The 62,464-nt window shown below is 31.3% G+C and overlaps 4 protein-coding genes across 7 annotated transcripts; 3 read left to right on the forward strand and 1 right to left on the reverse strand.

Moving 5' to 3' along the window:
* Positions 1–11,300: 11,300 nt before the first annotated feature.
* Positions 11,301–20,138, reverse strand: LOC133698221 (potassium channel SKOR-like). The gene is made up of 14 exons (XM_062121075.1): positions 19,539–20,138; positions 17,925–18,149; positions 17,652–17,715; positions 17,148–17,487; positions 16,388–16,683; positions 15,871–15,951; positions 14,858–14,956; positions 14,223–14,444; positions 13,716–13,904; positions 13,343–13,418; positions 12,942–13,236; positions 12,403–12,524; positions 11,542–11,819; positions 11,301–11,454 (listed from the first exon to the last, which is right to left on the reverse strand). The coding sequence occupies exons 1-13, from the start codon at positions 19,811–19,813 to the stop codon at positions 11,575–11,577; spliced, it is 2,529 nt and encodes an 842-aa protein (XP_061977059.1). The 5' UTR covers positions 19,814–20,138; the 3' UTR covers positions 11,301–11,454; positions 11,542–11,574.
* Positions 20,139–27,189: 7,051 nt separating this feature from the next.
* LOC133698346 (tRNA threonylcarbamoyladenosine dehydratase 2) lies at positions 27,190–33,186 on the forward strand. The gene is made up of 11 exons (XM_062121233.1): positions 27,190–27,547; positions 27,632–27,678; positions 27,995–28,109; positions 28,505–28,652; positions 28,933–29,145; positions 29,445–29,579; positions 29,721–29,855; positions 30,032–30,247; positions 31,063–31,187; positions 31,505–31,562; positions 32,570–33,186. Exons 1-11 carry the CDS (start codon positions 27,456–27,458, stop codon positions 32,678–32,680), a joined length of 1,395 nt encoding a protein of 464 aa, XP_061977217.1. The 5' UTR covers positions 27,190–27,455; the 3' UTR covers positions 32,681–33,186.
* Positions 33,187–35,546: 2,360 nt separating this feature from the next.
* LOC133700109 (1-aminocyclopropane-1-carboxylate oxidase homolog 9-like) lies at positions 35,547–37,544 on the forward strand. Its single transcript, XM_062123669.1, has 3 exons — positions 35,547–36,055; positions 36,151–36,472; positions 37,299–37,544. Exons 1-3 carry the CDS (start codon positions 35,547–35,549, stop codon positions 37,542–37,544), a joined length of 1,077 nt encoding a protein of 358 aa, XP_061979653.1.
* A 6,046-nt stretch (positions 37,545–43,590) lies between these two features.
* LOC133699281 (nicastrin) lies at positions 43,591–53,785 on the forward strand. Of its 4 annotated transcripts, none has more exons than XM_062122483.1 (16): positions 43,592–43,823; positions 43,907–44,020; positions 44,122–44,236; positions 45,139–45,221; positions 45,332–45,408; positions 45,600–45,677; positions 46,192–46,263; positions 46,366–46,439; positions 49,021–49,153; positions 49,262–49,333; positions 49,865–49,984; positions 50,246–50,317; positions 51,199–51,333; positions 51,909–51,993; positions 52,186–52,627; positions 53,211–53,785. In XM_062122483.1, exons 1-16 carry the CDS (start codon positions 43,748–43,750, stop codon positions 53,473–53,475), a joined length of 2,013 nt encoding a protein of 670 aa, XP_061978467.1. In that variant the 5' UTR covers positions 43,592–43,747; the 3' UTR covers positions 53,476–53,785. The 4 variants fall into 4 exon arrangements, with proteins under 4 accessions (XP_061978469.1, XP_061978467.1, XP_061978468.1 ...); XM_062122484.1 differs by having other exon boundaries at positions 43,913–44,020; XM_062122485.1 differs by lacking the exon at positions 46,366–46,439 and having other exon boundaries at positions 43,591–43,823; positions 49,016–49,153.
* The last annotated feature ends 8,679 nt before the right edge of the window (positions 53,786–62,464 follow it).

Below are 62,464 nucleotides of genomic sequence, written 5' to 3' on the forward strand. Positions count from 1 at the left end.
TGTCGCATTCCACCATTCTCTCCCATCATCGTCACAAGCCCCACATTCACATTTTACCTTCCAGTTATCCAGCCCACGTTCGTGCCTCAGCTGAGAATTTATATCCATGCCATACCCTTTCATAGAAATCTCTTCACCAGTTATCTCCTAGATCTTCCATATGTTTTATCTCAATCAGAATTATGAATCTCTCCAGCATGCTGTAAGTGTCCCGCAATGCACTTTCTACTTCTTGCGTTGGTTCCAGCACCGGAGCATGCAATGGAAGCACAAGAATCTCACCAGGAAGCGCTTTCTTGTAGAGTTTATATTAATGTTAATATATTGTAAAGTTAGTTTATTATAGTTTGCTTAAAGTAACTGATAAATGTACAGATGTCGCAGAATGCATTGTAAAATAGAAGGCGCAGAATGCATTGTAAAATAGAAGGCAGTAAGTGCAGAAGCCCAAAAGGCAGAAAACAAAAATAAATAAAAACAAAAAATAAATAAAAAAAATAGCAGTTGTAGAGTGTGTGAAGTCTCTTTCATTGTAATCCTTTTCTTGTGTGAGTTTTGTAACATAAAATTACACAATATTTGTGTGATATATTCAATTGCGTTTTGTAATTATTATTAGGAGTAGAAACCAGCCAAACTAGAGGTTAAAGAGAAGTTTTGTCCAAGTTCAAAAAAAAAAAATTGTTCAAAAAAGATAGCTCAAGTTAGAATTCAGTCTAACCTCCTTGGATTGATTAAAAGAAGAGTTGATGATCATATTTTCTCAGGGATCATGAGAGCCACAAAGACAAAGCAAACATGGAAGACTTTGCAAAGTGAATATAAAGGTGATGTGAAGGTAAGAGCTATTAACTTAAAAAGTCTTAGAAGATAGTTAAAGAAATGAAAAAGAAGAAAAATAAAGTTGTTGATGAGTTTACTAATAGGATTATTAAGGTTATGAATCAAATGAAAAGTTATGGTGAGGAGATTAATGATAAAAAAAAAAGTTATAGAAAAAGTATTGATTAGCCTTCCAAAGAAGTTTGATCTTATTATGGTGATCAAATAAAAAACTAAAGACTTGTCTAGTTTGAGTACTCATGAGTTGATGGTTTCTTTGAAGTCTTATGAGAAAAGAAAAAAGATTATTAATAAAGAGAAGTGAAAAGTAAATGGAGAGTGCTTTTCAATCAAAGCACACTCTTGGTAAACAAATCCAAGAGAAGGGATCTACAAGTTGTGTGAAAATAGATGTTGAATCATTTAGAGGTAGAGGATATAGTAGAGGTAGAATTAGAGGAATTGGTAGAAATTAATGGGGAAGAGAAAGAATGAATTTGGGCAGAGGATATGGTGATTCTAGAAAGTGTTAGTCTTGTAATAAATTAGACCATGAGTCTAGAAATTGTTGGTACAAAAAGGAGACACAATGTTTCAATTGTAAAGGATTTGGTCACTTAACTAAAGATTATGGTGTGAGGAATGATCAACAAGTAAATGTTACCAAAGATAGGGAAGGTGATGGAAGCATGTTTTATGCTAGTCAAAGTAGCATGAAAGAAAAGAATAGGCAATGGCTTATTGATAGTGCTTGTAGCAATCACATGACACCAAACAAAGACTTGTTCAATGATATTGATATAAAGAGGCAAACTAAAGTGAAGATTTATAATGAAGAATTTATAAGTGCAATGGGCTTAGGTACCATTAGAGTTGAAACTAAGAAGGGAAAAAAAAGTGATTTGTGAGGTAATGCATGTGCCACAAGTTGACCGAAATTTGTTGAGTGTTGGACAACTTATAGAGCATAGATATTCATTACACGTTGAAAGCCAATATTGGATTATTTATGATAAAACTCTAAGAATGCAAGTTATGGTAAAGATGAAGATGGTGAATAAGTGTTTCTACTTGACTTAAAGTGTGGAAAACATATAGCTTTGAAGATGGATGTGACTGGTGATTCATGGTTATGGCATAGGAGACTCAGTCACTTGAATTTTGTTAGCCTCAAATCACTAGTAGCATAAAGAGCCAAAAATATACTTGAGTTAATGCACATTGATATTTGTGGTTTGATGTCCACCCCATCTCATTTTCAAAATAGGTGTTTTGTGTTGTTTATTGAGTACACTCAATCTTATTCTTAAAAAGAGTACACTTGAAGATTATTTTTTAAGTTTTGTGAAGATAAAAGTATTGAAAGACAACTCACTATTAGCTATACACCCTAAAAATGAAGTTTTGGAAAGGAAGAATTAAACCATGATAGAGATGACAAAGTGTATGTTGTATTTGAAGAAACTCCATAAGAGTTTTTGGGTTGAAGTAGTGTATACATCTATTTATTTGATTAATAGGTGTCCTACAAAGTTGTTTAGGGTAGCATATCATTTGAAGCTTGGATTAGAATATAGTCATTTGTAAATCATTTAAAGGTATTTGGTAGTGTTTGTTATGCTCAAATACTGAAAAAGAAGAGACATGAACTAGATGAGATAAGTGAAAAATGTATATTTATTGGGTATAGCACAATATCTAAAGGCTATAAGTTATACAACTTGAAGACAAACAAAGTGATTGTTAGTTGAATATGATTTTTTTTATGAAGATGCTATTTGGAATTGGGAGCAAGGCAAGATTGAGAAAGAATTAGTTGTTATGGTTGTTTCACAAGAAAATTTTTCTCATGATGATGGTGGTGGTGGTGGTGGTGAAGAAAAAGAAAAGTCATCATTACAATCTCCATCAAGATCAAGTTCATCTTCTTCAAGCTCTGGTTCAAAAAAGATTAAAAAAAACTTGAGTGATGTGTATGTAAGGTGTATAATTTACATTGTGGAACCTGAAAACTTTGAAGAAACTATTGAGAATAAAAATTAAAGGAATGTTATGCAAGAAAAAATTGATGTTATTGAGAAGAACAAGACATGACAACTTATTCACAAGCTAAAAAACAAAGAAGTGATTGGCTTGGTGGATTTAGAAGGTGAAACATGATGTTGATGGCAAGAAACAAAGGCTTGTTGTAAAGAGTTATTCATAGCAGCAAAGTGTTGATTATGATGAGACTTTTACTCTAATAGCTCAGTTGGATACCATTAGAGCACTTATTACAGTAGCAGCTCAAATTATTGGTTATTATACCAACTTGATGTGAAATCAGCTTTGTTGAATGGTAAAATTGAAAAAAGAGGTTTATGTTAAACAACCTCAAGAATATATGATTAAAGGTAAAAAAAAAAAAAAGGTCTATAAATTGAAGAAAGCACTTTATAGGTTGAAACAAGCTCTTAAAGTTTTGTACAATCAAATTTATGGTTATTTTGATGAAAACAACTTCTTCAAAAATAAGAGTGAGCCTACCTTGAATGTAAAAAAGGCAAGGTGTGAATGGTGTCCTTATTGTTACTTTGTATGTTGATGATTTGATATTTATTAAAAACAATGAAAGAATGATTGAAGAGTTTAAGAAGAAAAAGATGAAGAATTATTAAATGAGTGACTTAAGATTTCTTAATCATTTATTTAGCATGGATATTTATCAAGGAGATGAAAGAGTCTTCATTTGTTAAAAGAAATATGTTGAAAAGGTGTTGAAGAAGTTGAAAATATATAGCTGCAATTTAGTTGAAATACCTTTCTATTGTGAATGAGAAATTGAAGAAAGATGATAGAGAAAAGAAAGTGAATGCAACTTTGTATAGAAGTTTTATTGGAAACTTTTTATATCTCACTGCAAGAATGCCTGACATTATGTTTACAGCAAGCATGTTGGCTTGATTCATGAGTAATCCTAGATGTATTCAACAACAAAGATAACTATTGAAGTGATTTGGTTGAGAAGAATCATGAAGGATATTAGTTAAAAAGAAAGAGAATATAATGACACTTTATTGTGACTCCAACCTCAATCATATATTAATAATCAACTAAAATCATAACAAGAGAATTTTTACTTTGGCACGTAAACCCCAAATTCCAAACCCAAAAACCACAAAATCCCATTAAAAAAGTCAATAATAAAATCAAACTCGACCCATAAACAACATAACTCAGGGCACGTAACAAAAAAATCTTATTCAAGAAGAAATATAGAAATAGCAAATGAAATTTTAACATAAACAAGTTATAAATTTTGATCTGGTCATTAAATCAAACTAAGATTATATTAGAACATTCTAAAAGCCTTCTTCCCTATAAATATTTAGAAAACAGGTTCATCCAAGTTCGATAAGATACATAAAGTCAGTTTAGAAGCTACCACTCATGATTTTCTTTATTTACCATGTTGTTTTAGATTTTTTTTCCTATTTAGATTAGATTTTTTAATTTAATTAGAATTTTACTAATTAATACATTTTTCTTGTATATAAATAACCTTGTAAAATATTTTTCAAAAACTATCATTTTTTATATAGTTTGAGGAATCTATCCATGTTATAACAAAAATCCAATTTAAAAATCACACGAAAAATTAAAAAAAAAAAAAGAATCACACTTTACAGTTGCATTTGTATTGATCACAAAATGATCTAAGTGACTTGTTAACATCTTCTTCAATGGTGTAAAGTAGAACAACAAAGTTTTTACTTTCAATAACAAGCAAAGTACACCAAATAGACATTCCCTCTACTTTATAATCTTCAGGTTCTTCACATTTCTAAAGAAACTCCCGAATGTTATCCGAAATAAACTAGTAAGGCAGATAAGGCAATCCAGTTTCAAAATGTTATGAAATTATAGAGTTTTGTCAATCTTTTTCTTTTCTTGTAATTTTCAAGAATTCGTTTTGACATGCTCAATAAAAACCTTATTTAGTCCTACTTCAAGTTTAATAGAAATAGAACCAACCTAAATGTTATCTAGGTGAACTTGAAAAAAGAGAGGCTAATAGAAGTAATCAAAAGAGAAAGAGTTCATATAAATTTTCACCATTCATTAATCATTGTATTCTTTTCTTATGTCAATTTTATTATAGATTCTTATATGATAAAATAACTACCTACATTCTCTCTTCTAGCCACACATGATATTTTTTCTTAACAAACTTTGTACTAATTAAAACATAATGTATTGCTTTTAATAAATTCTAAAATCATTTTAATTTCAAAACAAACCCTATGTCCAATAAATGTTCTTCATCCTTTTTAAAATCAAGCTTTGCCAAATTCAACTTTGTGATAATTTTGCATCATTCAAAACAACCTTTTCTTTAAGGAAAAAATGACAAAACCTCAGAAAAAGGTCATCAACAAACTCCCAAATTATATTAGAGAGAGGTAAAAAATTCCAATGAACTAAGACTTGGGTGGCAGTGTGGTTACCCTTTTTGACAATCCTCTTATCCAAAATTACTTAAGGCTTAAGAGTTGGCTCATGAGGGAGATTGGGTAAGGTAGTTTACACCATTTTATTTCTCATGTATTTCTTCAGCTAGGACACATGAAAGACTAGATGAATCATTGTAAAACGATGTAGACATAACTTATAAGTCACAATGTCATTCCTCCCAATCACCTGGTAAAGACTATAATATATTAATGCTAACTTTTGTGTGTTTCTTTATACAACTGATTTTTCCTATAAGGTTATAGTTTAAGGTAGACTAGGTCCCCAATTGCAAACTATATTTCACTTCTTTTATTATTGAATAGATATGTCATCCTATGTTGAGCTTTTAATAAATTATCTCTAATCAATTTAAACGTTTTTTCCCTCTTAGTTAGAAAATTTTCAATTGATTTTATAATTGAATCTTTAGAATAATAAAGAATATCAATTGGTGGAGTTAGCCTATAAAGAACTTCATAAGGGGTAGCTTAAGTAAAAGTATGATAATTGGTGTTATACCATTAGTCACATAGGTATAACCATTTTGACCATTGTGAAAGCACCTCTTCAGTCATACAATTTAGTTAATTTTCTAAGAACTTCTTCACTGTCTTAATTTTTCTATTAGACTATGTATGGTAGATAATAGAATAATTTGTCACTCATTATGGTAGCAGGTAGGTCATATAGTTTGTATACATTGTCCATAAAAACCCTGGCTATAGTGGTGGTTATATAAGGATTATTAAGGGTTTAATGTTAGGTGATTGATTAGTATGTTGTTAGAAATAAGAATTTATGAGTTGATTTGTTTAAATTGATTTTTTTAGGTTAAGAAATTCATTTTAAACTTGCTAGAAAATCTGGACAAAATGGTCTTGATGTTGAAAATGACCAAATTTTATTTTGGTCATTGATTTATAAAAATTACAATTTAGTCCCTAAACTTTGAAAAAATTATAATTTGACCCCTAAATGTATTTTGAGATTCTGAACAATGTTATTATGAGGTTAAGGATGATGAATCTTAGTTTGATAATTGATTTGGAATATTTTTAGTTTGGTCCCTCAATTTTGAGAATTTATATTTTAGTCCCTAAACTTTATAAAAATTACAGTTCGATCCCTAGTTCATTCTGGACAGAATTGAGGATGGTTTATGGGTGGAATTTTCAGTATGGTTATGTATTTACAGTTTGGTCCTCCAATTTTGGTAAAATTATATTTTGGTCCCTATTTTGGGAAATTATCGTTTTAGTCCTTAAACTTATAAGACTAAACCTGGTTTTATTTTATGCATTGTGATCTTTTATTTATGTTGTTTTGGGTTGTTTTTAGTATATTCATATATTATTGTAGGTTCTCCTAACGATCCTTAGTAGGATTTTCAGGTCTTTCATCTAACATTCCTTTTAGTTCTATATTTTTTTGGGTGAGTGGGATAATCTTTAATATGCATATAATATAAATAAATATGTATGTTGATTATACAATGAGTACAACTAGTTAATTTCTTGAATATTTATATATGTTGCTTTATTTTCCGAGTACTTATTTATTCTTGAATTTGCACTTGCAATCTGTCGAACTAGATTCTATTCAATATGATATACGTTTCTTTGATGATTCTATGAATATCTATTATGCCTTGATATAGGACTTGTCAGTAACTTCATGTTAACGGAGAGTAGTTAGCCTATGTGCATATAGTTTTTTGTATACCTAGCTGGTGAGAGAAGCATCAGCCTATGGTGATTGATCATCTCATAGTGGTTACCTTCAGGTATCATCTGGTCACCTTCGGATGTCATCTAATCTCAGACATGTATTATTTTATTTTATGATAATATGTTTAGTATGTATATGTATATCAAGATAAATCGACTTGTAAACTATTAATATCATTAATATCTATAATGTATATTAAATATTATTCCTTTATTGAGTTAGTTGAACTCACCCCTTATTCTTAATATTATTTCAAGTTCTTAATTTATGTTAGGAGGTGGACTTTGTTGAGTGTTCTTACTTCTTCAGTTTGGTTGGTATGTCTTGCTTGTTTTGCGAGGCTTTCCTTTTAGTTTTGATTCGATCTCTTAGACGCTCCACTATTATCCTATTTTAATTATGTTTGGATTTTTAACAATGTAATAAGTATTATGAATTATCATTTTTTTTTAATTACTGATGAGAAGTTTTGAACTATATTTGGTTTCATTAGTTTTAAATAATATAATATTTCTGAAATTTATGAAATGCTGTGTTTTTTTAAATAACTTGTTCTTTTGATATGTCCGTTTTGAGACTTAGCGTAGGTGAGGTGTCCTTTCGACACCGCTCCTGTGTTTTCATTCATGGACCCGAGATTCAAGTAGTGACACCTTTAGATCTCCCATTTGCTTAAGATCTTTAAGTTTTTTTAGTGGATCTTTCTAACCCCCCAAACCTATAGCATATTACTTTCATATATTCAACCCAAGTCACCACTTAGCTACCTTTATTTCTCATGAAGTTTTAGTGCTAATGAAAGGACATTCCTTCAAGATAGTATAGGGTTAACTTAAACTTCTCAAAATCAGCAACTTTTTCTATGTCAAAACACTAGTTTCACTTGTATAACCATTTGTGTACATTGCCATCAAAGTTAAAGAAGTCTTGTTTAGAATTATATACCTTATAAGGATGGTAGCTACCTTCACAAGTCCAACATGATCTTGCAGTAGATCCCACTTGATTAGAGATTTAATGATCTTTTATGGTACTTGTTTTTACCATAGAATGGTTGTAGTTTCTATAGAATAGAGCTTTAATGATAAGATAACTCACTGATAAGCTTTTTAAACTTCCCCAACTTGGCTTTATAGGTGGACTTAATATCTTTTAGTTGCTGACCATATACCTTTAATAGTTTCATAATCTATTCATACTTTTGTGATTATTCTTTGCTTGCAGATTTTAAGGATTTTTCTGGCCTTTTAATTAGGATTAAGTGTCAGGAGTCATAACCCACATTCAAATATCAGTGGCTCTTATACCATTTTCTACAAGTTGGATTGAAATAGATCTAATCAGGATTCTATCTAGGTGAACTTAAAGAATAAGAGGCTAGCAGCTAACCCCAAAAAGATAAAAGAGAACATTTTGTTAGAAAGAATCGAGAGAGAGAGTTCATATAAATTTTCATCATTCATTCATCGTTGTATTCTTTCTTCTTCTTCTTTTTGCTAATTTTATTACAAATTCTTATATGAAAAAATAACTACCTATATTCACTCTTTTAGTCACACATGAGATTCTTTCTTAACAAACTTTGTACTAATTAAAACACAATGTATGGCTATGAAAATAAATCCTAACGGTAATGTTGTCTAACAGTCATTTTAATTTGAAAACAAACTCTCTATCTGGTGAATATTCTTCTTTCCCCTTAGTATTCAACTCTGCCAAATTCAACTTGTGACAAGTTCTCACTCTCTCTGGTTATGTTTTTGGTTCTCGAAGTTTTTCTCTCATTAAAAGAGCACTAGAGAGAGAAATTGTAGGGAAAGAAAGAGGAACTCTTTTAACGAAATGAAAACGGGTGTTAGTTACTTCCTGCTAGAATTTTTTTAAAATGCATTTTTTTTACAATAATACCCTTGATGAGGGAGATATTTTCTGTTTGTTTGGGATTATTGAGTGTTGAGATTGGAAGTATCTTGGTCAAATTGGGTTGTTAGTGATTAGGCAGTCGCATGAGATGTGTGATGGGTTAAAAGTTTATCTCACCATTAATTGCTTTTTTCTTCACTAAATTTCCTGAAATGTTTTTTTTTTTTATTTCAATAATGCCCTTGTTCATGCAAGGTATTTGTTGCTTTATTGGGATTTTAGGGTGTTAGAATTTGGGGGTACTATTGTCATTTTCTTAGCTTGTGTTTGTTAGAGATGGACGACTATGAAATGAGCAACGAGTTAAGGTTTATCTAGACTATTAGATCTTGTTTTGACTGATAAAGTAGTTAGCATAATTATCAAACTTAGCTTATCCGGAAGGTTGATCTTATTACTTGTTTGTCTAAAACCTAACTTAAGCTAGGTTTGATTTTGAACCACTTAGGAAATTCACTTAGTTAAACTCATTTTACTCAATCAAAACTCATGTGAAACTAAGCCAATGATTTTTTTTAAATGGTTTATCTTGATGTTATTTCAATTTTTTTTAATCATCTTAAATTCTAAAATGATATCATTTAAAAAAAACAATAAATTTAAATTAACCAAGGCTATAGTGACAATTCATAATATTTTATTGGCTTTTTACCCTTAATACTAATACAGAAAAAATCCTATTGATTTTAAAACAAACAAAATGGTGATTTTGAAAATGATAATTGTAGTAATTAATAAAATGATAACTTCCCATTAAACAATACCGATAATTACTTAACATTATAAATAATTAATGACTACATAATTAGTAGGTAATTGCAGGATGTAAACTAAAATTAATGTGGTGATCATGTAAACACTATACTTAAATTGAAATAGACTTAAAAGAAAAGACTTGTCTTTACAAGGATCATGTGAAAACCCCAAAAACACAAATAGAGGAAGTCACATTCAATTATAATTAATTTTATAATTGCTATTTATGAAGTAAAATTGTCAAGAAATTAATGAAGCAAGATTTGAATATTTAGTCTAATTGAAAAGTTAATTAGTCATTATATAAAGTAATTAGCATCCAGTGAGAATTAGCAGGTAAAAAGCAACAAATGGGAGCTTGCCACATTATCATCCAATGGAAATTATTATATAAAGTAATTAGCATCCAGTGAGAATTAGCTGGTAAAAAGCAACAAATGGGAGCTTGCCACGTTATCATCCAATGGAAATTCTTATATAAAGTAATTAGCATCCAGTGAGAAAAAAAGCAACAAATGGGAGCTTGCCACATTATCATCCAATGGAAATTATGAAACATCCTGTGGTTGTGGAAGTCAAGTCATGTGTTTTCTCACTAAGATTTCCACCTGGGCAGTTTATGGTAGCTTTACATTTTTGGAAGAATATTGCATCTCTCCATGACTTGTTATCCACGCATTAGATTATATTCATATTCCTAGGAAAATTGAACACCTTTACCATAAAAACCCAACATCCTAGCTTATCCCAAAATTCTTTCTTTCTGAGCATTTCCATCAAAGTCTTTCTTGGTATTCTGGTATTCAAGTTTTGATCAGCGAGCATAAGCTAGCTAGCCATGAATCTCAGACAAGCCCTGGACATATGTTCCTCTCTTCCCTTTCTGGGGTGTGTTGTAGGAACCCTTTTTCTACTTTTCACTTCTTATGGCTCAACTTCGCCTAGCGACAGCTCCTTATTGACAGATGAGGTAAATGATCATCAAGCAGCTGCTAGTAACAGAGCAGCCCAGAAGCATTTCCAGCAAATTCAACATGTCCGCGGAGCTTAGTCAGATTTTTCTAGCTCAATTGAGCCTTGTTGAAGATAGTTTAGCACCATCTGCTGTTGTGCATGTCATACTGGTCAACTGGCCCTGCAACCTTGTGCTATCCAACTTTATATTTCATCCACTTTTGTGCCTGTTCATTGTTTCTTATAGCTTAATTAGGGCTAGAAATAACTAGGTGGTAACTCAAGGGTAACAATATCATTGCAATGACTAGTCAAGTTGAAAAAAACCCTTTCAACTGAAGGACCCTGTAATAAATTTCTTTACCAAGAGTGAATATTTATATAAAGCAAGTTGTCTTCTTGTACTTTTTCCAACCTAATGCTCCACGAAACCTAAAGCTTGTGGAATAACTTTCTGCTTTATTTCCTCTATTGATTAAGATATTGGTTTTGGAGCAGGTGAGATGACAGTCCCCATCAGTTTGGCAATTTCATCTTGAATCACTTGTTTTTTACTGTTAACAGTGTTTTTGACTCTGTCAGCACTGGCAATCGTAAATATGGCTCCAAAACAACACATTCAGTGAAGTTCTTGAAGATTTTTGGTGCCGATGAGTGATGTCGCCGTAGGCCAAAATCAAATTGTTGCCATTGCTATGTTATACAATCTAAAACTTGGGGAAACAAATGAACTCTCGTGGACCATGTCTTTGCAGAAATATAATCATCGCATGCTTGTATCATAAGCATTTATTTAGATTTAGAAAACGTAGACATGCAGCAGGCAGAAGAAACTAATACAAAGATGATGATACAAAACCAGGCTACCATATATTACAACTGTGGTGATCTTCATAACTAATGTGTTTGATCACTTGTTAGATACAACTTCTGGCCATCATCTATCATGTCTACTTCAAGAATTTTACCAGCATCTTCTGATAATATACAAGAACCATCTGGAAGCTGTAGCTTCTCTGATGCTGCTTTTACAAGCTCTTCCATGGTGTGTGGGATCCATAGCACTACTCCAGGTCTTCTCTGTTCTTTTGCACCCCATGGGTGGAAAGGGAAAATTGTACATTTCTTTGGGAGCATTTTTTCTGCAATTGGCAATATCAGATGAAATTAACTTCACTATGACAAAATGCATATCCTGTTCTCAGTCATCTAAGAACAAGCATTACTAACAAAAACAAAATGCCCATCTCTTCTCTGTTATCGGCATCTCAAATGTGGTTGCTAGATCAATCACCAACAATTGCTTCATTCAGCTACATTCTAACAAAGTGTTGGACCCGAAAAGAAGACAGGGTGGGTTCAAGTAGAACAACCCCGTTTTATACCAGACATTTTAGATTGGCCAATTACAGAATCCAGATATGATGGGAGAAATCATCACAGTTCAAAATGCAATTCTGGTTCAGTGCATCTACATAAAATAAGCATGACAACCTTGGGCAGACCAAACCATTCTGATAATTTTCGACTAAATCTTTTCCCTACAGGCTGTTCTTTATATTAGTATTAGATCAATTATTCTTTGTAATTCTTTCATGAGTCTTCTCTCAACAATCTGTTTGGAAGCCATATGTTACAAGCTTTTTGTCATAGTATTTAGAATATTTTCAAAAATTTCATTTTCTTTGAGCATAATAGAAGCTGTCCATAGAGTAGTGGAAATACCTGTGGTTTCATGAGAGGCATAATGAAATTCCAATTTCTGGGAAGATTTTGCTTCTTCTAACAGCTTGATCAAATTCTTGTTCCCACAGATCCGGCCTTCAACAAGTGGAGTGTTACCCCATCTATGGAGTTGAAATACGCAAGGAAAGGTCAGTGATCAGAACAGTGTTCTCGTTCTCTAAAAATCATTTTAAAATGTCAAGAGTGTCTCTATATAACTGTAAATGAAAGTCAAATACACTGCCCCGTTTGTCACTATTCAGATCATAAAGAGAAAGGGAGAGAAGCAAAGGCTGAAAAAGCTTTAATAAAAGAATCCCTTGATTAGTAAGTTCCAGAGTTCTCATTTCCCCACCCATCTACTTACAGGATGCATCAGATCTTTGCATTATTCATATATCAATAAGCCTAAATTACTAGGAAAATAAACCCTAAATTAATAAAGCGAGCCTGATGCGTATATAAATAGCCCCCGAAGTAGATAACTGAAATGCAAGCATATCTAGTTAGAAACTGAGCGAAATGAATTTCAGGTCTACCTGTCCTTCGAGAAAACACTAGCACCAGCTTCTATCAGCAGCTTTGCCATCAAATATAATCCTTCTGATGCAGCTACATGAAGTGGAGTCCGGTGATCGTAGTCTTTAGAGTTTGGATCAATTCCATTGGACAAAACCCTTTTGAGAAAATCTGAATCCCCTCTTGCAACAGCTCTACACAGAACACTACCAGCATCATCTATGTTCAAGATGGCCCCTTGTTCAGAAAGTAAAGATGCAACTCTATCGTGTCCATTCTTGATAGCTTCCAACAATGGTGTGTTTCCAAATTTATCTGTACAAGAAAAATATTAATAGTATTAATGAGCAATATGTCAATAAAACATCAAACCACCAACAGAAGTATTATAGCCAATTAATCACCAATATAAGCAAATTACCTTTGATGTTAATGTCAACTCCTTCTTGAATAAGGAAAAGTGTGGTATCTTCGTAACCTCTAGATGCGGCAAGATGCTGTTGAATACAAAGGCTATTGTCAGATAAAGCAATTTTTTCATCCTCTTTAATCTACCCTTATGACATATAAACTTGCTCAGAGACTGGGAGAAATAGCTTGGAAGGGGAAAAAAAAAAGGATGAAAAATTTGCAAACATATGGCACAAATTATAGTAGAGCTCATCCATCTCTGGAATTAGACCGCGTCAAATGTGCCAGCATAAGAAGTGTTATTTTGATGATTCAGACTCACATAAAAATGATAACAAATGAAATAAAATGAGATCAATCATAAACTTGAGCTTTGTGTATACCAAGGGTGATCTTCCATCATAATCTGTTCCATTGGGATCAGCACCTGCTCGGATCAAGCCCTTCAGCTGATAAAGATCTCCATGATAAGCTGTGCTATTCACCCTCAAAGCAAGTTCAGCTTCTTGCTTTCCGATATGAAATGTAATATCTGATTCCAACTGCTTATATTGAAGATTGGATTCTTTCCCCTGTCAATTTACCTTGATTTAGATCTTAATGGACATGTATCAATCCCTTGATGTCAAATATAGATCTAAAATAACTTGTTCAAATATTTTGTTATGTCTGCTGTGAGTTTTCTTTCTCCTTGGTTGCTGGGCTCATGGTCCCAAGGTGTTTAATGAATTCTCCTGGGCTTATCAAAAATAATAAAAAAAAAATTGTTCAAAAATTTTGTAGATTGGCTATATAAATAATCTGATATTGATTTCAAAATGATGTGGAAGAAAAAAAATAGAACATGAATATGAGTTAGAGGAAAGCACATATTGACAGAGTTGAATTACCTCTAAAAGGTTGTCCAAAATTCTGCGTCCATCATAAAAGTAAATCTCAAGTATATTTGATAAAGATTGTTTATCAATCCGCAAAAGCCGACATAACTCACAAACTCTAACTGTATAAGGCTGAGGAATGTTGCAAAGAATAGAAATTTCTCCAAATGAACTGTTAGGAGGCAAAAGTTTGACAGTTTCTTCTGATCCATCTTGCCCTATTCCAATCTCTTCCTGCACCAAGGAGAAAAAAGGAAGTGATCATACAAATGTGTTCAAACATGACGCTACATATCCTATGCATACCACTCAAAAATTAAAATTTTGGAACCACCAGGATTCTGACAAGGAAGTTGATCCAATAGTTAAATAACAGCATGCATCTGTAACAGTCCCAGTCAATGAGAGGCTAAATCTGAAAGCACCACCACAGTAACAAATCATAGTTGAAATTCTTATTTTTGTCAGAACATGATAAATCAACAGGCAGAATCAGTTTTGAAAGCAAATTACAGTTTTAGGATAATAACATCCCAAATATGTTCTTCATACTAAAGTGTTTAAGAACCAACGAAACAGGAGAAGCAAAGAGAAGCTATGGATAACCAGATGTTGAAACTCAGTGACCGTTTGATATGGAATCGTACCAGCACACCATGACAGACAAAATAAAGTTGATCTACCGCATTCCCCTGTTCCATAATTACTTCTCCTGGGAGAAAGAACTCCTCGTGAAGCCTAATGACCTGCAAGAACAAAATGAAAAGGAAAGATGACAATAACAGAGCTGAGGCTCCTGCAATGTATGAGTAGCTTTGCAACAAAACAAACAACATGGAGAATAACGTAGAAGAATTTTGTAGCGTCACAATTGAGGACAGGATGAGAGAAATAACAAGTGTTTGCATATGAGGATGTTAGACCAAGCAATGCTCTAAAGCAGAAAATTTGACCAGCTCGAAGAACAAGGGCACTAAAAGAAAAAAGAGGAAGATTCAAAAGGAAATATATAGAGACTCTACAAGAGGACAACAGAGACTACCAGGAACTTAAGAAAATAATGGAGGAAAAAATTGTTAATTCAACCAACTCCATCAAGCGATCAAAAGTTTGCTTAATTTTCACAACTACATAAATCAAGATCCTGTTTCACAATCTAGCCTTGCGTACCAATATTGTTGGCTCTTGAGTGTAATAGACCATTTATCAACACTAATAACATATGCCATGTTTTCTGCAAAGTAGCCTCTCGAAATGTTTTTTTTTCCTTGATGAATGAATCTATGGATTGTTGATAAACAGAAAGATTGAATCTCACATATGCACTTGCATACACGGACAGAGTTGCACACTTTTTAATTAGTCTGCTTTTCAGAAACATGTCAAGTCCACCTCCATGGACAGTACATAAAGATCAGATGATTCCTGAAAGAACAACAAACCACAAGCCTAATACAGATCTTGACCATCGATAATGTTAAAATTTAATTGAACCATTAACTTGCAATGGCGATTGGCAATGAAATCCATGATTTCACTGAAACAAGATGTAGCATTTTGAGATTTATTAGTTTATTGTTGCTACACCATTTGGAATTTCCCCGTTTTTTGAACTTATTTATCACCAGTGGGATATAATATGCCAAAGGAAAAGACTTACAATTTGATTAATAAATTCGGCAGAGCAATCCTTAACCAAGGGAACCTTTTCAATGTATTCTGTGTACAAAGTTTGGGAAATCTGCAAGCAAAGAATAATCATCAAATTATTATAAGTGAGACAGATATCATGAGAGCTGTCAAAAAGTATAGCAAACTTTCTGTAGAGAAATGCAGTGTTTTAAAAGGAGACAAGGTGTAAAAGAAAATGATGCTGGATCCACATCTTTCTGACAATTATTTGTGAATATTTCACTAGTAATTATTGGCATGGTGTGGCTCTTTAACGAAACTAAATGATACTTTATCCCAAGGAATAGAAGGTTCTCCAAATTAATTTTGGAATATGGGGACAATTATGCTTTGCTTTCCCACGTAGCTTGAAACATCACCTCATCAATTTCTGTACTCCTCTTTTTTCCTAAAGCTCAATGTCTGTATCCATGAAATCCAATATAATAAAAAAAAAAAGAGAGGTTTAATGGGGAAAAAAAGGAATCTCTCAACATGTTCTTCACCTTAGCACGAATAGAGATGGGGAGATCCTGCAGTGCAGAAGCCTCGGTATAGCTACTCTCATGCTGTAAGCGCAAATGGCCTTTAATCTGATTACGGATGTCCTTTCCAAGTCTATTTCTATTCATATATTTGATGAGATCAGTCATTTTATCCCTGAACTTTTCTGTCTTTGAACCTTTTACTGTTATTGCTGTCATATTACCGATCAAATATGCACCGAGAATCATGTCAAAGGAAACAAAGATCATTACAAATATCATTTCCCTCAAGTTAACAGCATGTATATCTCCATACCCTGTGGCAAAAACAGCAGGCTTGTCAGGCAGTAGTGAAGACTCCAACAAAACATAGGTATACAGCAAGAGAGAATCTTCAAACATGGCAAGTGTAAGAATATGGTATCTTAACTGAAACCTTCTGCTCTTACTGGTGAGCATAAATAAAAGGAATCGAATACAACGAAGCAGTGTAAAATCAAGCAAGAACACTTCGCGGAGATGGGACATAAATGATTATGGCATTCCAGTAGCTTTCTGAAATAGCATACTCCATGCCTCTTGTGTTTGACCCCATAGGTCAAGACTTCATCGTGAAATTTTCTCACTAAATGTTTAACTACTCTTTATTATGGAAAGCGAAAGTTCATATGCAGAAATAACCCAAGTCAATTTGCCAGTTATATGTTGACATAAACCAAAATGAGGAAACTGAAAAGCTTCAGGTTGTGTTAATAGTGTATAATGTAAAGAAGGAACTCACCAACGGTGGCCATAGTGACGACGGCAAAATATAAAGATGTTGTGTACCGCATCCAAATATCGATCTCCCTGAAGTTTGTATAATTATAACCACCCATCTTCAAACTTCCAATCCATGTATACCCTTCGTGAGAAGCTGGCAAGGTGGTAGCCAAATAGTAAAAGATGCAGGCTGCGGTGTGTGTGCAATAGAGTTCTACTACTATAAGCTTTACAATCCTCGTAAAAAGGTAATTAATTCGTATATCCTTCTCCAGTTTTTGGAAAAAAGAAGTTACTTTCCGCACCCTGCTCAGCCTAATCCATAAAAGATACCTCACCTCTTCTCTACGTCCACAAACCTGTATAAAAGGAAAATCCCAAAATGATTGTGAGACCTAGACTCGATTAGCATTGTAACATTCAAATCTTCAGGTATCCATGATCTACAACAATTTATTTCTCCACCCTATCTTCATTCTGCATTTCAGCAAATGTTCTATTATGCTTCTAGAGCAACAGATACCTTGAAGATGATGTCCCAAGGCAGGCAGCCAAGTAAATCAATGATGAAATGAGATTTCAAGTACCTGCAACAAGAGCATAAAAGAAGAAAAAGTGACACACATAAACAAAATATTCAAGAGAACCAGTCCCAAATCAGGGCAATTAAGCACTTGGATTCATATCACTTAGACAGTGAACACTGATGAATCCACACTGAACATCATTCAACCAAAAGGCAAGCAAAGAAGGATTTGCATGACACAGTAGATATGCAAACAAGAGAGAAACTAACCGAAGAGCAATAGGAGAGCGCTTATAGATCATACGATAAGTCTGACTGTCTCTGTAGGCAACGAAGAATTGTAAAACGATATCAAGAAGAAAAGCAACCTGTCCAACTATGTCCATTATGAAGAGATTCTCAGGCAATCCCCTGAAGAAACCAAACTCCATTGGTGTAAAGAAGGAAGAGTACACTGCCCATAATAGTATAAATATTGTCCATGCACGATACCACCTGCATTATTTTAACTGCAATGTTTCATTTATCTTCCATAAGCATAAAAAATCACGTAAAAGATCTGTTTTAATTTGGATTAGATTTAACATTGAATCATTAGTTCAGAACAAAGGCTCGGCAATGCATCAAACCAAGCCTGGTGCTGGGGACCCCCGCACTTGATGCGACAATGCAACTTCCGTGGTTGGCTTTGTGTTTTGGAATTATTTTTAAAAAAAAAATTAATAAATATTTTTTTATATATTTTTAAATTATTTTAATATTTTAATATCAAAAATAATTTTTTAAAAATAAAAAAATATTATTTTAATATATTTTAAAATAAAAAATATTTTAAAAAACACTCTCATGTATTATGATCCGTCTACAAGCTCTCTGGCCCAGGATAGGTGAAGAAAAAAATTTAAAAAAATTCAAAAATGTTTTTTTGACAGTGGAAACAAACATATTTTATAGTTGATCCAATTTAATTAACCTAGTTAGTAAAACCATAATTCAATCATCCTCGTCGAAATACAAGCAAGAGTCGATTTGACTTTTTAAAAACATTACTGTTCTGACTTTTTCTATTTAAAAAAAAAAACATATCTTGAAATAATATAATTTTAAATCAACCCAGAGGCTGAGCACCTCGAAATCTTGTAACAATTATTAAAAAAAAGAGTGTACTATGTTATTACGTAACACAGCGTCACAGCACAACCGTGACCACCACGGTCACTTTAGCGTCTGTCACGGCCAATTCAAATGAAACGGGACCCAAAACGTGAATCCACCAGTAAAAATGACTGTGACAGCTGTTGTAGTGAATTAAATAAAACAACTGTTATCATGCCATCAATCTGGGCATTTCCTAGCCGTACGATCAGCCCCATCATAATCAGAAGCCAGAGAAGTGACGAGACTGCATGACACTCTACCCAGTAATAGCCTCCCACGTGCATGACAATGGCCGGAGTGACGGCTTCGCCATATAAAAAAATCATTTAAAATTAAGATTTGTGGCGTCAATCAATTAAATTATTTGATTGCAATATGCTCGTAGATGCAGCCTGTTTGTGAGATAAAGATTGTTTTTTTAAAATGTTTTTAATATAATTATATATAATATTAGTAAAAAATAAAAATATTTAAAGTTTATATATTTTTGTTTTTTGAACTAATATTATGTATACATAACTCACTATTAATCGTTAAATATTTCTATTTTTTTAACTAATATTATGCATATATAACCCACTACTAATAATTATAAATGGAAAGTCAAAAAAAAAGTTAATTAGTCAAATGCTAGCTTTTGTTAAATAAAAAAAATCAAGATCAAGGAAACAAATTATAAATATAGAAAAATAGATATTTAAGGAGAAAAAAAAAAGAATGACTGACCTGTTATCAGGATGGATAGCGGGACCTGTGGAGACGTAACGAATACCATTAATAACCGATTCACGACTCAGTTTTCTTCTCAAATTTGTAATCAACGATGACTCAGTATTGTCAACGAGTCCAAACTCATTCTCTAACAAATTAAATCGACTCCCTCTTGATGATTTTATCCTGTCTCTCAAATCTTGCACTTCGTATTCCGTTCCATCTTCATCATCATCATTATCGGATTCTTTCTTGTTTCTCTCTCTATGATGATCACCATGACCACCCATGCTGTTATTCAGAGCAACCCTCTTGAGCTCTAACCATGAAAAGATCGAGCAACTGCCCTTTGGAGGGAGGAGGAGAGAGAGCTCGAGAGGGAGAGGGTTAAAGGGGTGCAAGTTGAGGAATGGATGGTGCTTTTTTTGAAGGAATCACGAGGGAAATATGAGAGTGAAATGACGTTGGGGAAATGGAGGGTTTGGAGGAGATCTTTGAAAGTGAGGTTATAAATTGGATTGTTGATGATGATGATGATGATGATTGGAAGATGGTGATGAGAAGGTTCGTGAGCGGAGATCATGAGGCTATTTATGAACATAAAGTTATGTGCTGCTTGATGACATGCATTCTTTTAAATATTTGTATTTACGATATTGTTTAATATCATAGTTTCTAAGGTGTTATAGTGCTTACTTTATATTACAGATAAGAAACTTTATCATTTATTTATTTTTTAAAAAAAAAGATTGAGTTACTGTGTTATTGCATTGATATACATCTCATCAAGTCAATATATGTTGATTGTTTTTATTTAAACGGTAATTTTTTAAATTAAATAAGTGTTTTTAGATTAATATATTATCTAGTTTAATTAAAAACTGAGTTCAAAACAGATTCTTTATCTTAGTGTTTTTTAATGTTTTTTAGTTCAATCAATCAAGCTTATCAAGCTTTAATACTTATGCTTTGAATGTAAAATAATATATTGATATGGTTATCAACCTATTGATTAATTAATTAATTAATTAAAGTATTGATTAATCTATATATATAAACCTGTTGAAATATCTTGCGTGGATACTGTGACGTTAAAAGAATGTCGGATGTGTTTATACTTTGTATCAAGCTCCCAATCGAGGAGAGAAATGCAATTGTCATTTGAATGAAAGTGGCTATTGATCTTACGTTGGAGGCTAAAATTAGGATAGGGACCGTTTATTTCATTAAAAATGATTTTTCAATTTGTTTTTATATTTTTTTTAATATTAAAAAAATTAATTAATCAAAAAAATAGTTTGATTTTTAAAAAAGTGTTTTTCTTTTATTTTGGATATAATATATTTTTAAAAGTTGTGAAAAAATTTAAAAATATCATATTATTTATTGATTATATCAAATTTGATATCTTTTAATTGTTATATATTTTGTTTTGGATATTTTTTTATTTTTTTTATTTCATCTATTAAAATTTGATTTTTATATCAATTTTAGATTTTGATTGTTATTTGTTTTTCATTTATTATTTTTTTAGTTGAATTTTTTTTCCAGGTTTGATTCTTATTTTTTTATTAATATTTATTTAATTTAAAATAATTTATAAAATTAGATTTATTTTTATTTTTATTCTCCTCTAACTTTTATGTTTGTCAGTTTTGGTCCTCATTCTTTTAACAAACTTAAAAAAATAAAATATTAATAAGTTATTTTCCGATTTATTTTTCATGACACTGTCAAATATAAAAAAATAATATACTTTTTAGAAATTCACTTTCTATAAAAATTATTTTTCTAAAAATAAATTACTTGAAAACAAATTGTGCCTAAAAAAAGATTTTTTTCTCCTAGAATTAGAAGAAAGAAAGAAAAAATTTAAAAAAAAAAGGTACAAGGATGCTCTCAATTAATGTGAAATTAAATAAAGAAGTGCCACACCATGTTCATGTCAAGGACACTCATTTATTATCTGGTTCTCACCATGTGAAAGTATTTGTAAATAGAAAATGATCGAATTGATGAATCAATGAGATTAAATCAAATAAAAATAAGTCAAAAGATTAAGTTTTGTTAAGACATTATAATTCTCTTTCACTCGTGTGATTTTCAAAATTTTGTTATTAAACTTGGACACGTAAGATAAATCAACTCAATTAACTTGTTGACTCATTCCTTGTCTAAATTAGATTTTAAATTAAAATAAATGATAATTGATTATCTAGTTATTAAATAATTTGATTGATTTTATAAAAAATTAATTTGACTTTAAAAAATTAAAATAATACCATTTAAACCTTTTAAAAAAATTAAAATAACATAATGTCAACTTGTTTAATTCTTTACCCAAACCTTGATTGATGTCATGACAAAACTATGTTTAGAAATTTCATTTGCATAATATTAAATTCATTAATTAATATTTGATGAATATTAAAAATAAATAAGTCTTTATTAATAAATTAAATATATTTATATGAACAAATTCAATATCACGTATAACCGATTGACTACAAAACATATACATTAACAAATTTCATGTTAAGATAAAAATTGAAAAGAAAAAAAAAGAAAAAAAATATAACTTCATATGTAGACCCTTGAATAAAAATACCATCTTGTACCACATGATGGAAATTGTGAATTGTAATGTATTGACTATAATTTAGAAACCAAGATAGAATTAATTTCAGTTGAAATTAAGCATATTATTAAGGTAAGAATTTTTTATTTATTGTTTTTTTTGTGTTTTTTTTTCATTATTTTAGTTTTTTGTCATTATTTTTGTTCAATTGTGTGTTCTTAATAATTTTATGAATTAATAAATGTGTTGAAATTTAGTTGTTATTGAAATAATTTTTGCATTATTTTGTTGAATTTTAGTTATTTTTTCTCAAATTTGTTGTTCAATTTCAATTAAATGTGCAAGATTTATTTTAATTATTATTTTTTATTTATTCCATTTAGAATTTTTTTTGTAAATTTAGGATTAAAAATATTTTCACTTAGAAATAATTGTGTTGAATTTTAGTTTTTATTGTAATAATTTTTGCATTATTTTGTTGAATTTTTATTTAGTTTTGTTGTTCAAATTCAATTAAATATGTAGAATTAATTTTAATTATTATTTTAAATTTTGTAAATTTAGAATATTTTTTTGTAAATTTAGGATTAAAAATATTATCACATAGAAAATGAAAATTTTCTATGAAATTAAATTATGCTAAATTGAAGAAGAAATTGAATAAAATCAATTGGTTTGTGACATATATGTTGTGTATTTACAACGATATATGGAAGGATAATCTTTAAATATAAGTTTGTTTTGCTTTCATAACGACATGCTTAATAATATATGAAAAAATAACCTCATTTAACTAATACAATTTCAGGTCTACAAACATTAAGACTGCAAGAATAATAACATCGCTCTTTAAATCATCGATGAAAATTTTATTGTTTCAATGGAGCTAGGTTTCTAAATATCCTGAATAGAAATCACAGGTCGATACTTGTTTTCAAGGTTAGTATTAACTTGAATTTATTTTATTTTAATTTGGTTAGTTTATTAAAATTACTAAAATTTTCTTTTTATAAATTATTACTTCAAGGAAAATTTTGAATGGGAAATAGTTGATAATAATGTTGCGAGGAGGGTTTGGGAAAATCACGATGCAATTAGATAAAATCAAATTCAAGATATTTTTTTTTATTCCATATATTAAAATTTGTCCCATGTATGTTGCATTATGTTTGGTATGAGGTACAAAACAAAGCCAAAAAAATATGTGAAAAAAAGAGAGCTTCCAAACTAGAACGACGTGGTGATTTAGAAGGATTTCAGACCGCTGTACATCTCGAATGTTGTATGGGAAAAATACATTCAGCATATGACATCTGCGTGTTTCACGAAATGGTCACAATTTGATGCAAAAAATCTAAACTAACATGTTCACAATTCTGTTACTACAGACACCAACAGCTTCGTTCTGTTCGTTTCGCATGTGAAGTAGATGGTATGATTTTTTTTATTACATCCATTTTTTTATTAGTTTTTTAAATAAATATATTTAATTGATAATATTTTTATCTTGTACGTTATGGTTCTTAGACACGAGCCAAGTTTCATGGAGCTTTTTATTAAAACGCATGTGCAGAGTGATGACCACCAAAAAAGGGTGCAACAGTTCGTAGATAGTCGAGCCCAGCACTTTATGGTATATTGGTTTTCAACCACTTTTTTTAATTATTATTTTCTTGAATTTGATGAATTTATTTTTTCTTTTTAGGATATATATAACAACCGATTAAAAAGAGAGATACAAAGATGATCCTTTAATCCATCCGAATCTCGATCCGGATTTGTGGTCGGAGGCAAGATCATCTAGTGGACCAAATAGAAATTAAATGTCCAAACTCTCTAACATTACGGTTGAGAACTTGTGGACGACCAGTAGTATTTCGACCGTTGGATGCTCGCAATCGATTCCGAGTACTCAAACTTCGGAGTTCATGACAATGTTAGATCAACGAGTACAGACTCAAATGACCCATCTTAATAAAAAAATATAAATGACTCACTGCTGATTATGAAGAACTCTGCTGATTGGTAATGAAGATGAGATCACAAATGGGTGATACATGTGCACCCCTTAATTGGCTCTACGGTCCTAACAAAGACCAACCCCCCTCCTCCCCCTGTATTGCCGCTTCTATTTTAGATTTATTGTATTTAAACGTATAAATATTTAAAGTTATAATAAATGCATGTTTTTTATATTATTTTAATTATTTTTCTATTTCTATTCAATATATTTTTAAAAAAATATATATTTTTTAAATATTACTGTCAGGGTTATCGACGAAACACCTTCGTGAGTATATTCCAGAGAGAGTTGGAAAACTCATTGACAGAATTACAGATTATATTTAGTTGGTAATATATTATATTTACTAATGAATATATCGATGAACAAATAAAAATATCGATGACATTATATACGGTTTTCTTGTTGAAAATATATTAAATGAAGCAGGCAAAAAAATAATTTTGCACACTTTGTCTTGTCTGTTTATTAATCCATCAATACATTTATTATTTACAAACCATAAATTACTTTGTTTCTATCCGTGAGGCTATCAATAATATTCATAAAGATGAATTATGAATAAAAATCTCAATAAAAGTTTTTATTTTTTATTTTTGATAAAACTGATAAATCTAATCAACACCACCTTTATGAAAACTAGCAGTCATTGTGCTATCATACGCGCAATGATTGAGTTAATTTACTTAGACCACTAAGATTATAGTGAAATGAAACAAATCAGGAACCACAAGCTTAATCTGCAGTGTCACAATGCACAAAGTATAACCAAGTTGCCTGAGGTTACAGTCCACTCGATTTCTTAATGCCACGCAGCTAATGCTGCCAGCAGACTTCATTAATTAAACGATACCAAACTTTTTGTTTTTTTTTTTTGTTTCTTTATTCACCAATGGCCCAAGAGATTGAATAAGGCACCGTGCGGCCGTGTTCTCAAAAAATTTGAAAATTTTTTATTTTTTTATTTTTGCTAAAATTTAATATGATTTGTACGTTTTGGATCGTTTTGATGTGCTGATATCAAAAATGATTTTTAAAAAATGAAAAAACATCGTTGGCATGCATTTTGGCACGAAAAATTATTTGAAAAGCACCTGCAACCACACTGCCAAACAAGCTCTGAAGCTGCCAATTCAACTACCTTATCTTCAAAAAGTTTCTGCTTAGCCTTTGTCCTTTTTATTTTGTTATGATATGGGTGTCATTAGGTTAGTTTTTGTATGCTAAGCTAGTGTTGGATTTGTTATATTTTTTATTTTTTAACTAAATGTTTCTTTATTTTCCACAAAAAAGTGTTTTTTTTATTTAGTTCATCGATGAAGGATAATATTATTTATTTATTGATTAAACATATTTGATTCGATTTATGTATTATTTCATTAAAACACCATGTAACAAGATTTATTACACAATGAATTGCTACAATGTAATAATATTTTTATCCTACATGGTCCAAGCTAAGAAAGCACAACTTGAGGGGCAAAATAATCTTTCCATGAGATTCTTTTGACATTATCAAATTTATCAGGGTAAAATCATTTTTTTACTATTTTTGGCATAATTAAAATACTTAATTACCCTTAAAAAGAAAATAAAAAGGTCGATATATAGGGTTTCTTAGTCTTTTTATTTTTTAAAAAAAATAGTTAAAAGACTAAATCATTCTTAAAAGAAAAAAATACAAAACTCATTGTCATGGGCATTTTAGTAATTTTCATTATGGTTTGTTCATTATTATGGAGTAAGGGGCAATTTGGTCTTTTAATAAAGAAAAATAAAAGAAAAAACAGTTGTTGGCGGGTGCAAAGTAAGCACCAATAAGTGGGAGAAGCCTGCGCCCTTCAGTGGCGAGTTTGAGCTCCTTCAACGACCAGATAACCCCTTTCACAGTGGCATTGAGAGCACCTCATCGAGACCTTCAAGGTGGCGGGGCACGTGCGGTGGATGACCTGTGTTATGGATTCGAAGAACTTTTTTTTTTGTCCTCCCTCTTTTTTTTACTGGAAAAATATAGAAGTATCTTTTAATTTGTTTTATATATCCAATTTGATCATCATTCTTTTGATTGATATTTATTTGGTTTTTTATCTGTTCTTGATTTTTCAATTTTATCCCTCATCTTTTTGTTTCATTTAATCTTTATATTAAATTTGATCCTTATTATTTTAATAGTTACTTATTTCTTTTTTATCCTTTTTATAATTGAATTTTGTTTTAAATTTTACCTTTTAGCATTTGATTTTAATTTATTTTTATGTCAAATTTGGTATGTATTTTTTTTATTGCTATTTGTTATAAATCCTTATTTGATTATTTTTTTTTAATTTCATCCCTAAGCATTTTGTGGTTGAGAATTCTAATTTTTTTATTTTTTCAAGGTTTGCTTTATATGAATTTAGTCTTGGACTCATGACAAGAGTTACGAGTTTTCGACATTAATATGAGTTGATTTCGGTTTTTTTAGATTCTTATTTTAAAAGAAAAATTCAAATCTCATCCTTAGATGTTTTTATTTATTGGTAATTGGTCTTCACATGCATTTCACATTATTTTATTTATACAATTTGTTTTTATTGCCTAGTCTACTACTGATACAATAAATTAAATAAATTAAATATATCTACTCTGAATTCAGACCACTGGCCTTACCCTGTCAAGTTGAACATTATTAACTCATCCAGTTAAACTTAGAATTAGAATGTGGTAGGTTCTCCCATTGCAATCTGAAAAGAGAGTAATTATAAATTGTAGTTTTTTCATTAGAATTTATACAAAATTATAGTGTGTATTGATTAATATAATATTTTTAAATCTATAATTGAAGCAAAATACAAAAAGTATCAAATCGCATCTAAAAAAACAAATGAAGCCTTAAATTGTATTGTATCTTCCGTCTCAAATCAAGGCTAAATTGTAAAGAATCCTTTAAACTTGGCTGAAAAAATAAATATCTCACTAATCTAAGAACCCCATGATTTTACTTTCTAAACAATATAACTTTTTGAATTTGCCCTTTTATCAGGGCTTTATTGAGAAAATGATGGAAAAGCCCATGAAATCCTTCTCCTTCTCTCTATTGGTAAACATGTTTTCCGAAGTTGGTAGAGAAAAAGAGATGAATTGAGAGGATTTTTTTTTGGAGTTTTCCATCAATTTCTTATCAAAATCCTAACTGAAGGGGCACATTTAAAATGTCATATTGTTTAGGGTGTAAAATCAAAATAGTTTTAGTTCAGGAGGATTTGTTATTTTTTTCTCTTTTCAATTTGGCCTTAGATCAAAAACCCTCGACCACCCTGTTCAGCTTGGCAAACCCTGAGGTCAGAAAGCAATGGAGGAGCGACTGAAACACTTGACATTAGTTGGAGCTGGAGCTCTTTTGGGTTCTGTTTCTACTCTATTCCTTCTCAAGCTTCTTCCAAGGCAAGTCTCTTGATCACTTCACCACTCAAAAGTTGGAAAAAGAAAAAGCTTTTTAATTGATTTATTGCGTTTGTGTTATTACAGAAGTATTATAAAGGAATGCAGTAAAAGCGTTGGTGAATTGAATGCTGGTTAGTAGCTCTCTGTCTTGCTTCTTTAGTATTCAGTTTTTGTTATTCTGATAGTTTTTGGTATTTATCGATGCCCCTTTTCAAATACTAAAGAGCAGCATCAAAAGTAAGAAATGTTGGTCGTAATTGAAGTTAAAGTTTGTAGTTTGGTGGAAAAAATTGCGGGTTTTCAATAAAAAATGGCAAATTTTTTGGGAGATGATAAATTTGGTTTGGTGGTGAATTCGTTTGAATATAGAAGGTGCTTTAACATCTTTATTTTACCCCATCTGATGCGAGAATGTGTTTACTGATTTCTAAATGTTTTTATGAATAGGTAAAGGAGTTGTTTCGGAGATGTCGGTCAGAAGTGGGGTTGATGTAGATAGTAATTCTGGGATGCCTGATTCAGACCTTTTAGCAGATGAAATAGTATCTGAACAATTGACTAGGTAAAGTAATTTTGCTTTACTTTGTTTATGTTAATGAACTAGTGTTTTCCTTTGTCTAAGATACCTTTGTGTAAGATACATTGAACATACTGCAATCAATCACAAATACTTATTCAATATGCTAAAGCTAGTTCATAGCAGAGAGCATGGGTCTCTTTTTCTTACAAAGAGTGTCTTTGACAGTTTATCTTCCTGCAGTAGTATAGCATCCCGTGATTTCTCTTAAATGCTTTTTCTTAAATGCCATACTTTTTCTTTGTTGCTACTAGTTATGGGGACAGACATAATGTTGTTTCAAGTTTCTGAAATTAAATGTCATTGGTCACTTTCACAAAAAAAGTTATGTTTAAGGCTTGTTTTTCAGTGGAATAATTTGTATTATTTTCCATTGTAAGGAACATTCAATTCTTTGGCTTTGAGGCTCAACAGAAGGTGACTACATCCTATGTTGTTGTCATTGGTCTTGGAGGTGTTGGGAGTCATGCTGCATCGATGCTCTTGAGGTCTGGAGTTGGCAGGCTCCTCCTTGTGGACTTTGACCAGGTACTTTGTGTTTGATGCCTGGGTCTTATCTTACTTTATGTTATTGGTTTGGACTTCCTTTTTCGTTGGTTGATATTATTTGTATTAAGTTTTCAATAGACTTTGTTCATCTGTCAAAAATATGATCAATAGTAACATCTAACTTTGGTTTGTTAGGCATAATGCTATCTAGAATATGAAGTGTGTTATATGCTTTTAATACAGCCTTATCACGACACCCACACATTTGTTTTTGTATATATTTAAGGAACATGTATCTTTTCTTGATTATGTGAAAAAGGTTTCTGTTTCATCCTTAAATCGCCATGCTGTCGCAACTCGAGCAGATGTTGGTATTCCAAAAGCCGAGTGCCTCAAGAAGCATTTCTCAACAATCTTCCCAGAGTGCCACATAGAAGCAAAAGTACTGCTGTATGATGCATCAACTGAAGAAAAAATTCTTTCTGGCCATCCCGACTTTGTTTTGGACTGCATTGATAATATTGATACAAAGGTAACTCTTCTTGCTTTCAAGTTTTGATGATTGCAGATCTGTGATTCTTGGATTTAAATTCACCTGATGCTAGCTTTATACTAATAATTAACATCATAGTTGAATAACTGATGTTGTATTTTCTTTACTTTTGAGTCCTGCTACTTATTTAATGTGGCTGGACATTTAACTGCTAAATTTTAAGTTTTCAGGCAGAATTCCGTGACACGAGGCACCTTGAATCATAATAAAAATTCACTTGTTTTAACCTGAACCACAGGAAATTTATCTTTAAATGCTTGAATTTTCATATGTAACAGGTGGCACTTCTTGCTGCATGTGTGCGTAGGGGTTTAAAGGTTCTATCTGCAACTGGAGCAGGTGCCAGAGCTGATCCAACAAGAATACGGGTGGCTGATTTAAGAGAGTCAACAAATGACCCTTTATCCCGAGCTGTATGCCTCTGAAATTCTCTCTTTGAATCTAAGTGTAGCTAGATTTCTTCATCTGCATAATTTTGCTTTATTGATCATTGCTTTCCTAGTTTCTTATTTATAGTATTGGACGCGACTCTCAATATAGAATCTGCCTTCTAGGTGAGGTATCGTTTGAGGAAAGATCATGGCATTGAGGGTGGCATCCCTGTTGTGTTCTCTCTAGAAAAACCTAAAGCCAAGCTGCTTCCATTTAAGGGACCAAGTGGAGAAGAGGAAAATCCTTCTGACTATCAGGTGAGACTTGAGAGTGTTACTGCTTAATTTGCAACATTTGCTATTTTTGTCAGTAACTGTTTATGGAATTTTAATCACGTGGTTGATTTAGCTTAGCTGCTGCAAATAAAAAGCTCCTTGCATTTTGCAATCACATGGTTTTGCATTGATATTCTAACATGTTCCCTCTATATCAGGTAGTGCCTGGGTTTAGGGTTCGCATAATACCTGTTCTTGGTACCATCCCTGCTATATTTGGACAGGTCATGGCCTCCTATGTTGTGACACAGCTCACGGGATTGAGTGTTCAACCTGAACCTATAGTAAATTTAGATTTGGATCATTATCGGGTGCTTCATCAGCGTCTTATTGAGCATGAGGAGTCATTGTTTGGCACTGCCATGCAAGTCCAGGTATGGAAATGCCTTCAGAAATGAAGTTGCTAATTGATATTCTTTCACGATCATTTTGATGCTTGTTTCCTGGGTGCTGGTGGTGGACATTGAGTTTCACTGTGGCCTGGGGACTTTTTGTGTCTTTTATGTGTTCCAAGATTTATTAAAGAATTTAAAGCATAAAAACTGTTTTCTTTCCGTTGATTTTTCTTATTTATCTACTTTTTTTTTAAGGAATGAAACATTGGAATTGTGAGTGTTGAGGCGAATGGTTTTGTTTTATGTGCCAAAGTGCGCTTTTGTTTTCATTTGATAGAAAGATGCCACTGGTCGAAAACTTCATTCATCCAGGGTGAAGCCAGATTTTTTACCTGTTTGGGGGTTTATGCAATAGAAATAATACTGCTAGTTAAAATTGTCTTGGGCTCATGCAGACTGCTCATCCACATGTAATATTATATCATGGACTTGTGCCCAAGGGCATGGTCCTCAAGGAAGTGTTTTTATCTAGTGACAATCACATAGAGGCCTGTGAAATGCAAGGCACTTATCCTGGTCCATCCTGCAGTTGTACCATCATCTTGGGTCTTACAGTACTTTATACATATCTTATGTGATTCTTTTTGGTTCTTAATATTTTTTCTTTCATATAAAACAATAAGTTATCTTTGACTAATCCTAACAAGGAAAAGGGAGGACAAGCAAAAATCATCCAGTTTCTGGTGTATCAAAAGCCCTATGTGCTGTTTGTTTGTAGGATTCTTGTGCTCTTGGGGTATTTGGGATTGCATCATCTTGAATAGGTTGTCATTGTTGGTTGCTATTTCTTATAGGTGGATGTTGAGGAAGTGATGTATGTTGCCAAAGAACTGTGGCATGGACGAAGTGCTAGAGATCAGTTTGCAAAGGATGTTGGACGTGGAATGTGGCGATCTGTAAATGAGTTGATGCTTGTGAGGTATATTTCTCCATAATAAATCCTTTGAGCATTCATCAGTCATGATTTTTTATTATCTAAAACTGAGACAATACTATTCTTCTGCAAATTATACTGGCAGTGCAGTATCACATGGAGTGTATTGATATGCAATAATTTTCCTGGAAAGTTCATGCTTTTCAGAGCTCAGTGGGACCTTTTTAATCTTTGATGTATAGTGATATGCTTTGAAAACATTATAACATTTGTGGTGTGACTTCAATTGGTGTCACCTGGATGGTAATTCTGAACCTAATTATTAATGATTGTGCATTTTCCTGCTGGTTCTTTCTCTTCAGGTGGGACAAGGAGAAGCCAGCTTCTGTCTCAAACTTGATTCTCTTAAAATTTAAAGAGGTATCTTCGTTTAATTTTTCTGAACAAATAATGGGGCCCTAGCTGGTCTTGGAAGTCTAAAATATGTAGTTTCTTTGGCTTTGATGCATTAGAAGCTCATCTACTCATGTTCTCCTCCCATGCACCTCCCTTGTTAAATTTCTTGTTATCTACCATTTTATTGCCTCACATATCTTTTTCCTTAGGATTTCTAATTAACACTAATCTTATCTTGCGTTTATGTTCAAAATTCAGGTTTATTTATTTATTTGAATTGTTTTTAATTGCCATATTTCTCATATAACCTTTTGTTTTATGAATCTAGTAGTGTATATCATCATCTCAACAATCAAGGGAAGCTTCTTTTGCATTCAAGAATTTTTTTCCTTGAAAATTAAAACTGTAGTACTCCAACTTTTTTAGGAGTTTCATATGCACCCATAACCAGCCCCTAGCAAATAGTTGACAAATTACCATTATTATCTTTTGTTTTCATTAGCATCTATGGGAGATGATATGGTACCAAACTTAGCCTTTTGGTGATCATTTAAGTTTCCTTTTTTTTTTTTGATACCCAGATAAGGGGAATTCGAGCTTACAACTTCTTAGTTAGATGAAAGCTGCAGTTATCAATCAAAGCCATGTCTTGGCCTCTCTTATAAGACTTTTTTACCATTGTGCTGTCTTTCCTTTGGATCCTTTGTTGGACACCAAAGATGAAGTCATAGCTTAGTTTGCTTTAATGTCACTTTTCACTAATTTGCTATTTCTATCTTCTAACAATCCTTTTTACTGTATGTTTGTATGATTCATTGGAAAGGTTTTTCAAAAGCTGTAAGCTTCTGATCATTAAATTGATGTAGTAATTCAATATAATATATCTTTTGCCATTCCTTTTGACAGGCTAGTTGTAAGGATGAAACTAACCTGTGTTGATACCTTTGCTATGAAATAAACTACTTGGAATTGGGCATGCTAAACTGGAACGTGGGTTGAAATTTTAATAGAATGTTTTCTCTTCTCTGCAGGCAGATGAACACGAGTCGAGGACGCTTGAAGAAATCAAGGAGTTGGAACCTGAATTTTATGAGAGGGTGGAATCTGCATTGAAACGAGCTCAATTGGACTTTGGTTTGTGAGTTATTTTGCACTTGTGCGTTCAAATTTTGATATACTGGGGCTCAGCTTCTCTTCCACATCCCTGTGCAATCTTTTCATAGCGAAAAGAGTACCCTGTGATCTTGTTTTTGGGTCCATGCTCTATATGATGAAATGCCATGTAGTGCTTTCATTTTTTTTGCGAGGAAAGTTCAACTTGATCCCTAAATCTGTTGATGCGACATGCTAGGGAAATAGTCTACTCTTATCACCCTTTCAGTCACACTAGACAATTTTGAACATCTGCTGTAGTTACAAGGAAACTATAGTGATCATGCTTATAGTCTCTCGCCTCTCATATCTTGTCACATTGTCACTATTACTACATTATTGCAAGGTTTAGTTATACAAGCGCCCCAAGCTTGTCTACAAGCGAGGTTTATTTTTAGATGTAGTTATATTATATGATATAATGCTATAAGAATTAGTTGGGACTGAATTGTGTTGATTACATTATATGACATGGATATAGTTACATTTTGTGTTTGATTGTGTTAGTTGAGACTGATTGTGATTGAAGTTATGCGTGGTTTTATAACTGGGAGTTACAGGCTGGAAATAATTACCTTGTACATGTTTCTTGATCGAGTCGCAATTGTTATATGTGACTCACAAGTTGTAGTTGTTTATTGTGACATGCGAGTCGTAGCTCGTGAAATTGTGTGAGATCTATAAATATGTTTTCTGAACTATTTTATTTTTTTCTCTGCAAGGTAAATAAATATATAAAAAAAAACTCAAACAAGAGGGGAGGGAGACAATGTATATAAAGTTTACATCTTGTAGTCATTGTAATTAGCTGAATGAAAAACAAAAGGACAGACATTCAATACTCATCAACATTGATGGTCCCTCTAGCTAGGAACCCCTACAACAAAAATGACAAATTGAAATATTAATTCACGTTGTGTCTTGACTTGATTCATGTTCGTCTAACTTCCGGCCTTGATGCCAATCAGATTCGAGTGAGACGTGCAATAATTTTGTGTACAATAAAATTGTTATCAGTGATTGAAGATTTATAGATATAAAAACACGATGGATGCGAAAACTGTGATTCTGACAGGTTAAAATAAAATAAACACTGCAATTATTTAAGTGAGCGAGAAAAGATTTGAATGAAAAGCTCTCGCATTTTCCATGCACAAAATTTATCTTTTGGTTTACCAATAAAAAATTAAAAAATTGTTATGATTGATCGGAGATACCGTCACTCAACCGGGAAAAAAAAACCCCGAAGAAACGAAAAGAACGAGGCTAGAGAAGACTGCAGAAAATCAAACAGCAGAGCAGTAAAAGAGACAGCTTTAGTAAAAGATGGGAAAAACTTAAGAAGGATATTTCAGCCAACCATTCTGCTCGAATGGAAACAAGCTTTATAGCAGCAACTTCCTTTGACAGGCGCCTGAAAATATAAAAAAAACAGAACCTAAATGAAGTCCCCTAAATTTACTACAAGAGCTCCCTGCACTAGAGGAACATCAATCCGTTGATTTTGATGACTAACCTGGAGGTCACCCATGTTTTCCTGCATGCTTAATAAAATATATTCAATAAAAACCTAAAATTTATATACTTTAAGCATATAAAAACATAACTAATGATAAATATACTTTCATCATAAAGATAATAATAAAATTCTAGCAATAAAGAAAATATCAAAAATTATTTAAATTAAAACAAAACAAAGTATTTACTTGTTAAAGCATTCTAAAATAATAAAACTTTTATTGTTGTAAATGATAAATTTTTTATTTTTAAGATTTTATTGCTCATCACTTGTGCAACTAAGATATTTGTAATATATCTCTCAAAACTCCAACACCATCATCTTAATTTAAATACTTTTCTAAATAAAGTACAATTTGAATAAAAAAAATATATAACTCAAATATCTCTCAACAAGATAAACATAAGTTCTAGATTTAAGAGAAAAACTAAAACTTAAAATAAAAAAAAATACTAAAATATGAGGTAAAGAAAAGCTGAAAAATCCAAATTTAAAACTCTTCCTTTACTGTTTTTTATATTAAATTTTAAAAGTTAAATATTGATAAATTAATAAAAAATAATTCTCCTCGTTATCAACCTTTGAATGAACATTATAAATCAAGAATTAAATATAAAAAACTCAAGTTTTTTAGGTAGAAAAATCAAGGATTCTTTTAAAGATTAATTTTTTATTTACTTATAATTTATTTAAATAATGTTAATTAAATAAATTTTCAATAATCTCATGATTAATTAAGACAAGAAGAGAAAAGTTGAGAGAAAGTTAGCTATTGGACAATTCCATGTTACAATTTTGTTTCGTAAATTAGCTAGACTAAGAATCAAGAAAGAACTCGCAAAAAAAAAGGGCCAAAAACTAGAACCCTAGTCTCATTGTTATATATCTAAATAAAATTATTCTCAACATCTCCCTCGTAAAAGAGGTTTGTAATAAATTAAAAATGATCCATCTCTGAACTCAATTTGAAAGGCAAAAAGATTGAAAAATTAAAAGCTATAAAATAGGAAATTAAATAGGAAAAAATAAAACAAAAAATTACGTCTGGCACATGATCCATTACAATATTTGAGAATGAGATTTATCAAATCTTTCATGACGTCTTCCATATTACAATATTTTTCGGTTGGATAATTGGATTATATATGACCACCTCACATCTTCATTATTATTTTTTTCAAAATTACTTTTTACAAAAATTTTGGCTTGATTTTTGACCACCTAAAGCTCTGTTTAATTGGATTCATCATCATATACTACTCACCATCCAGTTCTGTTACCAAAACCAAGAAAAAGAAAAAAGCACTGCCATCCACTATTTTGCAAAATTGGAAGTCATGATACCCAATGCTGCGAGTTCCATTCCTGAAGAAGTGAAGGAATTTGATGCAACAAAAGCTGGTGTTAAGGGACTAGTGGACTCTGGTGTGACCAAGATTCCCAGGTTCTTTGTGCACCCACCAGAGGATGTCCAGAAGTTATCGTCCGAGATCAATGGCATCACCCTTCAGCTTCCGATCATAGACCTGGAAGGGTTCGAAAGTTTTCGGCGACTAGAGGTGGTCGATGAGGTCCGCAAAGCATCAGAAGAATGGGGTTTCTTTCAAATCGTTAACCATGGAATTCCAGTTACGGTCATCGATGGGATGCTAGCAGGTGCGAAACGATTCCATGAACAACCTCAGGAGGTGAAGAAGGAGCTGTACTCACGCGACAAGAAAAAACCAGTGAGGTTCTACTATGGAGCATCGTCTCTGACTATAAAACCATCAGTTTGGAAGGATTCAGCGATGTTTTATTTTAAGGATGGCAAACTAGACCCTGAACTCATTCCTGACATTTTAAGGTAATATGAATTTGTAATATAAGATCCAAAACTCTCTCTTAAATCTCATTTCGTTGGAGATTTCACTACCAGATTTAATTTAATTTGTCTCTCAGTGAAGAGATAAGTGCATACAACACTCACATAAAAAGAATCAGCAAGATACTTTCTGAACTCTTATCAGAGGCTCTCGGGCTCCGTCCTGACTACCTTTTGAGCATAGAATGCATGGAAAGTGAAGTTATAATCTGCAACTATTACCCACCTTGTCCAGAACCAGGCTTGACAATGGGTGCCAGCAATCATACAGACCCGTCTTTCCTGACCCTACTTCAGCAAGACAACATGGGTGGCCTCCAGGTTCTTCATCAGAATCAATGGGTTGATGTCACCCCTATGCAGGGCGCACTTATAGTAATTATAGGAGACCTCATGCAGGTAAAAAAAATGTTGAGATCTTGATGAAAACTATGCCCGATAAAATCATCAAAGGATATTTTAGGCTTTACGCGTCTGACAATGTACTGGGTTGTTCTAGAAAGGCTGTAACCTAGTTCATTTGTGTTTTAAAGGATGCTCGCTCCGATGTTCAAGTCAGGAACGAGAAGGGTGAATAATAAAAGAAAATACAACGTGAGTAGTAGCTAGGGCCTCGAAAAAATGTTTTAGTATAAACTATAATGGTCATCGTCTTTCTCCCATGAGTGCGTGATAGGGGTATTATTTACCCCATGTACAGCAGATCACATGACTTAACTGGCAAGTAGCTTACAATCGCTCAGAGTAGGACGACGATGGTAGTCAGCTACTAAACTGTTGTTTGCCTCTTGTTCTGACCAATACAAAATGATGAATACTGTATGTGCAAGGACGTGTTCAATGGTTTATTCTAAGAGAATATTCTCTTCATCCACGCAGAAGACAATTATGGGATAGTTTTTGTATTATCAACGTCAAGAATTGTCTGTTAATCAATGAATCACCTGTGATATTTTGAGGTTTTGTAACCTTTTCTGCAAGATTATCAACGACGACCTTGAAGATTTGAGGGAACATTATCAACTTGCATGAGTTGATGATTCAAGTCTTTTCCTACAAAAGTTGGAGGAGCCTCTTTAAGATTCTGAATTAGCCCATAAAAGCTTACTTTTACGCTCCATAAATAAGTTTTGATCTGTCATTTTCTTTTTCTGCAGGTTTTCCATTTATAACCATTTTACAGCGTGATATTAATTGATGACCTGATTTTGCTCTTCATTTGCAGCTCATCACCAATGACAAGCTCAGAAGTGCTCGGCATAGAGTTTTTTCTGGAGAAGTCGGACCCCGGATATCAATTACATGCTTTCTCTATCCGAGTTCAGCAAAAAACCTGAAGCAATATGGGATAATAAAGGAACTTCAACATGGCAACCCAGCCATATACAGGGAAACTGATACTGCTGAACTTAGGGAGGAGATCCGCGTATCAGGACCAAGTCCCTCAACCCTTTCTCGCTTTAAAGAGTGAAATGAGGCGATGCTTTTGCCTGACAATTTCCACTGCAGGAACTTGTTGAATTTTCTTTTCTGATGAATGTTGAAATTTAAGACAGCTTGTAACAGTATAACATTATCCTCACCTTGTTGACATTGTTCGTTGAATTTGGATGTGAATGATCAATTTTCAACCTTATATGTTACTTCGCGTTGGTATTTTCATCCATTCTTGGATTACTTCCCCAGAATTCTCCTCTCTCTTATACTTTTTATTGTTCTTGGCTTGATGATACATATGAGAAAACTACGTAGATTTTTAATATAATTTAATTACATATCTCCATAAATATTTTTATAAATATCCTAAAATATCTTAAATATTTCTTAAGATTTTTATCTTAAGAAAATGTATATAAATAAAGTTTTATTAATCTAAATAAAACATTTGTCGGATCTCATCTCTTTAGATTTTATCTTTATAAATAATATATGTTAAAAAAACACAAATCTGATACAAGATTTAAACAAAACTTAAAAAACATTTAAGCATAGATAATATTTACTTTTTTCATCACCCAAACAAACATTATTTTGATTTAAGGTTTTCTTACACGTGTTGTCAGGCGTGTTGTCAGGCCCACCAAGTACTCCGGATCTAACTTTATTAATTCATGAAAAGCAATCACAATCTTTCAATTGAAAATTTTTCCAGTTTAGTAGCTTCAAGAACCATCACAAGTTGATAAGAATCATTTACTTGATAGAAACTATATTCTTTCTCTCCTCTGCAATAACCATCAAGTTTTGCCAAGCATTTTTCTCAACTGTCAACAGACTATTGCTTAAAAATTGTGTTCAAGATGCCATGAGTACTCGCAAGTCACAAGCCTAAACTTAGGTGTGCTGAATATTAATTTACTGACCCATGTCAAAAGAACTGTTTCGAAAAAGTAAGAAGAAAATCTGAATATACTTGTTTAGCATAGTTAGATTCATCATCGTGAGGAATGGGATTTGCAGCTCTAGCATTAAGGACTTCCATGCCGGCAACAATGGTTAGTGATTAGGGATAAGGGCTTGTGTTTAATCAAATAGAGCAGACAAGGGAGTTTGTTCAAGTATAATAAAGAAAAGAAAATAGATGTTAATTAAAATAAGAGATAGATAGGATACCTTAAGCTTCTAATAAAATATATTTCACACATAACTCTCGGATCTATCTAAAAATACTTCATTGAATTTACATTGAAGTCTTAAAAGTATCTTTGTAAACAAGATTAAATTATTAGTAGTATTTGGTTATTGTCTTAGAATTGAGATAGTCTAAACAAACATTATTTTAGTTATATCCTTTTTGTACCTCATATTTTAGAAGTATAAAATTCACTTCAAAATCATCTCAGCGACAAATTTATTTTTATATCTTTGTCTTTTTAACTAAACACATTTTTATCTCTATTGTTTTTATCTCTTTTATCACGAGATAATAACTAAAAATTATCTAGAGATTAGAGTTGTCACCAACAACGAAATACCATAACCCAATTATTATTAGAAAATAAGGCGTTTTGATGTTGAATGGACCCACCCAAGTACATGCCTTTGTGGTCTAAGCCAAAACAAATGATATGCCCATATACCAAAGGAGGATAGTTAAGTAAATAGAATCTATACCTTGTATAGCTTTGACATTTAATTTTTTTATTCATAAATCTTTCCTTTATTATAATATATTAGCTATAGGCTAATTATATATGGTAGTTTTGATGTTCTAAAGTCTAGAAATGAGCTTGTACATATTTTATACTCTTGTACTCTTTCGATATAATAATAATTCTCCATCAAGAGAAAGAAAGTTTCTTCAAAAACTCTCTAAGTTTAACATGGTATCAGAGCCACAATCTAATTCATCTTATGTCTCTTGCAGATAAGCCTACTTTAGTTCTTTGTTCTTAGTTATTCTCTATCATTATCTTCCTCGACATCATGTCATCAAACAAATCAGGTGTTTTCTTGGTTTGTTTCAATAGTAATAACCATTTAGCCTGGGAATTCCAATTCAAGGTGTTTATCAAAAGCAAAGATCTATAAAGACATATTAATGGCAGTAGCCCTCCTTTCAACAAAGATAAAGACAAGGATTTGTACGCCAAGTGGGAAGTCAAGGATTCCTAGGTCATGGTGTGGATTCTCAGATCTATGAAACATAAAATCATTTTGAAACTTCAACCCTCCTAAGATTAATGCTGAAACATTGATTTACTTGAAGAAAATGTATAGTCAGCACAACATTACTCATCAATTTTAGCTTGAACTTGAATGGGCGGATTTCAAACAGGACAATCTCTTGTCTTTGATTTTTACTATAGCCTTATGAATCTTTGGACTTTATATACTAATATTATGTATGCTACCTTACCTCCCGAAAGTCTTAGTTCTATTTAATTTGTCTATGAAATTACCAAGAAAGGTTAGTTCTTTATGAAACTAAGATTTAAACTTAAAGAGATCCTTTCTAATCTTATGAACCAAGAGCATGTTCCCTCCCTGAATTCATGCCTTTATGATTTGTTTTATGAGGAGCAGTGCCTCCTCACTTAAACCACTATAGAGCAACATAACTCCATCTTTTCTCTTATTTCCATAACTTATGCAACACAAGGCAAGCTAAAAGACTAGAACATGAGTATTGTCTAGTGTTTTTATTGCAAAGGATTTGGTCATTTCGCTATGAACTTTCCTAAATAATCATGCAACTACGATAAAAAAAGGATAGTTATATTATTAAGGAATATCTTATCTAGCCCCTTAAAAAATCTATAACAATATATACAACCTTAGTTGGCTTTTATAGTGCTAGTGGATTTATGGATACAACACTCATAACATAAAATGCTCTTAGTCTTGTTCAACTCGTGACCTCTAAAATGATCTAACAAATGATCGTGTTTGCATTCTCTATTTTAGGACTCTCAGGTAAAAAATTATCTATATCTCCTCAGTGGTATTTTGATTTTACGGTTTCCAATCATATGACAAACAATGATAAATCTCTTAGTGTGCATAAATATTCTTGAAATCTCAAGATTCATACAATCGGTAGTTGCTCCTTACATATCACAATAACTAGTGATTATCTTTTTTTAACCGATGTATTTGTCTTTTCTAGCCCTATGACTAGTCTTGTTTCTATTGGTCAGTTGGTTGACAATGATTCTAAAGTGAAATTCTCTAAATTTGATTGTATTGTGCATGATCAACAAACCAAGAAGATGATCGTGGGGGGGTTTAAAGTGGGACACCTTTTCCTCTCCATTTATCCTTGTCTCCACGTTTCTCATTATTTTCTATCACTTGTAACTTTGTTTATATTGATTGCTTAACATGACATAAATATCTTAGACATCCAAACTTTAATGTACTTCATGATTTGCTAAAATCTAGTTTACTTGAGAATACATATAAAACTCATAAAACTCACGACTCAGTCTGTCTTCTAGGATATTTTGTACACCATAAAAGGTTTTCTTTTCTATAATTCAGATATATGTCTTTTTTGGATTTCTATAAATGTTATCTTTCTAGAAAACCATTTATTTTTGCAAACTCATCTTGATCTTATTTCCCCTTTATTCTATATTCTGCCATTCTTTACTAACCATTTTATAGATCTGATAACTTTTAAGTCTCTTCTATTATACCAGCGATAATCTTGCTCCCCATCAACTTAAATTCCTATAACTCTTGAGCCCTCTTCAGATCACCCCTTAACTACTGATTTTGTTCTAGCAATTACACCTGTTCCTTTCAAACATAGTACTTGGGTTTGTAGATCCTTAAATACATTTGGTTTTGAAACTCTTTTATCCTTAACAACCACTTTGTCTTCTATTCCTATTATCTCAAGTTATAAACAAACAATGATGTATACGTGTAGGTAGAAAGCTATTGGAATAGAACTTCTAGCACTATAAGAAAATCACATTTGGGATGTTGTTATGTGCCCTTTATCTACCAAACAAATTGAGAGTAAGTCGGTGTTTTCTATCAAGCTTTGTTTTGATGGATTCGTAGATCATTACAAGGCTCAGTTAGTGGTTATTGGCAGTAAATAAAAGTATGGCCTAGACTACAATAAGATATTTGTACCAATTGCCAAGATGACTATTGTATGTACAATCATATCCATTGCCAACTCTCAATCCTAGCCTTTACATTAAATGAATGTTAATAATGCATTTCTACACGGTGATCTTAAAGAGAAAGTTTACATGAACCCTTTTAGTATGCCTATTTCCTCACCTACTAATGTTTGTAAATTAAATTATTTTTTGTATGGTTTGAAACAAACACCAAAAACATGGTTTGAAAATTTTTGCAACACTCTTATTGGGTTTTCATTCACTTATAGTTATTATGACTCTTTTATTTTTCTATAGAGAACATCTAATGGTATAGTAATGCTCATTATTCATGTAGATGACAATGTCACTAGTTCTAATATGGTAGTTATCTCTAAGATTCAAAAATTGACGCATTCTACTTTCACTCATGACACTATCAGGAATGCCATGATTTACAATTTAGAAGAACCCACATTCTTCTGATGCTTTGCGGATCTCATTTATTACCTTAGTTCTCTGACCTTCAAAATCTATCATTAAAACCTGAAGGCTGATATTGTTAGTTTTAGTTAATGACTTCTCCACATTCTCTCTTGAGTCGACAAAAAACCTTGGTATCCTAGTCATACCAAAGTCAACTAGTCTCTTAACACCAGCTTTTGTTTCCTCAAATTCCTTCACTTTCTAAGCTCTATCATAGCTGGATGTATAGTCTTCAAGAATGTAATTTATAGCATTGGAATTCAGAACTTCCATGTTTGCAATAATGGTTGGTGATTAGAGAGATAACTTGCTTTTAATGAAGTAGAGCAATGCTATCCAACCATAATAATGAGAAAAAAAGATGCTCATATGAATGGTTCAATGACAGGTAAGATGGCTTTAGGCTCCAAGCCAAAACGAATTTAGAATGGAAATATGACATGAAAACAACACTTAATGACCTTTCTTTTGATACAGTCGAGTTACCTAAATTATGTGATGAGGTGATCTAAACAAGTAATTTTATATTATTAGTGACATCCTATTAGTTATTCTCGAGATTCACTTTAAATAAATATAAAAATACATATAGAAAAGAAAAGTGTTAGATGAAGATATTTTCATCACTTTTCATAAGTCATTTATGTCTGTATCCTTCTTTAAAGTTAATCCCATTATATAACTAATGAAGAATACCACTAATTACTCGTGTGTATCATAAAATTTTTGGATCTAAACTCATTGATGATATACCAAAAAAAAAACTCAAGTAAGTTTGATGACTAATCTTATTAATACAATCAAATTAGTCTTGTAAATTCAATTACAATCAATTGAATATAATTCGATAAAAATGCCAATTAAGTAATTTCTTTCACTATTTGAATTATTATGATCAAATTTTTTTTCCATTCCTTTCAATATCATCACTCAAGTCCACTTCTCTCATTTTTTTTACCAAGTAGTATTCTTTTTTTTTTGACAAATTATACTTCATCAGCTAAAATCAAAATACTAGAGATTAATTAATATCAATGATAATAAAAAAGCTTTTTTTTAATGAATTGATAAAAAAAAATTGTTACATGAGAAACTATTATATACTTTCAAAGCGATACTCTTACATTAGTATAAAATATTATATACAAATAATTATCAATGAGAATACTATTTTTATCAAAGTTATTAAATTCAATTTAGTTTAGAATTCAAGTCATGAATTGAATTATTTAATAAAGATAATTTGTATCAATTTAAAATATTATTATTTTAATATATTTTTAATTGAAATGATATATTTTTAGTTTTTATTTTAAAAATATAAAAAGGGGTTATAGCGGGTTATGGGTTGACATAGGTAAAGTTTCATATTTACAACTTTCATGAGCGTTAGTAGGGTTTGTTCAGCCCAGGCAAGCCCGGCCCTTCTATTGGACCCAAAAGAAAGAGTCCTTGTTTCCTTCCCGTGTCCAGTCGATGCCGTTCAATTTCCGTCGTAACTACTAACTAGTCAGCTTTTGAACTCAGGGAGAGAGAGAGGGTCTTCTTCTCTGCTCGAATTCACAGTTATGGCTATGACCTAGGGTTTCCAATTTTATCCACAAAAATCCATAAATTAAACCTCGACATGGCCACAGACCTTCCTTGTCTTCTTCCATTTCTTCTTTTTCTCTTCATTTCTCACTTTCCCCTCTCTTTCTCTGGTCAGTTCTTCAACAATTCTCTCAATTTCTTCATTACTACTACTATCTTGTGTTTTCAATTACTAATTTTTAATTTTTTTTAGGTTCAGTAAATTCAATGGAGTCAGTTCCTGATCTAACAAAGTCAATGTATGTGGATTTTGATGGATACCCTTGTGTTAGATTACTCAATCTTACCGGAGAAATTGGCTGTTCAAGTAAGTATTAGTAATTTATAACCTGAAGACTCAATCTGTTTTTCATTTTAATGGGATTTTAATTTCGCTTGTTAGTGATTTCTTTGATTAATTATGTGTAGATCCCGGACGAGATAAGGTGGTTGCTCCGGTTGTAAGATACAAGAATGTTAATGAAGTTAGTAAGCCTTCTGCAGTTTTGGTGTCCTTAAATGAGTTTCTTGAACTTGTTGGCAGGTATGTATCTGTGTATCTATTGATGTATCTGTTTCCATTCTATAACAAGAATTTTACACGGGTTTTACTTAATGTTTTTGGGTTGCAAGGAGGCTAAGAATGAATTATGTGATCGTTTTATTTTTAGTAAAGATGGCAAATTTATGTTTAAGTATGTTGTTTTTAATGAATTTTCAGATTAGGTAAATCTGAAATACTTTTTGAGGTTTTGAGGGGTGTGGAGTAAGCTTGCTTAGCTTTGGAATTTGTTAATACTTATTAAAGCAGTCTTAATTGAAGGGTTTTTCCCCTGCTCTTGATATGTAAAAACAGTGACAATAAGTGGATAGATCTTATGCTGTTTGTTCTGGAAAAAAAAAAGCAATATAGAAAGGTGCACAATGGTTATTTTGATGCTTACAGAATGGTTAGTGGCATTCCAACTACTAAAGTTTCTCCAGGTTTAGAGGTTGGTCTGGGTAAAGGTTGGCTTGTTGTATCAATTAATGCTGGTGTTGAAATATGCTGTCATTTAACTAGAGACTAGGAAAGCAGAGAATCTTTGTTGTTTCTAGGCAAAGCAAGGGTAGCGATGTGGAAATATGTATTTGAAGCAATAAAATTTGTTCATTTACTAGAGTTTCTTCAAATTGGTTCTAGCCCTTCATTTGAAGTGTAAAACCAGCATTTTGAAATTTTACACTTTTGTTTTTGGAGGGGATGGGGAGGCGGGAGGATGGTTTTAGTTATATAGCATGTTAGTGTTGTTTATGAAATTAAGTCAAGTTGTAAATTTCTTCAAACAATATTTTGCTGGAATATTATTTTATTCATGTTGCTTTGGAACATGTTTCTGGGTTTATTATTCAGTGAAGGCATAATATCTTTGATAATATAATGTCAGATATCTGTTTCTGCTTCAGAACATCAAATGATTCAAGTTTTGCCAAGAACATTGGTGGTGTTTTAGTTGAACAAGGGATGGACACACAAATCAAATTAAAAGGTAAATGTCGGCTTCTACTAGTTATCATCCTTTTTCATCCAGATATTGTGGGAATACTTTACAGTTATGTGCTGCTAAATGCTAACAGTGAATGTTTCTCTTTGTCGCAGGATTTTCTCCAGACCAAAAGTTCCCAGGAGCTGAATATGCACCTTACAAAAACATCAACTATGAATGGAACCCAATTGTATGATATGTTACAACTTACAACCAAAGCTTCTTAAAGTTATAGCTTATAAGTAGTTGGTCTGTGGAAACTATATGATAATTATATCTAATGATCATCAAACAGTATTTCCCACTCATGAATACTTTTAGACCCATTCTATTTTGCACAGCTGCTTCACTAGCTAAAGCATCATCATTTTGCATGTGCAGGGATCTGGTATGATGTGGAGAGCTTACAGTTTTCCTGTATTCTTAATCACTGAGGGTGGTGCACAGTTGGTGCAGGAGGTAAAACATGTAGTTACTGGCAAGACATCCCTGTAATGATTTGTTGGTCCATGTTAGTAGGTTGCTATTGAGCATCGACAAATTTGATATTTTACTAGGTGGCATTCATTACTCTGTAAAATTTGATTAACTTTAGCAATTTTGATGTGTGGATCCTCAGTGAATTATTTGTGGGTATGAATTTGAGAATCTTTCAATAAGGAGAATGTACCAAGCATGTGCTTTAACATCGAAAACAGAGGTTGACTAAGCAGTCAGCGAACTGTTCAACTTTTAACTGAGAAAAATAAATCAATTTGAAGCAGTGATTGTGGCATGCACCTCATCAGTTGCAGTGCTATGGACTTTATGAATTGTGAAAACAATTTTTTGCATATGTAATGAATTACAAACGGTTCCCATGTGACATTACATGTTTTGTATTTTTTTTTATGGATTAAATTTTGATTGTTTTTTCATGGGGTATTTTAGCTTTGGTCTAACTTGCAATTTATTATGTCACATATCCATGAAGGTTGCCATGAACAATGAGAAGAAAAGGAATGATTATACCGCAGATGTGGTTGAGTTTGATTCAGTGATGCAGGTACTTGATTATGCACCTTCAGTACGACAAATTCCCTTTCCTTATCAATTAACTGTATAAGGTGAATACTTCTGATTTTGTAATTCACTTGTCTTTAAATAGACAACAAAATCTGGTACCCATGATTCAGAATCCTGTTTACAAGAACAGACTTGCTTTCCATTAGGTGGATACAGGTAGGTAATCTTCCATTTGTGCCTCTCTTATCTTGGTGGTGTTTTTGACTTGTAAAACCATATGGTGGTAATCTCTGGCATCAATTTAAGCTTGCAAGTTCATATAACTTTTATTCATGTAGCACATGCCTATTTGCCTTTATGAACTTGAGATAGAGAAAATGTAAGTACTCTAAGTGATAGGAAGAACACATGGTATTGATAGATTCAAGGCACATAGTAACTTCACTAGTAATTAGCAACCTCAGGCTCATCTTGTTTGGAACTCTAATAGAGAACCAAACAAGACTTCTAGGATCATTTTATCACCATATGATTTTTTGGCTTTACTTAGTTAATCGTTGTTATTAGTGATTCAAATTAGTTCCTATTAGAGCAGTCTTAATAAGAAGGTTATCTTATCTTATTTAGTAACAATTTGGTTTTCTATTCAGTAGTTTCTTATCCTTTTAGGTTTATGTTTTTCAACTTAGCGATAAAACTGTCATTTTGATAATAGTCAATTGACTAGATGATTGACCCGCACTACGCTGCGGGTCAAGTCAAATTTTTCTTAAACATAAAAAAAAAAATTCAAATGTTGCTAATGTTTTTTTTCCTAGCAAAAAAAAATAATCATGTGAGGTTTTACTTGAGGTAACCCGGTTGACTTTATTGGTCCAAAAACAACTTATACAACCCGTGAAAACAATATTTGACTAAACAAAATTTCAAGATGATATCTTTTTCTAATATTAAAATAACAACATATTAGATTGACCTTTAAAAACTTGGGTTAACGTGTCAAATTCATGACCCTGGTTATGAGACTATGATAACCCTACAAAAAGCAAATCAAAATAAATTATGAAGCTTAATTTCCAATTAACCCAATATTGAAGGATGAAGTTGAAAAAAAAAATCAATTAAAAAAGGACCTAAAAAAACCTGAGTTAACAAGTCAAACTTGCAACTCAGGTCATAAGATGCAAGATAACTCTATGAAAAGCAAATTGAAACGAATTACGAATTTCAATCCCCAACCAGCCTAATATTGAAGGATGAGAATAAAAAAGATCAATTAAAAAAAGAACATAAAAAACAACCCAAGCTAATTCACCAAATCCATGACTCGGGTCATTAGACCGAAATAACGTTATAGAAAAAAATAAAAAAATGACATGATTTAACTCCGGTTAACCTGTCAAATTTGCGACTTTGGTCTTGATATTGAGATAACCCCATAGAGTGAGAGTCAAAACAAATTATAAAGCTTGATTATCAATTGCTCATGTCGGATCTAATGTTGAATGATGAAATTTGTTAAAATCTTAATTAAAAAATAACATAAAAAATAAGCCAAGTCAACTCAAGTTAACCGTTAAGCACTATTATGGGGTCATAAGATCAGGATAACCTAATGAAAAACAAACCAAAACAAATCATCAAGCCTAATTCCCAATCAAACACAACATTAATTGAAGAAATTAGAAAAAAAAAATAGTCAATAAAAAAAAGAGAAAGAATGAGTTGATTGGGTTAACCTGTCAAACCTATGACCTGGGTTATAAGATGGAGACAACCTAATAAAAAGCAAGTTCAATGTTGAAGGACTTGTGAACCAGATCATGAGACCGATATAACCTTTTAAAAAGAAAAAGAAAAAAAACGACCTGATTTAACAAGGGTTAAAATGCTAAAACTTGTGACCTTGATCTTGAGATCAAGATATTCTCATAAAAAGCAAATCAAAACAGATTATGAAGCTCAATTCCTAACCGACCCAATATTTAATGATAAAATTGAAAAAAATCAATTAAATAAAAAAACACAAAAAACAACCCGAGTTAACTCGGATTAACCCATTAAGCATTATTCTCAGGTCATGAGACTAGGATAACCAAATGAAAAGAAAACAAAACAAATCATGAAGTTTAATTATCAATCAAATCAATATTAAAGGATGAAATTGAAAAAAAAATATTAAGAAAAAGAAAAAAAATCTAAGTCAACTGGGTTAACCTGCCAAACCAGGTTAACCCGTCAAACTTAGGATCCGTGTTATGAGAGTGTGATAACTAAATAGAAAAAAAATATAATATTAAAGAATGAAATTAAACAAAAAAAACTTTGATTGAAAAAAAAAAGGAGAGCAAAGCACTATATAATAGTGCTTTGTGAGGAGGGGTACAGTAAAACCCCCTCTTTTATTTTATAGTTAATAATTGATGTTGATTTTATCACTGTTCTTTGCCCCACAATTTATCCTTTTCTACAACAAATTTCAAGGTAAAATTCCATTAAAATTGGTCACCTAATTACGGTTGACATCCTTTACCAGGAGCTGGGAATACTCACTTCTACATGTTCATTTATGTATCGGATAGAGTGGGACTCAGTCCTACACTTATGGCTATTGATAGGATGAATAAGCGAACATAATTGCTAAATTAACAATATATTATCTTGCTTGCAGCTAACGCTTCTTTTTATTAAGCTTTATTTGCATGAATTATTAGTGTTATAATGGCAATCCCTTTATGCTTGACAATTTTACTGATAATTGTTCCGCAATCTTAATTGTGCCTCTTATGAAGGGCAGTGTTTGGTCATCGCTTCCTCCAATTAATAATTCATCCACAAATCACTCCAAGCCAATTATATTAACTGTCGCATCTATGGATTCTGCTTCATTTTTCCATGATAAAAATCTCGGTGCCGAATCCCCTATTTCTGTAAGTTCAAGTTCTTTAGTTCTCACCCTTTCATTGTGGAATATTTATTTCTTGATGATCCCTTTTCTATCCTAAATTAGTGGATAATTATTTTGCGAACACGTTCAGGGATTGATAGCATTGCTGGCAGCTGTTGATTCACTTTCTCATGTAAATGGTCTGGATGACCTTGGTAAACAGGTGTGTTTGAAACTGGTACTTTCTGTGGAATGTAATTTCTGTTGATTTGTACAAGGGCTTTAATGAGGAGTTGATTGTGTTCATTTTACTACAGTTGTTTTTGTTCTTATATTTTTCTGGCATCAAAATATGATTCACTGAAATATCATGGTTTTGTTTATACTGGATTTGTTGATTCAGTGTGGTATAAACTTACTGAAATCTTAAACCTCGTCATTTAATAAGGTTTCTGTGCATGTATCAGAGAATCAATGGCTGCTACATCACAATTTGTAATGAAGATACTAACATGTATCAGTGGACGTTGAAAATGAAAAATATAAAGAAGCGATTGCTTTTGCATTCTACTGGTGAATTATATTATAGGTGGAACTAATGAATTGTAATATTATTGGAAGCCTGTTTTATATTCTGGTGGTCTTCTTATTGCATTTATCTATTTTGTTTGATTATCTCTTATTTGTTTTTGGTGGCTACTTCTACTGCTGCGTTGCCTCCAAGAATGCTGATAGTATCATAATTATGGTGCAGCTTGTCTTTTCAGTTTTCACAGGGGAGGCATGGGGTTACCTTGGTAGCAGGAGATTTTTGTTTGAACTAGATTTACAATCAGAGGCTGTTAATGGGCTCAACAGTAGTCTGATTGAAACGGTATTCTTGTGATCTTCATTAATATAATCTGAAGCACACTTGCTATCTATCAGCTTGTTGGTTCTCTTCTGTTAGATTGTTCCAGAAACACTTGTCCACTGCAATGATAGAATTAAAACAATTGTAGTTAGAATATCATTTGGGCAGTGTTGTGGTATTTTGGTTCAGATTTTTCAGTTTCATGTGAAGTTATTTTATCATGTTTCATCAGTACTTCACGAACAACGCCTTATTAAACCATTAACTGTTGATGTCCAATAGGTCATAGAAATTGGATCTGTTGGAAAGGCCTTCAGTCAAGGGAATAGCACATTTTTTGCTCACACAGCTGCGGTGCGAATTCTTTATCCTGTATTTCTGCAGCTCTTTAATATTTTGTTTGAATTCCAAACAAATTTCTCTCTCTCTCTCTCTCTAGTCGTGTAATGAAGATACTAATGCATATCATATTGAAAATGAAAATTTTAAAAAGCAATTGCTTTTTTGTTCTATAGGTGAACTATAATATAGGTGGAACTTGAATTATAATATTGGTGGAACCCCAGCTTATATACCAGCAGGTCTTATTACATTTGTCTGTTTTGTTTGATTATCTTTTTTTTTTTTTTTGTTTAAAGTGGCTTGTTCCACCGCAGCTTTGTCTTCAAGAATGCTGATGGAATCATAATTTGGTGCTGCTTGTCTTTTCTGCTTAGATTCCACTCATTCTATGCATTTGCCCTTCAGAGCTCTGAACCAAACTTGAAATCACTTCAATTTTATCTTAGTCATAGAGCTTCAACAGTAATATTACATCATTATCAAGTACATCATTAGAAGAAATAAGTAATGTGCTGGTTTGTTTTCTTAAAGGGAAAAGACTTTTAGCTCAAAAAGGAGGGCACAATCATAACACAAATATATTAGGGCCATTGATTTTATGGGGCCCACAAACCGTTGGCAGTGATTTGCAGGTGCTGATATTTGTGTCCACCTTTTAATGCCGCATGGCACTATTCTTTCTTAAATTGATACATTCATTTAATATTTTTATTCAGCAATGGTATGTTTTTCTTGTTTTATCTTGTCTAGGATTTCATAGATGCTTGATTGTGATTTTCAGAACATGAATTCCTTTGAAGCTTGTGTGTGTGTGTGTGTGTGTTCTCGTGTGATTTCTCAAATTGATTATAGCCAGCGAGTGTAGATTGCTCATCTAGTATTTATCATTGCAGGTTTCACTGGCCACTAAAGAAACATTGAATGCCTTAAAACATGCTCGAGATTCACTTGAAAACATTACAGTTTCATCAGCAAGCACTTTAAATCCAGGGATACCCCCATCATCCTTGATGGCATTTCTTAAAAAGGTTCTAAGCAGTGAAATCATTAATTTTCTATTATCATCATCTGTTTATTTATTTTTCTTGTTTGCATGGATTATGCACAGAATTATATGGAGACTTTTGTTGTTTACAGTTTCCTAGAGTATTTAATTGCTTTCATGGTTTACCTTGTGCTTATTTAATTGATGTTTCTTGTTGGGTATGTTCCATATTTGGGATTGTATGTATTCTTTGAGATCTTCTAGTCCATATAATTTGTTGGCTTTGGAATAGGAATAGATATACAAGCCTGTAGCTCGTGTCTTTTCTTGCCTTTGCACTCATTCATGTTTATCATAATGAATGCACTGCAATATCGAGTTTTAAAAACAACTCGAACACAGAAAGAAAATCTTTCCGATGAAAGATTTTACAACTGATTTAATGGTGCCTCTAACAGTTGCATACATTGATTATATCCTCTCACTCTTTTTCCTTGGTGAATAGAACATGCATTTTTCACTAGAAGAATAAAACAACATGTGCTTGATAGCTTAAGAAGAAATAATTCATGTCATTGAAGCATGGAGTGTTATTATGGTTTGATTTTCTCTCTGCAGAACCCTTCTACTTCCGGGATGGTATTGGAAGATTTTGATACTTCTTTCTCTGATAAGTTTTACCACAGTCACCTGGATGATATGTGTGAGTTGATTTACTTTCTTGTCCCACCCCCCCCCCCCCCAGCTTGTTTGTTTTTGTTTTTGCGGTTGGAAAGTGCTTTTGCAAAAATTTGTTTTTGTTTTGCTTCAAATTATTTTTTTGAATAATCACATATCTGATTGATATCTTAAAAAAAAAAATCCGGTGGTTTACTGTTTTATATCTTGAATGCAGCAAATATAAATTCTTCAGCCATAGTGGCAGCGGCTTCTCTTGTTGCCCGCACACTTTATATCCTTGCAAGTGATGACAAAAATTTAAGCAGCACAGCTCTTGATGCCATCAATGTCAATGCCTCTCTAGTTGAAGAACTGATGAGTTGCCTATTGGACTGTGAACCAGGATTGTCTTGTGAGTTGGTGAAAAGTTATATAGTACCAACCAATCAATGCCCAAACCACTATGTTGGAGTTATCCTTGGGGAACCTTCGTCAAATCCCTATCTTGGATATGTTGATGATGTTTCCAGGTTTATATGGAATTTTCTAGCTGATAGAACTTCTAGTTCGATGTTGGATGCGAGCTCTGATTGTTCAAAAGAGTGCAGCAACAAAGGTGGTGTGTGCATTAAGGCAGAGGTAGATGGGAAGGGATTCTGTGCTATTTCTACAACCAGGTACTTACTGGCTAGAAGCTGCTAGTTCAGAGTAGTAATCAAGGGGAGACATTAAATAAGCATGCTGATAAGACTAGGTTAAAGATGGCACTCAGCATTGGATGCTTAGCCTTTTCTCTGCACACATAGGGGGCATTACCTTGCTCCAACAGACTCTATACTTGGAAATTTCCTTACATGGCTAGCTCTACCACCATATCCACATACAAAGTATGAACCTACCTTACTGCGAAAGGATCAGTAAGGACTAATAGATTTGCATGTTCTGTTACTGTGCACAAGAGTGGAAGCTGTTGATTAAAATGTTATGAAAAGTGAACTATACCCTGCATGGAATTTACTTTAGGTACCATGTGGATTTCTTTTTTCCCCTGCCATCGCATGATATGCTGTATTACATCTGCATCTTTACTGCCTCCATAGACAGGATAGCAGCATGCCTCTATGGAGCTGATATTTTTTATTTTCTTCTGCTCACATGATAGTATAAGAATGACTTGCAATGAGGTTCCATATTCAGTTTGTAATAATTACAATTGCCTTTTCGATTGATTGTTTCTGAGAGGGGTGTTGATCATTACAGGTATGTACCAGCGTATTCAACACGCTTGAACTATGAATCTGGAACTTGGCATGTGTTGCCTTCAGATTCTTCTGATCCCATGGGAATGGTGGATCCTGTCTGGACGGAGAGCAACTGGGACACAATCAGGCTTCGGGTCTACACTGTGCAGGATGCAGCTTTTGATCGTTTAGTTTTGCTGGCAGGTATTACCATCACAGTCATGGCTTACCTGGCAATTGTGCTTACAAGAGCCTATATAGCGAAGGCCTTGAAGCGGGATTGATCAATAATCCTAGTTTTGGTTAATTTTATGAATATACTGCATAGAAATGGTAGGATCAGATCTAAAAACAAATGATTCTATCACAATCTATTACTGAAATCAGTAGTTTTTTTTCCTGAACATCGGCCTGGATGCTACATTATTTGAGTTGCATCCTCTATCATATACATGGAACTCTCGTCATTGAAAGTCGAGCTTCTCAAATGGCTGAGTTCTCATGTCATTATTTCAAGACTACTTTCTTTAGTGGTGTCTAGTTTTCCAGTTATGTTAAATTAATGAAGCAGGTTATGCATTTGAATTTTGATTATGACAGAGTTAAACTACAACTTCCTTCCTATTGGAACAAACTCCTTTTCTAGTTGGAAGTCTTGGGAGATGACACATCAACTGTCTGGACCTTTTCTATTTCACTAATAAAACTATATTTGTCAAGTCTAGTTGTGAAATTGACTTCAAAAGAGAATTAGTGGTCAATTGTTTTTGTTAAAATAGAACCGTTGGAGTTAACTTGAGTTATGTTTGGTTTAACTATAAACTTCAGTTTTCTAGATTAACTTACTAGATTTAGATATTTTGTAGATCGTAGTATATAATGTTTTTTAAAGTGGTTTTTGTTTAAAAATGTATCAAAAAAAATATATTTTTTAATATTGATATATTAAAATGATTAAAAAAATACTAAAAAGATATTAATTGAAAATATTTAAAAATAAATCAAAATTTTGAAAAAAATTTAATTCAATCACATTTTCAAACGGTGTCTTAGTGAGTGTGTCACACTACAATCATAAATATTTAGAACAAGTATTTAGTATTTTGAGCTTGTTTAATTGTGTTTCTAAAATATTTTTTTAAAATAATTTTTTAATTTTTTGTTATAAAATATTTTTTTAATATTTTTAAAAGATACTTTAAAAATCAATTACAATTACTAATACTTTCTCAAACATCTCGGTTTTGGTGACCTATAATAATTATTTTCTAATTTTTCCAGTGATTTAAGTTATTTTTAAAAAATATTTTTTAGTTGAAAATGCTTTTTAATACTTTTTAAAAATTTTATTTTTTAATATAAATATATAAAAATTATTAAAAATAAGATGAAAAATAATTTAAAAATCACTATACACTAAGAAGAAGCTAAATGTAAAGATATTCGATGATTCTCTCAATTCATCTTCCACTCGATTAATTAACAATGATTATATATCGACAACAAAGTTTACTCTGAATATAACGAAATGTAAGCAAATTCCATCAGAGTGTAAACCTAACTGTATACTTTCATGAAATAATAATAATAATAATAATAATAATAATAATAATAATAATAATAATAATAATAATAACAATAATAAATCAAACTATTGCTAAACAAAACAAAAAAAGAAAGACCCATTATTCAAAATCTTGAAAAGCCGTAAGAAATAGGACACACTATTCCATATAACATTATTAAACAAATTACTATATTTTATCAAAATTGAAATAACTTGAATGATTAAAGAAACAATAATAATATATAGGAAAAATGTCTAAAATATTCCTCTTTTCATCTTAAGATATGCAAATCACGTGGAAAATTTCAAATCTAAAATTAAATTAATACATCGTACACATCCCAATCTCAATATAATACATTTACATAAGAAATTATCCTTCTCACGATCTCTTCTTAAATTCAAACCAAAATAACAACTTCGAGAAAACAAAACCACTTCTCAATAAAAAGTTACAGGAGTTGGCCAGGTTAATCAATGACTCGTAAACTGGATTTAGATCGGGTGAAGTTAATAAAAAAAAAATCTTAAATAATGTTATTTTATATTTTTTTTTCAAAAAAATTCTAAATTAATATCGATTTAAAAGTTTTTTTATAAAACAATTCAGTTAATTTAAGATTTCATTGATATTATAGTAGTTTTTTCTTCCCTGCCACATATAAAAATTATAAAAATTATTTGGTTAGCTAAATAGTTTTTATTTTTTCACTAAATCCCAAATATAATTGCATATCAAATTTTATTTTTATAAAAACGAAAATAACATATTTTTTTATTTATGAATATGGAGATATGTTTTTTATTTATTTTACATGTAAAAATATATTTCACAAAAGTTTTAACCAAATATATTTAATTATTTTTTATACTGTAATTAAAATTATATTTTTAAACCTATTTTTTAAAACCATTATTAATAAAAAGTTGATGGTGATATTACTATGCTCTACTATACCATTTACTATTCATTTTAATAGCATAATTATTATCTTGCCCCTTGGTCATTTTCTCTTTTACCATTGCTTTCAAGGGTAGGATAGTCTTTTTCACATGACATGAATGTCTTTTGGAAATTGAGTAGGGTTATTTTGGTAATTACATTTGTGAATGCACAGTAAAATAACAAATTTAACCCTGGAATAAAATAATTCAATGCTTTCTGTACAAGGGCGATTTTGTATTTTCATATTTGGTCAAACAGTGGAGTTACAACATTACACATGCCATTGCAATTTTTTAGCCTTGCATTTAGGGGCTTTGTAGTAATTTCAGCACGATTTGTTTGTGATTGTTGATCAATCTTGAGGGCATTTTTAGTTTTGTATAATTAAAAAAAACAAAAAAGCTATTGGCGCGTGCAATGCACTTGCTAGCACATCAACTGCTCCACCAAATTCGAGCGGCGTGTGCGACTGACTCTGGTGGTTGTACTGGCGCTTTCGCCGTATCATTGGATTTGTCTCAACGTCTTCTTCATCCCTGGATGGCACATGCATGGTGGTTTGATGTGGTTTTTGGTCGGAAATGACCTTTTCTTTCTTTTCATTCTCTTTCTTCATATATTTGCATACATGCCATGCAAAAAATTAAACTAGCCCTTTAATTGTTTTTTTTTCTTTTGATTTAATCCCTCTTCTCTTATTTGTAATTTTGTTTTTATTTACATTGGTTGCTTTTAATTAGATTTCATTTTTCATTTCATCCATAATCATTTGATTTTTGAAATTTGTTTTCAAATTTGGTACTCATTTTTTGAATTACTATTTTTTTTTTGTTTTGAATTGTTTTCTTGATTGATTTGTTTTCTTTTTCAATTTCACCCCAATTATTTTTTTTGTTTAACTTTTTTTGTTAAATTTGGTCATGTTTCTTTTAATTGCTATTTTAAAATCATTTTCTTAATGGATTGGTTTTTACAATTTCATCCCTGAATATTTAATTTCATTTAATTTTTATGTCAGATTTAGTCCTACTTTTTTTAATTGCTATTGTTTTTGTTTTGCATATTATTTTATTGATTTTTTTCTCAATTTCATCCCTCGATGTCAAATTTTATCCTGGTCATTTTCTCAAAATTTTTAAGGATAAGTTTGATTTTTTTGTCAAATTTTATCTTTATTTGGTTTTTTCATGTTAGATTTTAAGCTCATTTTTTTTGCTGCTCCTTTTATTTTGGGTTTTTTTATTAGTAGTTTTTTGAAAGATTCCATCATTCAAAATAAAATAAGATGACATTTAAGCTTTTTAATTAAATTCGGGTTCATGATCTAACAAGTTACAGGTTTTTTAGATTAGATAAGATTTAAGAGGTTCGTCTGGGATTGCTTTGTTTTTTTTTTTTTTTAAAGTTGAGTTTTTGTTTTAAAGTTTAACTCCTTTTGTTTTGATTTTTTTTCAGCTAGGTTAGCATCGGGTTGTTTAATAATCCAGATAGGTTCGAGTGTATTTCTTTCTATCCTTTTCTCATTGTTTTTTTGGTCAAATTATTTATTATTGTTATGTTATGTTTTTTTTCATATTATTTAAATTGCCACTTTAACCAATGACTTTGGACTTGAATTTTTTTTATTCTTATCATTTTGTTTTACATAAACAAATTAGTGTTCCACCTGCGACGAAGGGTGATCGACATGTATAATTATAACAATAGCTAAAAGAGATCAGTGTTTTACTGTGGACTGCACTGTGCAGTCCACAGTAAAACACTGATCTATTGTCCCTGCTGCTTTACGGTTTTTTTTTTTTTTTTTTTTTTTTTTTTTTTTTTTTTTTTTTATGCCTTTTGGAAAATTATTTTTTGCTTTTTTTTTGTTTTTTTTAGCAAATTTGTTTCTTTAATTTAGTTTATTAATGTTTTGTAAACCCAGTTAATTCTGGGTTGACCCGTCAATTTTTTTATTTATTTTTATTTTTATAAATTTTTTTGTTTAATTTAGTTTGTTAATATCAAATATTTTTTATTTAGTTATCAGACTTTCATGACACAAATCCTGCGTTTAACAGGTTAACATGATTTGACGAGTTAACCCGGATTTGTTTTTTGATTTTTTCTTTTTAATTAATTTTTTTCGTTTAGTTCAGTTTGTTAATGTTCACTTTTTTTTTATTTAGTTGTCAGACATTCATGACACGGATCTGAGGTTTAACGGGTTAACTTGGTTTGACGAGTTAACCTGAATTTTTTTTTTTGCTTTTTTTTCTTTTAAATTAATTTTTTTCGTTTAATTTAAATTGTTGATGTTAATTTTTTTTTCTATTTAGTTATCAAACTTTTATGACACGGATTCCGGGTTTGACAGGTTAACCTGGTTTAACGAGTTAGCTCAGTTAATTCTAGGTTAACCCATTAATTTGTTTTTTTATTTTTAATTATCAAACTTTCACGATGCGAATTCAAGGTATGACAGGTTAACCCAATTAATTCATTTTTTTTCTTTTTCTTCATTAGTTTTTTTCTTCCTGTTGGTTTTTTTTCTTTGTTTTTTTCTTTTTAACTAATCTATTTAATTATCACACTTTTATGACACGACCTTGCAGTCAGACCCACGTCCAATGCTATTGGGTCTGGTATTGCAATCCAGACACTTTTATGCTAAGGGTTAACCCAAGTTTAATGTTATTGTTAATATTATAAATATTACTCTTGGATCAGGCGTTGCAACCAAACTTAAGATTCTTAGGTATAACTTTGCAAAAAAACCTAATATTTTTAGATCTTAGCTTTTTTTGAAATACAAAAAATAATTGACCCGCGGCATCGCGCGGGGCATATAACTAGTAACTAATGCTAAAAGGTGTGGGGAAAACATTGTTTCCCAACACTCATTAGCACTATGGATTACAATAGTAATTCATAATGTTTTTTTTTTTTCATTTTGACCCTTTTTTTTCTTTGATTATTAATTTTTTTCTTCTAATTTATTCATTATATGATATGTTTATGGGGTTTAGAATTAATAATTTATTTTAATTTATCTTTTATATGGTTATTGCAGTATAAAAAAATATATCCTAGCATCAGATAGGTATCAGAAAAATATTTCAGCATTGCGATATGATTTATTTTTAAAAAAGTCTAGTTCAATAAAAAATAATTTTAAAAAAACTAAGTTAATAAATTTTATGGAGTCAATGACTTGTTTTACGGGTTTAGCAAGGTATCTTTTTTCTTTGTGTTTTTAATTGGACTTAATTATGTGATTGTCTATTTTTCTTTGTATTATATAGTTAAAAAAATATTTTTGAAAAAAAATATGTTATTAAATTTTAGAAAGTTCATGGGCCTGTTGACAGGTATGACAAGTTTAATTTTTTTTCTTTTTTTTTATAAATTCATTTTTTTCAATTTCATCCTTGATATTAGACTGATTAAGAATCGAGTTTCATGATTTGTTTTGTTTTACTTCTTATGAGGTTATCATAGTTTTAAAAAAAGTCTCGGTATTAGTTTGACGCTCGATTTTGTGATCATCTATTTTTGTTATCATATAGTTAAATAAATAATAGTTTACAAAAAAAAAGTTATTAATCCTAATGGAGTCCATTACTGGGTTTGCAGGTTTGACGTGTTGACCCAGGTTATTCAATTCACGGGTTTAGTAGGTTTACTCATCAAACATGATATATTTTTTTAGTTTTTGGTCATTTATTTTTTTCTAATTTTTTTATTTCACACTTATTCTATATTGGATTAGTTGAGAAATGAAATTCATGGTTTATTTTTTTTCTACTTTCTATAGGGTTTTCACGATCTTAAATAAATATTTTTTTAGGGTTGATGCTCAATTTCAAAAAACATCTAATGTTATCATAAAATTAAATGAAAATAATTTACAAAAACAACAGAGTTATTAAACATATTAAAGTTCATAACTTAGGTCACAAGGTGATCAAGTTCAATCCAATTTGGCATTGTCTCAATATAAAAAAAATTATTATCTTAAAGTTTTTTAAAAAACTATGTCATGTTTTTATCGGTCATTCAAGTTGTATTTGGACCCATTAAATTAAATAATTTATTTTGGATTAGTTTTCATGCAGTTTAATTTGAAACTCGAGTTAGGTAAGGAGTCGAGTTGACATGTTAATAACGAACCGCTTGATTAGATTTAATAGTAGTGCTAAAAAAATCTCTACACTCTTAATATTTTTTTCAGTTTAAAAAAAAATCTAACTCACAACGAAGAACATTGACTGCTAGTAAAAACTATACCAAAAACCAAATTATATAATACACTTAATGAAAATGGTAAAATAGTATAGAAATGGTAATTTTGTAATTTTTTCTCAATTGTTTTTACTGTGGCAGTAGCAAAATTACAATATATTTTTTTAATTTTTTATTGTAGCAATATTGTAATAGTGTTAAAATTATAATTTTCTGATTTTTTTTACTACAACATTACTCTAACAATGAAAAATTTATAATATTAATTTTTTTAATGGAAAACAAATATGCTGACCTGCTCAAGTTGGTCCAAAGTCATCTTTACCATAAAAAAAAAAAGACTAGAGATGTTTCCAAGTATCAAATTTCATTAGAAACTCCCGCTTGGGGAGATTTATTGGTTCTGAAAAGAAAAAAAATAACCCTATAATATCATAACGCATTAGGTATATATATATACATATATATATATATATATATATATATATATATATATATATATATATATATATAATTGAAGTGCTATTGAATATCATCTATAATTTAAATCTTATTAGTGGATAACTCAATCAAGCAAATTTCAGTTTAAAAAAGAAACAAACTTTTATTTTTATTTTTAGATGCAGTTATATAATTCACATTATAGTATTTTAATTTTTTATTGTAGCAATGATAAAATTATAATTTTTTGACTTTTTTTACTACAACATTACTCTAGCAATGAAGAATTTGTAATTTTAATTTTTTTTTTATGGAAAACCAATATGCCCACCTGTCCAATTTGGTCCAAAGTTATCTCTAACATAAAATAAGAAAAAAAAAGATTAGGAATGTTTCCAAATATCAAACTTTGTTAGAAAATCTTGCTTAGAGAGATTTTATAGGCTTAGAGGGTACTTGGCAGTGTGGTAGCGGTTGCTTTTCAAATAAATTTTTGTGCCGAAATACATGCCAATAATTTTTTTTTAATTTTTTTAAAATCATTTCTGACATCAGCACATCAAAACGATTCAAAGCGTACAAACCATATTAAATTTTTTTAAAAAAAATTAAATTTTTTAGGAACGCGGTTTGCACCGCGTTCCCAAACATAGTTTTGAAAAAGAAAAGAAATAACCCTATAATATTGTATTGCAGTGGGTATATATATGTATATAGATAGATAATTGAACTCCTATTGAACATTATCTGTAATTTAAATCTCGTTAGTGATAACTTAGTCAAAGTAAATTTCAGTTTTTAAAAGAAACAAACTCTTGTTTTTAGGTGCATATATAGACTTCACATTATAGTATTTAGCTAGCTGCAATCCATACCTGTAATCAACTCTCGAAAAGTTATAACCTCCTAGATAATTTGTTATTGTTCAGATTAATCTTAATTTGACAGAACAACAATAATGGATCAAATGCAGCCAGAGAAGGATATGTCAAGCACTGACAACACCTAATATTAATTGATAAAATAAAATAAAAGAAAATATATTTGAAGGGTGAAAATAATAATAAAAAAACACAAAACATTATTTCAATAAATAATCTTTCATGAGTATTCTTATAATAATTTAACCACACCTTTTATTATTTTGTTAATAATTTATAAGCTCATAGATTGTAGACAAATCACTTATGCTTGTATATGTAATTAAAGTACTCGTGGAAAATTTTATTTAATCATGAAAATAAGTGCCTTTATATTTATAATGCGAAGTACAATTTATTTGGATGTTTCTTTAATAACATTTCTGTTACTTCTAGTTAATTTTTCTACTGTTAAGCATTTTAGATTAATTAATTCAAAGTCATCTTGATTTAGGAAGAAACCTTGGGATTAAATTAATTAGCAAGTCCTCTTAATGAAAATTGTATTATCAAATAGTAGCAATTAACTTATCTTTTGTATGTCAATTATTATATAATACACTAAATGAAAATGGTAAATCAGTATAGAAATGGTAATTTTGTAATTTTTTCTCAATGTTTTTTACTGTAGCAGTAGCAAAATTACAATATTTGATTTTTTTAAAAATTTCTTTATTGTAGCAGTGATAAATTATAAATTTCCGATTTGTTTTGCTACAACATTACTCTAACAATGAAGAATTTGTAATTTTAATTTTTTTTTTGGAAAACCAATACGCCTACCTGCCCAAGTTGGTCCAAAGTCATCTCTACCATAAAAAATGAATAAATAAAGATTAGGAATGTTTTCGAATATCAAACTTTGTTAGAAACTCCCACTTAAAGAGATTTTACCGGATTAGAAAAGAAAAGAAATAACCCTATAATATTGTATCATAGTGAATATATATATAAAATTTAAAATGTTATTAAACATCATCTATAATTTAAATTTCATTAATGAATAACTTAATTAAAAAAAATTTCAGTTTCAAAAGGAATCAAACTCTTATTTCTAGATGTATTTTATACACTTCACATTATACTATCTAGCTATATGCTATCCATACCTGTAATCAACTCTTGAACAATTACAACCTTGTAGATAGTTTGTTACTGTTTAAATTAACCTTAAT

The sequence above is a fragment of the Populus nigra genome, chromosome 7 (genome assembly GCF_951802175.1).
Source record: "Populus nigra chromosome 7, ddPopNigr1.1, whole genome shotgun sequence".
Lineage (NCBI taxonomy): Eukaryota > Viridiplantae > Streptophyta > Magnoliopsida > Malpighiales > Salicaceae > Populus > Populus nigra.

Bases quoted from the DNA above. Each gene is read 5' to 3' on its own strand.
- LOC133699281 (XM_062122483.1), top strand. From the start codon at position 43,748: ATGGCCACAGACCTTCCTTGTCTTCTTCCATTTCTTCTTTTTCTCTTC. The intron at 45,222-45,331 runs GTAAATGTCGGC...TCTTTGTCGCAG, and splicing joins CACACAAATCAAATTAAAAG to GATTTTCTCCAGACCAAAAG. The intron at 46,440-49,020 runs GTAGGTAATCTT...TATGAAGGGCAG, and splicing joins TTTCCATTAGGTGGATACAG to TGTTTGGTCATCGCTTCCTC.
- LOC133698221 (XM_062121075.1), bottom strand. From the start codon at position 19,813: ATGGGTGGTCATGGTGATCATCATAGAGAGAGAAACAAGAAAGAATCC. The intron at 15,952-16,387 runs GTGAAGAACATG...CTTTGCTTGCAG, and splicing joins CCATCTCTATTCGTGCTAAG to ATTTCCCAAACTTTGTACAC. The intron at 12,525-12,941 runs GTAGACCTGAAA...TCAACTCCATAG, and splicing joins AGTGTTTTCTCGAAGGACAG to ATGGGGTAACACTCCACTTG.
- LOC133698346 (XM_062121233.1), top strand. From the start codon at position 27,456: ATGGAGGAGCGACTGAAACACTTGACATTAGTTGGAGCTGGAGCTCTT. The intron at 27,679-27,994 runs GTTAGTAGCTCT...TTTTATGAATAG, and splicing joins CGTTGGTGAATTGAATGCTG to GTAAAGGAGTTGTTTCGGAG. The intron at 31,188-31,504 runs GTATATTTCTCC...CTTTCTCTTCAG, and splicing joins AATGAGTTGATGCTTGTGAG to GTGGGACAAGGAGAAGCCAG.
- LOC133700109 (XM_062123669.1), top strand. From the start codon at position 35,547: ATGATACCCAATGCTGCGAGTTCCATTCCTGAAGAAGTGAAGGAATTT. The intron at 36,056-36,150 runs GTAATATGAATT...TTTGTCTCTCAG, and splicing joins CTCATTCCTGACATTTTAAG to TGAAGAGATAAGTGCATACA. The intron at 36,473-37,298 runs GTAAAAAAAATG...CTTCATTTGCAG, and splicing joins TTATAGGAGACCTCATGCAG to CTCATCACCAATGACAAGCT.